The following is a 72,089-nucleotide window of genomic DNA, read 5'->3' as shown; positions in this document are numbered from 1 at the left end:
TTATCTGCATCTTGAAATATTTTTAGAGATTTGTGATATGGTGAAATGTGAAGGAGTGTCAGCAAATGCAGTTAAATTATTGTCATTTCCTTTCAGTATCAAAGATAAAGCAAGGACTTGGTTATATTCTCTCCATCCTCAAAGCATTATAAGTTGGGAACAATTGGAGAAGCAATTTTTGAATCATTTTCCCCTCCAAGTAGAACAGTGTATATCAGGAATTGCATAACAAATTTTGCTCAGGCATATGGAGAATCATTGTTTGAAGCATGAGATAGATTCAAGAGTCTTCAAAGACAGTGCCCTCATCATGGTTTTGAAAAATGGTTGATTCTACACATATTCTATGGGGGAATTTCTTTCTCAGACAAGAGTATATTGGATTCATCAGCTGGAGGTTCTTTTATGGATAAAAGTGCAGATGAAGCATATATGTTAATTGATCAAGTGACATTGAACCTCCATGAATGGTCAAACATAAGTTGGATGAAATCTCCCTCAAACATTCAAGAAGTGCAAGCCATAAATGCTATAGATCCTATCAAACAAATTGTAACTCAACCATCTATGAGTTTTGCAAATCACAAGTCACAGAACGGGGAGTTCAAACATTTAGGGGCAAAGATTGAAAGTATTATTTCAAATTGGTTTAAAGAAGATCCCCCTTCTTCGCAGACAAGATCTAGTGAAAAGTGTGATGATGTTGGGTTTGTTAGGATCGAAGGGCGCGGCTAGAGAGGGGGGGTGTGAATAGCCGACCTCAAATTCTTTCGTTTCTTCCTACGATTAGGGTTAGTGCAGTGGAAATAACAAATAGAAACGGAAAAAGAAAAGCAAACCTCAACACGAAGATGTAACGAGGTTCGGAGATGATACTCCTACTCCTCGGCGTGTCCGTAAGGTGGACGAAGCCTATCAATCCGTCGGTGGATGAGTCCCCAGAAAACCGGCTAATATAAACTCCTTATGGGTGGAGAAACCTCGTCACAAAAACTTACAACAGCAAGAAGGAGTACAAGTACAGCAAGAAGCAAAATACAATACAACTGTAAAACCTTCGCTTACTTGCCTTCTCTTCGACTGGATGAAGTGACGCCTACAACAGCAGGAACCCAGCCGAAAGGAAGCTCACGCGAAGCTTAGGAAGGAGCTCAGCAAAGCTCTAGAGAAATAGTAGCAGCAAGAAGGAGCAGAAGAAGAAGAAGAGTAAGAGAGACTCCACCGTAGAAGCCCTCGGCCCTTTATAGCCCGCTTCCACCGCGAGAAGAACAGAGGCCAAAGATGCAGAAGAATCTAGCCGTTGTCTCTCAGCGGCTGACCGATCGAGAATCACCCCGATCGTCACTGATCCGATCGGCCAGGGGACCGATCAGTTTATGCTGATCGGTCCCGCCGATCAGAATGCTTTCACGAGAGTTGCCCAACTCTGCATGCGTACCTGATCGGTCCCGGGACCGATCAAAGCTCGCTGATCGGTCCCGGGCCGATCAATCAAGCTCAGGGCACAAATCGATCCTCGATCGGTCTGCAGACCGATCCAGGTCTTGGTTTTTGCCCAAACCAAGTCCAAACCAATATCCGGTCAACCTTGACCTCTTGGTACATCATGCTTAGCATCCGGTCACTCCCTTGACCTGCTAACACTCCCCACCAAGTGTCCGGTCAATCCCTTTGACCCACTTGGACTTTTCTCTTCGTGTCAAGTATCAGGTCACTCCCTTGACCTACTTGACCTTCTCAACACCAGATGTCCGATCACCCTTGATCCATCTGGATTTTCCCTTGCCCGGCTTCACTCACCAGGACTTTTACCTAGCTTCACTCACTAGGGTTTTCACCTGGCTTCACTCACCAGGACTTTCCAACTGCCTGGCTTCACTCACCAGGACTTTCCCACTGCCTGGCTTCACTCACCAGGACTTTCACCTAGCTTCACTCACCAGGGCTTTCCCACTGCCTGGCTTCACTCACCAGGACTTATCCGTCTGCCTGGCTTCACTCACCAGGACTTTCCACATCTGGTCCAGAGAACGAGCTACCGAGCCCTCTCCGACTTCCACTTGCCAAGTTCCCATACTTGGACTACTCCGTGCCAAGTCTCCATACTTGGACTTTTCCCGTGCCAAGCTCCCTGCTTGGACTTTTCACCAGATGTCTGGTCAACTCACCTCGGGTCAACCAGGTCAACCTTGACCACGGGTTACACCCACAATCTCCCAAGCTTGTATCCTTGTCAATCATCAAGATACAACTTTTCTGTTCACGTCAAACATTTCAAACATAACTCGTCAAACATCAAAACACAACTTGAGTCAAGTCAACTCGAGTCTGGTCAACCAGGTCAACCTTGACCTAAGGTTGCACCAACAATCTCCCCTTTTTTGATGTTTGACAAAACCCATAATCAAACCCATAATCAAGTTATGTTAACCCGATAACCTAACTTGGGTTTTCCAATGTTCTTCCCTGAACATTCTCTAGACATTCTCCATTCTCCTCAAACTCCAATGAGACATTCTCCCCCTTTTTGACACACATCAAAAAGAGTGAATCAAGGTCAAGAGTTTCTTCCTAATGAAAGTCCCATACCTTTCATTGAAACTCTTAATTTCCCCCTTGATACTAAGGTCCAACAATTAACTTAGTGATAATCCCATATCACTCAAGTCTTTAGGAGTAAAAACTCCCCCTAAAAGTCAACTCCCCTTGACTAATAGGTAAAATTCCCCCTAAAGGTCAACTCCCCCTTGACCATTGCACCAACCATGTCTTGGAGAGTTTCAAACCTTCAAAATACCAACTCCCGAGCTGAAATTTTAGACAACCAGTCGAATTTCAACAATTTGGCACGCCCTGATCGGTCACCAGACCGATCAGGCTCCCTCTGGATCGGTCCAGTGACCGATCACACAGACCTGGACCGATCAGGGAACCTCCTGATCGGTCCACGACCTCTGATTTCTGATTTCTGAATTTTTCTTCTCCCGAAATTCAGAAACCTCTAGAAAATCACAGAAAATTTCAAAAATTGTAAAATTTTGAGGATACATTCCTCATAACATATATTATCACGGAAAAATAATTTTCGATGAAAATAAATTCCATTTTCAAAACTTGATACAAAGTTCGAAAAACTTTGAAATAGTTCAAGTTTAACTCAACTTTGTATCAACTTGCTCAATGATGAATGCTATCACTAGAAAAGCTTCATCAAGGTTTTTCAAATCAATTTTGAAATGATTTTAAACCCTTCAATTTAGGATCATAATCTTAGGGCTAAATGTACATGACTTGTACACAAATTTTCCCTATAATCCTCCAATTTCGAATTAGGCTCATCTAGGTACAAGAACTATGCACCTTGATCCTAACTCATCATCCTAATATCTCACACACATCTAAGGTGTATCAAACACATCCAAGTCAATTTTGATGTGAGATATGGGTTTAGGTTAGCTTAATCTAAGTTCTCATGCATTTTTCTAAATAACAATTTGATCTCCATATCAAATTGTGTTTTAGTCCTTAAATCAATTTCATCGATCATTAATGCACAAGATGATGACATGGCATATAATTGTATCATAAATGGAAACATGTGCCAATGTCATGATGTCATGACATAAAGTATGAAACTTAAATAAAGCATGACATTTAACTAACCTAAGCATTATCATGACATTTTAAATGATCATAAAATAAATATGATGTCATGACATGGCTTATGGCAAACAATATATGGCAAATAGCACATAAAGGTATAGAAAATACCTAATTCCAGCCTTAGTTGCCATTTTTGATAATTTTGATCATTTTGCCATTGGTTCTATATTCCTAAGAGTAATAGACCTAAAATCATATACCAAGGATGTTTAGATCACTATGTGCCAATTAAACTGACCTAAGAGAACTCCTCAAATGTAGTTGGCACATTCTAATCACCTTAGGAATAATCCTTAATTTCATTTTCAAGGCTTGATCACACCTTGAAAATTCCTAAAGTGCCACCTTTTGCCATGATTAGGTTAACTACCTATTCAAGTAAGGTTGGCATACCTTAAACCATCTAACGTGATGGAATCACGCTCCTAGGAACCCAATACCTATTGGAGCTCATTGGGTTCACTAAATATTCACTAGGGATGACTTCCCTAGCAACCCTCCTAATGACCCTCCTAGGCTTTAAAACCTTAGTCATTTGGGACTCATCAAGATCAACCCTAGAGGTGACTCCCCTTGTGACCGTGGTGATGGTCTTCCTAGCCCTAGATTTTGTTCCATAATCGAATGGAACATTGTGATAAGTGGGTTTGACCACTTGGGACTTAGGTTTGTGACCCAAACCTTTCATGTCCTTGGACTTGGGTTTTTGACCCTTAGACCCTAGAGTTGACTTCTCTAAATTTTTAAGGGTCTTTTCTAAAGTGTCAAGTCTTGACCTCAAGACTTGATTCTCCTTTTCTAATACCTCAAGTTTTAATTTGTCATTGTTCTTTGAGGTACTCCTAGGCATATGTCTAGTTGTTTTGGGATTTCTACCTAGGTTCTCCCTAACCTTAGATGAGTTAATCCTAGGATTGACATTTCTAGTGTTGTCCTTACCTAGGCTAACATGTTTAGCACCTAAGCACATATATTGGTTCCTAAAGTTAACATGCTTATCATTATTAACAATTGCAACAAAACTACTAGCATGTGTCTTATTGCAAGAGTGAGACTTAAATGTTACCTTAGGGTTTGCCTTCGCTCCCCCTATTGACGTGCTCGGTCTCTTGTCCTTGTGAGGTTGCCTCCCCCTCGGACATTGACTCCTATAGTGTCCCCTTCGCTTGCATTGGAAGCACACCACGTGCTCCTTGCCCTTGCGTGTTGGGACTCCGGCTTCCTTGACCTTTGGCGCCGGTGGAGTCTTTCTAACCCTCTTTGGACATTTACTCTTGTAATGTCCAAATTCCCTACACTCAAAGCACATTATGTGTAATTTGCTAGAAACTAAATGGCTTGAGTTACCTAGAGTTGAGGATGGATGAACGCTCTCTCCTTCATCCCTTCCGGAGGTAGAAGCTTCTTCTTCTTGCTCTGAACTTGAAGAAGAACTCTCCTCCTCTTCTTCTTTAGATGTTGAGTGGCCCTCAACTTCTAAATCCATTCCTCCATGAAGTGAGCTACTTGGCTCACTTGACTCCTCTTCATGACTTGAAGTGGAGTTCTCCTCATGGAACTTTGCCAAGTTGTTCCACAACTCCTTGGCATCGTTATATCCACCTATCCTACACAAAACATCATTAGGTAAAGAAAATTCAAAAATTTTCAATACCTCATCGTTGACTAGGGATTGGTGGACTTGTTCCTTGGTCCACTCCTTCTTCTCTAGGGTTTCTCCTTTCTTGTCCATCGGAGGCTTGAAACATAATTGAACATAACTCCAATTTTCAAGGTTAGTCATAAGAAAGTACTTCATTCTTACCTTCCAAAACGCGAAGTCATCGCGATCGTAGAAAGGTGGAATTGTGACGTCTTCTCCAAATAACTCCATTCTCTAGCTCGTGCTCCCCCGGGTGTTGATCCAACGAAGAGCGACCTCGCTCTGATACCACTTGTTAGGATCGATGGACGCGGCTAGAGAGGGGGGGTGTGAATAGCCGACCTCAAATTCTTTTGTTTCTTCCTACGATTAGGGTTAGTGCAGCGGAAATAACAAATAGAAACGGAAAAAGAAAAGCAAACCTCAACACGAAGATGTAACGAGGTTCGGAGATGATACTCCTACTCCTCGGCGTGTCCGTATGGTGGACGAAGCCTATCAATCCGTCGGTGGATGAGTCCCCGGAAAACCGGCTAATATAAACTCCTTATGGGTGGAGAAACCTCGCCACAAAAACTTACAACAGCAAGAAGGAGTACAAGTACAGCAAGAAGCAAAATACAATACAACTGTAAAACCTTCGCTTACTTGCCTTCTCTTCGACTGGATGAAACAGCAGCTTCAAGCGACGCCTACAACAGCAGGAACCCAGCCGAAAGGAAGCTCACGCGAAGCTTAGAGAAATAGTAGCAGCAAGAAGGAACAGAGAAGAAGAAGAAGAGTAAGAGAGAGACTCCACTGTAGAAGCCCTCAGCCCTTTTATAGCCTGCTTCCACCTGCGAGAAGAATAGAGGCCAAAGACAGCAGAAGAATCTAGCCGTTGTCTCTCAACGGCTAGGGCCAGACCGATCAGGCATCACCCTGATCGGTCGGGGGCTGATCTGATCGGTCGTGGGGACCGATCAGGCTCTATACTGATCGGTCCCCAGACCGATCAGAATGCTTTCACAGAGAGTTGCCCAACTCTGCATGCGTCTGATCGGTCCCGGGACCGATCAAGCTCTGATCGGATCCCGATCAGTAAGCTCACAGAGGCACACTGATCGCTTTCTGATCGGTCTGCAGACCGATCCAGGTCTTGGTTTTTGCCCAAACCAAGTCCAAACCAATATCCGGTCAACCTTGACCTCTTGGTACATCATGCTTAGCATCCGGTCACTCCCTTGACCTGCTAAGACTCCCCACCAAGTGTCTGGTCAATCCCTTTGACCCACTTGGACTTTTCTCTTTGTGTCAAGTATCAGGTCACTCCCTTGACCTACTTGACCTTCTCAACACCAGATGTCCGATCACCCTTGATCCATCTGGATTTTCCCTTGCCCGGCTTCACTCACCAGGACTTTCACCTAGCTTCACTCACTAGGGTTTTCACCTGGCTCCACTCACCAGGACTTTCCAACTACCTGGCTTCACTCACCAGGACTTTCCCACTGCCTGGCTTCACTCACCAGGACTTTCCCACTGCCTGGCTTCACTCACCAGGACTTTCACCTAGCTTCACTCACTAGGGTTTTCACAACTGCCTGGCTTCACTCACCAGGACTTTCCCACTGCCTGGCTTCACTTACCAGGACTTATCTGTCTGCCTGGCTTCACTCACCAGGACTTTCCACATCCGGTCCAGAGAACGAGCTACCGAGCCCTCTCCGACTTCCACTTGCCAAGTTCCCATACTTGGACTACTCCGTGCCAAGTCTCCATACTTGGACTTTTCCCGTGCCAAGCTCCCTGCTTGGACTTTTCACCAGATGTCTGGTCAACTCACCTCGGGTCAACCAGGTCAACCTTGACCACGGGTTGCACCCACAATCTCCCAAGCTTGTATCCTTGTCAATCATCAAGATACAACTTTTCTGTTCACGTCAAACATTTCAAACATAACTCGTCAAACATCAAAACACAACTCGAGTCAAGTCAACTCGAGTCTGGTCAACCAGGTCAACCTTGACCTAAGGTTGCACCAACAGGGTTGAGAATTGAAAAAAATCATGAAGAACTTCTGAAGAAGGACATGTATAGAATTGAGAAGAAGAACAATAGAAGACCACATGAACTCAGTTCCATTATTCCAGGAGCTTCCCAAATGCCATAAGTACCTTTCCCTCAATGATTGATCATACCAACACTAGATAAGCAAGTTGAATCTCCTCCACAAGCTAAAAGGGAATATGGAAAATTAGAAGTACCTTTCCCAAGACCTTCACTAAGGGTTCCTTTTCCACAAAGGTTAGTGGGTGTCAATGAGAACTATGACTTAAAAAAATTCTGTGACACTGGTAAGGTTGAGTGTAGATTTTTGAATTTGTATAAAGATGAAGACTCTTCAGATGAGGATTGTGAAGATAATGCAGTGGTAAATAAGTTTTCAGATCTACCTCCGAATTTTATAGGGTGTTGTAGTGAAATTAAATTTTCAGATGATGAATGTGATGTGGTAGATCAACTTAAAACTGCAAGTGAAGTTATTGATCCTCTTATAGTTGATTCTCTTATTGAGGATATTGATGTTGGTTTGTTTTTTAATATTTGTGTTGATGATGTTGATATGGAACAATGTGTAGGGAGCTGTGTTATAGAAGCAGCATCTCAAGAATCACCTCCTTTGTCCACACAATCCTTAGATGTTGTAAGAGTTGCAAGGATTGAGCATGTTGTGGACAAATGTGTAGGGACTCATGTAGATATGGTTGAGTCTCAAGAATCACCATCATTGATATCATCAATACCTGAGCCAGAACCATCATTTGATTCAGAGGAAGTCACATCTACATGTTTAGAAATTTTAGGTATTTCTCAGCAAAGTAAGGTTAGTATTTCTTGTGATCTTTTGGAAAATTTTATAGAGGTACTTATCATTGACTTTGTTGGATGTGATTCAGTTTTTATTTCTTATTCTGCTTATCTTAAAATGGTTATGGCTCTATCTTATCTAATATGTTTGTGGGAGATTTGTATTTTCTTTGCATGTGCAGATTTCACTTGGGCTAATAATTGGAAACTCAATCTGAACCATCTTCGACCACCCGAAAGAACTTTAAAGAAGACGAAGATGGAGAGAGCGATACTTCATTTTTTAACTCCTATATTGAAAGCTCCCTCAATAATAAGAGCCCTTGGTAGGAGGGTGTTGAAATGTCTTACCCCTCCAAGAGCAAGATTTAGATGAATCTAATGAGGTGGTCGCTAATGACCTTAAACAAGCGCTTCTTGGGAGGCAACCCAAGTTCATTTTCTTTATTTTCTTTTATGTCTTTAATTCTTTCTTTATAATAAACATGTATCCTCTACTTAATTTTTCTTATCTATCTTATTGTTGTAGAATTCAAAGTTGTGGAGGAATGTGAGTATTGGATGGAGGAGTATCTTTAAAAACATGAATGTCAACCATTTGGAGCTCATCACTTGGTAACTTCTCTTAAAATCTCCTCCACATTATTTTTAGTTTTCATTGGGACAATGAAAAGTTTAAGTCTGGGGGGATGCATTAGATGCATTTGATTTGCTTTGTTTGTTTTTGTTTTTGCTTATGTCTTGCATTTTGTTTTGCTTTTTTGTGGCATACATCTTGAGAACATCAAACTCCTTTTTTATGTTTTCTTGTCTTAAAGCAAATTGTTAGCACATTCATTATCTAGATTCATGATGTTTTAAATGATGTTAGTAGTATGCTTAATGTATCTCTTTTCCCTATCTTGGGTAGCATGAAATAAGATAAGTATTTTATGGAGATGAGTTTTAGTTTTGGCTTGACCTTAAGGATCTTATCTTCACTTCACTTTGACTTGATGCTTGAATGGTTGATATCATTGAAATAGTCATGATTCATCTTGTTTGTTTAGTACTTGGTTTTCATGGTGATTTCTCAAACTTTATTTTGGTTACTGAATGAGGCTCAACTCATGTAAGATCATTTGGAAAGATCAAAATATCCCAACATTTGTGCTAAAAGTACACTTGTGAATAAGATTTGCACAATGCAAATACTTATGAAAAAAAAGTGTGAAAAAAAAAGCAAAGGAAAAAAAGTAAATAAGGGATATAAAAAAAGAGTTGTCGTGAGTGGAATCTAGCTAGTCACCCCTTTGAGACCGAGTTAGGTTACTGGGGAAATGACTGCTTAGCTTCTCCTGAGATTGAGCACGCCTTTGAGACCTTGGGTTGATTGAGGAATATGAACCAAGTGTGTGGCAAGTAAGTGCCTATCACTGGTTACTTGTCTATCAGTGGAAACATTAGGAATTCAAATTTGATGACGACTTGACTAGGACATAGATTGAAACTTGAAGAGTTTTGAGTTGTTTTATTTGCACTGTGCACAAGGTACTTATGCTTGAGCCAAGCTTAACTTGTTTTCATGATCATGCTTACTAATGAAACCTTTTGATAGAGTTAGGAGAATGCATTAGGGATATGAGAATATTGTAGAACATATGAATTTAGATTGCAGCATTTTGCTTGAGGACAAGCAAAAGTTTAAGTCTGGGGGTGTGATGTGCATAGATTGTATACACTTGTTTAGCATGTTTTGACGCACATTCACATATTTTGCACATGCTTTGTCTACATATGTTTGTACTTCCAGCTTTCCTTTTAGCATATTTACTCTTTTTGTTCGGAGATCTAATTTTGTGTATTTTCTGTACGTAGGAGTCGAATTTGGTGAACAATGCATGTTCAAGGCCAAATCTGCGAGCGAAGCAATGGAAGAAGACACCTTACCTGAACCATACACGACCCTGCCATGGGGGGTTGCCTAGGTCATGTACAGATGAGAGGTCGTGTAGCTGCAGCAGAGAAGGAAGATGGCTTGGCCGTGTGAACCTTACATGGTCGTGCCAAGTTTTAAAGCCCAATGAAGCCTAGGCCGTGTACACCACACGACCATGTAACTTTTCCAGAGACCAGAGAAGCCTCGGCCGTGTATACCACATGACCGTGTGAGTTTTTTAGTGGGCAAGAGAGTGCCGACCGTGTGCACCACACGACCGTGCCAGGTTTCTAGAGGTAGAGGCAGCTTAGGCCGTTTAGATCTACTCGGCCGTGCAGGAGGGTCATGGTAGATGTTTGTCACGGCCGTGTCTCACACACGGCCGTGTAAGGTTGGCAGAGAAGAGAGTGGCTCTGGCCATGTGAACCTCACACGGTCGTGCCACGGGGTCGTGTGGCGCCCAAGCCTTCCCTCTATATAAGGCTTCCTTCATGAATTGAAAGGGGATCTTCTCCCCTTTGGGAGAAAGCGAGATTTGGGAAATTTCCCTTCATCTTGGAGGGATTTTCTGGCGATTCTAGGGAAGATCTTCATCGATTCGACTCCAAGATCGTGGGATTGGATCTGAAGACCGTTCTTCTTTGTAGATAAGTTTTCTTTTTCTCTTGTCTTGGATTTGGGGGATCAAGAATGCTTGTAATATTTCTTTCTTTCGGATTCTTTCTTCGATTTATGGAGTAGATCTTTTGTTCTAGGATGGAGGGAGTATTTTTAAGGATATCTTGATGTAAAATTCTTGTGGATATGCCAATTTTCCATTTCTATGATTTTATCCTGTTTTGTATCTATTTGATCTTGTGTGGAATGTTGTAATTGTGCCTAATTACCATGCTTAATTGAGGGATTGAATATCTTGTGGATCTTGTAGAGGTAATTCCTCATTCAATTTTTTGAGGGATCTTCGTGACAGGAACATGTTCGTGTAAGGACGTTTGAGGGATCATCTTGAAGGGGAAATTAGGTTATTCAAGGGGTAGGATAGATTTGTGCATTAATCTTTATATCTAGATGTGTTTGATGAGAGATAAATTCTTATGTTGATTATCCGAGGGGCGCACGTGATAGGCAAGCCCGTGTAAGGACAACATAGATTCATTCATAATTGATCAATCTAAGTGTAGATTTCAGTCCTAGGTCGGTTGTCTATTACAAGAGAGAACCAATAACCTTCTACAAATGATGGACAATTTAGGAATAAGATTTGGTAGATCATTTACATTGAATAACCATACAAAAAACCAAAATCTCTAGAACATCCTTTATCATTACCCTTATTCTTGTTTCCTATCCTTTCATTTGTATCTTTACCTTTGTAGATTTACTTTGTACTTGTTAACTCATTGAATTGCTATTTAGCTAATTCGCGTTGAGATATTCTTAGTGCTTATTCCAGTCCCTGTGGATACGATAATCTTTTATATTACTTGTGATATTTCCGTACACTTGCGGAGAGACAACATCGCACTGGGACGAGAGTCTGGGACACCGACATAGAAAGGTCGTTGGGCGTGAGAGCATGCTCACTTATAACTTGCACTAGAACGAGAGTCTGAGACACCGACCTGGAAAGGTCTTTGGGTGTGAGAGCATGCTCACTTATAACTCGCACTGGGGCGAGAGTTTGGGACACCAACCTGGAACGGTCGTTAGGCATGAGAGCATGCTCACTTATAACTCGCACTAGGGCGAGAGTCTAGGACACTGACCTACAAAGGTCGTTGGGCGTGAGAGCATGCTCACTTATAACTTGCACTGGGACGAGAGTTTGGGACACTGACCTGGAAAGGTCGTTGGGTGTGAGAACATGCTCGCTTATAACTCGTACTGGGGCAAGAGTCTGGGACACCGACCTGGAAAGATCGTTGGGCGTGAGAGCATGCTCACTTATAACTCGCACAGGGGAGAGAGTCTAGGACACCGACCTGGAAAGGTCGTTGGGCGTGAGAGCATGCTCACTTATAACTCGCACTGGGACGAGAGTCTGGGACACCGACCTGGAAAGGTCATTGGGTGTGAGAGCATGCTCACTTATAACCAGCACTGGGGTGAGAGTCTAGGACACCGACCTGGAAAGATCGTTGGGCGTGAGAGCATGCTCACTTATAACTAGCACTGGGGCGAGAGTCTGAGACACCGACCTGGACGATCGTTGCGAAGCTTCTTAGGTTCTAGCTCAGGAATCGGATTAATGGTTGCAGCCTGGCATGGAGGTTGTCCCTGAAATTCCTGCCCGGGTGTTATGTTGTAGCTCTGGCCAGCTGCGCGTTACTTGTGATATTTCCTTCAAATATCTCAAGCACACTTAATTAGATCAGTTATTTGTTTATTTTTAATTTTATAGAAGTGGTAAATTCAAATTCCTTCGTTTTCCCTCCTCTTTCCCGAGGTAGCTTCCTAATCATGACATATGGTTTTGTTTTTCCTGAGGTAATCGCACGACCGCCTTCCCTCCTGACGTATAGTCTTCCCGCGCCGGAATGTTGTCGTACAAAAATCCCTCACCATGATTTCCTTGTCACATCCATCATTAATGCCTTTCATAGGGACACGCCACGTGTCCCACGAACCTATACCGTCACTGCAACAGATCAGTGCCTTTTAGCATGCAACCCTAGATCTGACGACTCGCATTGCCGCACCTTCCTCTCGCCTTTTGATGCTTCCTAGGGGCTTCTCTTTATAAACCCTAAAGGTCGTCCGTCGTCACCTTCTCACCTTGCTGTCAGCTTTCGGCTCTGTCGCTTCTTCTTGCTCCGTCTCTTAAGTTCTTCTTCCCTGATTGTCACTTGCAAGTGCTTCTTGTCTTCGTCTTCATCCTTCCCCCTATTCTCTTATGGCTGAAGGTAACGTGTCCCCTTGGTATTTGTATTACATTTCTGACTTAGATGATAGCGACCTAGCTCAGATTCGGTAAAGCCTGCACCTTCATGATGATTATCAACTACGTGCTCCTCGACCGAATGAGCATCCATCTAATCCTCCCGAGTGTTTTGTAACTTTCTTCAAGGACCAGCTCTTGGGCGGCCTCTGCTTTCCTCTTCATCCCCTTTTCTCTTCCTTGAGTTATTATTTGGGTATTCCACTTTCACAGTTTGCACCCAACGCTTTTCGTGCTATTTGTGGCATGATTATCCTCTGCCGGGTATACCAAATCCCCCTGACCGCCCAACTCTTCCATCATTTTTACTCTCTTAAACGCTCTGAGCCCGGTGTATTCATGGTGCAATCCTGGGTTGGGTGTAAATTCTTCTCGGATCTGCCCTCCTCTAATAAGGGTTGGAAGTCTCGCTTCTTCTTTGTCAGATTACCTGAGTCGGTATCCTGGCCGACCGACTGGCGTGCCAACCTTCCCTCCCCGTTCGAGTTGCACGAACATACGCATTAGCCTATCTGTCATTTTGCCTCGGAGAAAAAACAAGGAGTCCAACTTCTCCTGTCTGTGATGTTGCATGAAGGTTTTTTGCATTTTTTCGGACTCAGCCCAGTCCCTGCAGATATAGGAGCTCCTTCTGGTAAGAGGTTACTCTTCCTTCTGCTAATCTTCGCTAACTGAGGTATTTCCTTCTTACTTTACAGAGGCTTCTATATTCCAGGCCTACTCCAATGGATTAGCCTGAATGCCCAGCCATCTTTTGTAGGCTATGGGTGAGGAGGTGGCGAAGGGTCTGGTTGCTCCTTCTGCTACTTCCTCTCACGAAACCATGGAGGAACCCTCAGAGTCCTCGACCCCACTACTTCTGCCAACGGGCCTTTCTGAGGCTGACCCTACAGCTCTGGAGCCCATCGAGGAAGAGCAGGCCCCCTCTCCTCCTCCAAACAAACGCCTACAACTCCAGCGCAAGCGTAAGAGAGTCACTCCTTCGGCCCAGTTTTCTCCTCTTCACCCATCCGAGCGGGCTTCTTCCAAGCTTCCCAAAGTCTAAGTGCCCACAACCAGAGTTCCCGCTCAGGAGTCTCCTCGGGTGGCTGAAGTCCAGGCCCCTACTCCTGTCCGAGTTTTGGCTCCTGAGCAGGCTGGTCCTTCTACTGGAGACCAGCCCGGTAGCTCTGCGACCCCTTCTGCTCTTTCGACCGCCCCCTCCCCTTCAGCCGCACGCACCAAACGACGGTCTCAGAGGAACGAACGAGATTTCACCACTTCCTGGTGCCTACCTTCCGAGGCTGAATCAGATCTGATGGGGACTTCAGCAGAGGGAGATACCCCTCTAGTTCGTGGCAAAATCCAGCTGCAAGGTGAACTAGCCACCCTTTGGCGATCAGCCAATGAGCAGTTCCATGAAAGTTCTCGGTGGGAAAGTCTGGATCTGGCCTCCCGTCATATCATATCGGTGAGTTTTCCTTTTCTCGACTTAATTCTGACCTTGCTACTGACTTTTTTATTTTTACCGGGCAGACCTTCTCCAGTGGCCTGTGCTTGACCCATTTTGCCTCATACCTGCTCCGAAAAATCGAGTCACTGAAGGCTCGCCTCCAAGAATCGGAGTTGCCATTGACTTCCCGCGACCCATTTGACCCTCTGAATTCTTATCTGTATGCGGCCGGGGAGTCTACTCAGTCTGCCCGGGACCTGGCCCAGGCGACCATCGAGAAAATAAAAGAGCTGTAAGCAGCCCTGCAGACCAGCGACTCCAAGATGAATTCGGAAGGGCAACATCGTCGTCAGATGGCGACCGAGTTGAAGGAGAAGGACTCAAAGCTGGCCGCTCTTTCTACAGATCTGAAGGCCCTCCAGGAATACAACAAGATTGTGCAAAAAGACCTGGAGGTTGCTCGAGCAGACCTAGTAGCCAGTGCTGACCGGGAGAAGACTTTTAAGGTTCAGCAGGATAGGGATCAGACCACCCTCCAATCTCTCCAGGCAGATTTTCTTAAAGCACAGGTGGAGGTTTCCACCTTAAAGCAGGAGAAGACCCTGGATTTGACATCTACAGAGAAAGTGAAGGGGGAACTGGTGGAATACTGATCAGGCAAAGACGAGCGTCTCAAAGCTTATAGGCTCTCCTACATTAAGTCTCCCTTGTTTCAGAAGAAGATAGGGGACTTCTCCGACCGGATGCTCTGTTATGGGGGTACGGGTGTAGTGCGCCAGCTATTTGAGCAAGGACTTCTTTGCTCTGCCCCCCAGCTGACTTCCTGGACAGGGAGTGACTGCTGCAATAAGTTCCCGATGAAGCTTTCCCGTCATTCATCACAGACGACAACTTTCTGGCTCTTCCGGCTTCTTTCCCGAATGATGTACCTCCTCCCACGAATCCCTGATCATGACATGAAATCTTTAATGTATGATGTTCAGAACCTGCTTTTATTTAAAGTCATTTGTATTTTAGGAAATCTCCTGGTCGGCCATTATCCGTAGTTACTTAGGTAAATCTCTCGGCCAGTCTTTTTCCTTGAGAACTGTTTCTTGTTTCCTGATCGCGGACCTGCTTCCTTCTCGACCTGGGACCTATTCGCTCCCCTAACCTGCGATCTGTTTGTTCCCCTGACTGGGGATCTATTCGGTTCCCCAGCCTGCGATCTGTTGGTTTTCCTGACCTGAGATCTGTTTTGGTTTCGACGATGTTCTGACTAATGCCCCTGCCTTGGAACTCTGCTCCTTCAATGTCCCGAGCTGGCTTCCGAGCGAGGTTCACCTCGTAAACTTAGTAAAGGTAAAATTGTACAAAAACCCCAACTCTTTGTGCTATAGTACCATTCTTTCCCGAGGTAACCCATGATGACCCTCGTACTTCGTGCCATTTACTGTTCCCCGCCCCTCTTTTCCCGCTTCATTTTCTGTGACGATCATGCGGCTCCTTTTTGCACGAATATTTAAACTGCTTTTATTAAGAGTCGTTGGATGGCGACTTGACCATTCTGCCCTCGTGTATATCGGCTATAAATAGGTCGTCGCTGCTTCTTCATGGAACTTTTTTGTCTACCTCTCTCTTTTGCTCTCGTTTCCTTACTTTCTCTGACTCCTTGATTCCTTGTGCCCTCTGCCTCCTGCCTCATCCTCTTGTTCTTGGCTACCGCTTAAGTTTCTCCCATGTCCTTTCCTAATATTATATACCCCCGGGAGTTTCTACTTTCGATGACATGGATCTGGATGATCTTCGCTTTTCCTATGAAATCTCCAGGGACATGCATATAATTATTCCCAACACCATGCACCAGGCTTCTTCTCCCCCAACAGGCTACGTCACCTTCTATAAGGAACAGTTCTTGGCAGGGCTTCGTTTCCCCATTCATCCCTTGTTCTCCGATGTAAGCCATTATTTCAGAATTTCTCTGGGCCAGTTGACTCCTAATTCTATAAAGATTCTGTGTGGCTTCGTGATTTTATGTGAAGTTTGCGAACTTTCCTAGTCTTCCCGACTGTTCCACTATTTCTTCACTCTCTGCCAGCATAGTGAAGGTTTATTCCGCTTCCAGGCCCGCCCTAGGACCACCTTCTTTTGTCCTATTCCCTCCTTTGATCCGTCTTGGAAGGATAAGTACTTTTTCCTCAAGTTTCCTTCCATTGTGGAGTGGCCTAATCGTTGGAAGCGAATCCTTCCTGTGTTACCTTATGTGGGGGACTTCAGTAATGGCCCCCTCTTCATAGACTCCTTGGCCTAACTGAGATGCTGGCGACTGGATTTGACAAGATTGATATATGAAGATGTATTGTCCTTCTTCAGACTGAGCCGCATCTCTTCTTCTGAGCTGCCTCATTCTCTAGATGAATTCCATCTAACCCTGAATTACTTCACTATTTTGGTGTGATGACCACAACTTTAATTTCCCCGTGCAACCAACACCCTGCTCCGCGCTTCAGAAGTTCAACCTCTCCCCCTTAGCGAGTAAGAAATAATGCGCAGGGGCTGAATCATACTGGATAGGAGACCTATTCCCCATTCTTCCCCTGCTCGGCTAGGAACAACTACCACTGCCACTCAGTCAACACCTCAATCAACTCCCCGGTATGCTCATCGAACGGTGCCGGAGCATTCTCCGACTAACTCCCCGACCTCCTTCAGGGTCAAGGGGCATACCCCCCGCTAGTCCTTCCTTCCGGGCAGCTTCCCGGGCATCATGGCAGGCATGTCTTGCTATCAATCCTACCAGAACTGTTGCTCCTCCCACGGCTCGCCGATCACGATCCTCGCCTGAAGGATCTGACTCAGACGACCTGTTGGATCGAGAAGCGCTAGAGGGGGGTGAATAGCGCTCGTGGCTATTTCGTTGAATTCGTAATCATAAATCGTACGAAGAGTTAACAGAGTAATAAATGCAGCGGAAATTAAAAGCACACAAAAAGATGCAAGGTGTTTACTTCGTTCGGAGTCTAGTTCGACTCCTACTCGAAGGCACGCGGTCGTTGACCGCTTTCAGTGGGCAACAACTATAGAATCGTCAATAGTACAAGTATGAAATGAGTACAGAAAATCTAAGCAATACCGACAACAAAATTTACAGAAATCGGAGTGTCGGGTTGTCGGAAACTTGTCGCAGCTTAGCTGGAGCCTTTCGTTAGCAGCACGTTGTAGATGGATCGCTTGGTTGAAGTTGTCTTGAGCTGCTGGTTGAGACTCTCTTATAAAGGGTGTTCAAGGCGCCTTGAAAGCCATCCAAGGCGCCTCTATGCTGGCTGAGTCACACGCTGAGATAAGGGTTGAACTGGTCGAACCTTATCAGGTTCAAGGCGCCTTCTTTGCTCTCCAAGGCGCCTTCATCCACCAGTCCAAGGCGCCTTGAGCTTCCTTCAAGGCGCCTCCAAGCCTGCTTCGCAGCCAGCTCATCTTTTACACCCGAGGTGCCTCCAAGCTCCATGGAGGCACCTCGGACACTGTTTATCCGAGGCTTAACCTTGTTCTTTCGTACCTACAAGACATGTTAGATCCAAAACACAAACATATCCTGCAAAACAAAAGTTAGAACATATAATATTATAAATATGAAGTTTGACAGTCATCGGACTGTCCGGGTCTGACTTTGGATTTTCAACCGGAAACCCTAGGTCGACCCGACGTCTACTGTTCCCTCTGCGGGGAACGCGTCCTCACCTACTCCACTCAGGAAATTTACCTGTTGCCAGTGCGATCCTCCAGATCGACTGGACTTTTGCTCAGCGCTCGATGCTTCCGGACTTTCTGCTGGACTTCCGCTTCCCGGCTGGTCCAGTCTTTCGCCTAGTTCACGACACCAGGAATTTCCACCTAGGGTTACCGCCCTAGAACTTTTGCCTGAAGCACTCGACCCACCAAGACTTTCAGCATAGAGTTACCACCCCCTAGGGTTTTCCTCCACCTAGGGTTACCACCCCCTAGGACCTAAGGTTACCACCCCTTAGGATTTTCACCTGCCTAACCACAGTTAGGACTTTCTTGAAACACTCAATCAAGCACGTTAGATCACAACAAAACTTAACTTTGAACCCTTTGCCATTATCAAAACTTGGGTTCGATCGTCGGATGCTTCCCGCACCAACACGACCAGCCATTGGCTCACAGGTCTCACCGTCGCCGAAGGTATGTTGAGACAGACCTGGGTGCTGATAGTCCATCCGATGAACCGATCCCTCCAACCCGGCAAGTTCCAGATCCCCCTATGCCTGGCCATAGTCCTGCGACCACCAAGGATCTCCCTCCCACACGTTCCCAGGCTCGGGAGCCAGTTCCGCCAAGTCCAACTTCCTCTCTCCATGCTTCGTCTCCTTCACGAGTACCCGGTGACATGGCAGGTCCCTCAGCTACACCCCTGCCCGCTAAGTCGCGACTAGGGCCATCTCACTCAACCCCTCCTGAACCTGCTGCAGACGCTTCACAGTCGCCGGGTCCCTCTTACCACCAGTATTATTCCACCAAACCTTCGGAGCAAGGGCTGATGCAATAGCAGGATGCTCCCACTAGCCTCCTTACTTTACAGGGTCAACTTGCTACTTGCTGGGAGGAGAGCATTCAGCAGATGGAGAGTCTATCTATACCCACTTGGATGGATAGGTTCTCTGAGTTGTATGTCCAGGTGAGCTTCTCCCATTCATGTAGCAAAACTCCTTTCTCTCCTCCCAAACATTTTACTTTCTTGGTTCAGGCTCATGCTGAATCCATGGTGGTGAATCAAACGCTTCATCTTCACTGCCATCGCAACAAGGTGCTATCAGATAGAGTAGCTGAGCTAGAATTACAACTAAATGACCCCACAGTAGCCGGCTGCGCCCAAAGAGCCGAAATAGGGGCTTTAAAAGGGCGAATGTTCGACACCAACAAGCTCTGCGGGTGGCTGACTAGGAGCTCCAAGCCCATCGTGAAGAAAAAAGTCAGGCCGAGGGTCTCCATAAGTAGACTGTGGACCAACTGACCCAGGAGCTGAAATCGAAAGAGGCCCTCTTACAATAGCAGAGCCATACTTCGGAATCACAGGCCGCCGAACTGCTTGCCCTGAAAGAGGAATTGCCCCAGGCCCGTTCTGGCCTTTCTGGAGTTACATCAGCTCTGGAAATATATAAAGCAGGGGAAGATGAATGCTGTAGGCAAAGCCGAGAGGCCTATTGGTTAGTCGTAGGAAGATCATACCGGTTCCACCGTACAAAAATTTTGTTACAAGTGTTGAACCTTTCCTAAATAACCTATTGTGTTCTTTAGAAGTTAAATTAGGAATTGCAAACAGAACTTAACATTATTGATTCCAAATTTAACTTATTTGTTCTTAATGGTTTAGACTTGGATTGCAAGCGGAACTTAACACTATTGATCCAAATCCACCTACGTTATAAATTCAATTAAATATTAATTTCCAAAATTGGCTTCCAGGTTAAACATGGCGAGGCACTAGGCCTTCTTGGATATGGGAGCAACCACCACTTCCTAAACAAAGTCTTTTGAGGAAAGCTAATATTTAATTTCCTTATATAACTCTAGGTTTAACCAAAAGGAACAATCGAATCACAAATTCGAAAAATAAAAACACAAATTCGAATAACAAATCCGAAAAACTAGAATCTATTGCCTCTTGTATTTGGAATTCATAAAAGAAAAATAACTAGTATGATGCGGAAGAAAATTACTAATTATACCTTCTCTTTGTATGCTAATGTCCTCGAAATCTTCTGCCGTATTCCTCGCCTCGCCTTGGACGTCGTGTGGGCGACGATCCTCCAAGATGAACTCCACCCAAAAGCCTTCTTCTCCTTCTCTATGTTTCGGCCACCACCACCTCAAGGGAACAAGAGAGCAAGGGGAAAGGAAGAGGGGAGAGGGCCGGCCACAAGAGGAGCACCAACAAGAGAATAAGAATTGTTTTTACCATGAGGCCTCCCCTCCCCTTCTTTTATATTACTTACCCATGGCAAATAAGGGAAGACTTTTTACAAAAATTAAAATCTTCCTCTTGTTTTTCCTTTTCCCTTTTTATTTTTCCTTTTCTTTCCTCTTGATTGAATCAATCATCAAACATGGTTTGACTATTATGATTGGTCGGCCTTTGCTTGGGCACCAAGCAAGGGTGACCGACCACATCATTAAGAAGGAAAAATAATTTTTATAAAATTTTAAAAAGAAGAAATCCCCTTATAAAATTTTACAAGCTCTTTTTCTTAAAGTAGATGTTAAAAAAGGAAAGTTATAAAAAATTAAAACCATATTTTAAAATTTAAAACTTCTCTACTAAAATTTTCTTTTTTTAACCATGGTTACAAAATTAAAAGATTTAAAATTTAAAACTTCTCTTCCTTTTTTCTAAAATCATGAGGATGGTTAAAAAATGAAAGTTTTAAAACTTTTAAACTTTCTTTTAAACCATATGGCATAATTCAAATAAAGAAAGTTTTATATTTTAAAAACTCTCTTTTAAAACTTGTAGATATCTACAAAGAGAAGATTTTAAAAATTCAAAACACCCCCTCATCTTTGAATTATTGAGGTCGGCCCCTTTACAAAGTTTGTGGCCAACCCCCTTAAGAGAAGATGGTGGCCGGCCCTTGCTTGGTCACCAAGCCTTGGGTCGGCCCTCTTCTTGGACACCAAGAAGGGCTTTGTATGGGTGGACTTGAAGCACTAATAAGGCTACGACAGGGACCTAGAGGAGAAATTAGTTTTGACCTTCCGATGAGCTTGAGTATCCCGTGTTTGCCCCAAACACACAACTCAAGTTCATCAACAATAACTCATTCCACTAGAGAGTTATTATTGCACTACCGCACCAATCCCAAATTACATTATGGACTCCTTCTTATCATGAGTGTGTTAGTCTCCCTGTGATTAAGATAATGAATGTCCACTAATTAAGTAAGTTACTGACAACTCACTTAATTAATATCTAAGTCCAAGAGTAGTACCACTCAACCTCATTGTCATGTCGGACTAAGTTCACCTGCAGGGTTTAACATGACAATCCTTATGAGTTCCTCTTGAGGGCATTCTCAACCTGGATTACTAGGACACAGCTTCCTTCTATAATCAACAACACACTATAAGTAATATTATTTCCCAACTTATCGAGCCTATTGATTTATCGAGCTAAATCTCACCCTTTGATAAGTTAAAGAAATAAATACTAAATATATATGCTTGTTATTATATTAGGATTAAGAGCACACACTTCCATAATAACTAAGGTCTTGTTCTTTTATTAAGTCAGTATAAAAGAACATACCTAAAATGGTCCTACTCAATACACTTAGAGTGTACTAGTGTAATTTATTAGTCAAGATAAACAAATGTATAATTACACTACGACTATTCCAATGGTTTGTTCCTTTCCATTTTAGTCGTGAGCAACTGTTTATAATTTATAAAGAAATGATAACATGATCTTCTGAGTGTGACACCACACACCATGTTATCTACAATATAAATTAATTGAACAACTACACTTAAATAAAATGTAGACATTTGACCAATGTGATTCTTTTATTTCAAAAATAAATATTTACAAAAGCTAGGCTTTTAGTATACACTCTAACAATCTCCCACTTATACTAAAAGACTAAGCTGCCATATCTGTTGCCATACATCTGATTCCCATCCCCTCCACATGTCGATCAAAAGCTTTTGCCGGAAGGACTTTAGTGAAAGGATCTGCCAGGTTATCTACTGATGCAATCTTGGCGACGACAACTTCTCCTCGCTTGATGATGTCTCGTATCAGGTGGTACTTGTGCTCTATATGTTTAGTCACCTTATGGGCTCATGGTTTCTTCGAGTTTGTAACTGCACCGCTATTATCACAATAAATTGTGATGATTTGGGGCAAACCAGGAATCACATTTAAGTCCATTAAGAAGTTTCTGAGCCATAAACTTCTTTGGCTGCCTAAGAGGCTGCCACATACTCAGCTTCTATGGTTGAGTCTGAAACTCATTTCTACTTAACACTCCTCCATGCAATGGATCCACCTCCTAAAGTAAACACATAGCCTGATGTAGACTTACTGTTGTCCCTATCTGATTGGAAATCTGAATCTGTGTAACCCACAGGGAGCAAATCGTCTGCTTGGTAAACTAGCATATAATCTCTAATCCTTCTCAGGTACTTCAATATATGCTTTACAACAGTCCAATGTCCTTGTCCAGGATTACTCTAATATCTGCTAACCATGCCCACGGTAAAACAGATATCAGGTCTCGTATACAACATTGCATACATTAGGCTTCCGACAGCCGAAGCATAAGGAACTGCCTTCATGTCCACTATATCCTTTGATGTCTTCGGAGACATCTCTTTAGATAAAGCTACTCCATGCCTAAAAGGTAAGAAACCTTTCTTGGAGTTCTGCATGCTAAAACGAGAAAGGATTGTATCTATATATGAAGCTTGATATAGACACAACATTCTTTTCTTGTGATCCCTTATGACTTTGATCCCAAGAATGTGTGCACATTCTCCTAAGTCCTTCATATCGAATTGCTTGGACAACCATACCCTTACGTCCGATAACACCTTGACATTGTTGCCAATTAATAAAATATCATCTACGTATAGTACAAGAAATACCACCACGTTTCCGTTACACTTCTTGTATACATAAGACTCATCCGAACATTGAATAAATCCATATAACTGGATTACTTCGTTGAACCGGATGTTCCAAGACCTTGAAGCTTGCTTCAGTCTATAAATGGACCGATTGAGCTTGCACACTAAATGCTCTTTGCCCTTTTCAATGAACCCCTCTGGTTGCTTCATATGGATATTTTCTTCAAGACTTCAGTTAAGGAAAGCTGTCTTGACATCCATTTGCCAAATCTCATAATCTATATGAGTAGCAATGGATAAGAGTATCCGGATAGACTTTAGCATAGCTACTGGCAAAAAAGTTTCCTCATAATCGATTCCCTCTTTCTGAGTATACACTTTCACAACAAGCCTTGCTTTGAAGGTTTCTACCTTCCCGTCTGTCTCTCTTTTCCTTTTGTAAATCCACTTGCATCCAACGGCTTTTACACCATCTGGTGGTTCTATAAGCTCCCAGACCTTATTAGAATACATAGACTCTATTTCAGAATTCATTGCCTTTTGCCAAGATACTGCATCTATATCTTAGAGTGCTTCGTCATATGTCCGGGGATCAGGTTCATGTTTACCTGGGATCAAGTCCAAAGAATCTCCCAAAAACATGAATCTCTTAGGTTGCCTCACAACCCTCCCACTATGACGAGGCACTGTCTGTGGTTGTGTATCATGTGTGACACGTGTTGTAGTCTCTTGTGGTACTTCATCTTGTACTGTTTGTACTGAAGTAGATGTGTCCTCTCTTATTTCTTCTAGAACAATTTTACTTTTGGCCTTGTGGTTCATTATATAGTCTTCTTCTAAAAACTGGGCATTAGTGCTAACAATGACCTTCTGATCTTTAGGACTATAAAATAAACCACCTTTCGTTCCTCTAGGATAACCCACAAACACGCGAACTTCTATACGAGATTCTAACTTATCAGCATCTGCTTTCAGCACATGTGTTGGACTATCCCAAATTCGAATATGTTTTAGACTAGGCTTTCGCATATTCCACAATTCTGTGGGAATAGAAGGTACTGTTTTAGAATGTACTAAGTTCAAAATGTGTGTTGCTGTTTCCAGAGCATATCCCCAAAACGAACTTGGTAATTCTAAATAACTCATCATCGACCTAACCATCTCCATAAGAGTCTTATTCCTTCGTTCTGCCAGACCATTCTATTGGGGTGTACCAGGTGCAGACAACTAGGATTGAATCCCGACCTCTGATAAGTAATTCCTAAACTCTCCTAAGAGGTATTCGCCACCACGATCAGACCGTAGTGTCTTGATACTTTTGCCAAGACGTTTCTCCATATCAGCCTTGTACTCTTTGAACTTATCAAAGCACTCAGACTTACGGTGCATCAAGTAAATGTATCCGTATCTCGAATGATCGTCTATAAAAGAGACAAAGTATTCATAACCACCTCTTGCCTGGATAGACATAGGACCACACAAATCAGAATGAACCAGTTCTAACACATCTTTGGCTCTATACCCCTTGGCCTTAAACGGTCTCTTGGTCATTTTACCTTCCAAGCAAGATTCACAGATTGAAAAGTTTTCCAACTCAAATGAACCCAAAAGTCCATCGGCTACAAGCCTTTGAATCCTACTTAAGTTAATATGACCAAGCCTTAGATGCCAAAGATATGTTTGGTTCATTTCCGAAGGTTCTTTTCTCTTATTAGAGTTAGAAGATGTGTTATTAATTTCCATATTTTGCATTGTGGGAGAAATTAGATTTAGAGTATATAAATTGTCAACCAATACACCAGAACAGATAATAACCTTTCTCTTTATAACCACATTGTTACTAAAAGAAACAGAATATCTATCCAAATACAGTTTAAAAACTAAAATTAAATTCTTTCTAAAACTGGGTACATAAAGACAATTTCTTAAAACCAAACTTATATTCCTATCAAAAGATAAGTAGACGTCTCCCACTGCAACAGCCGCCACCCTAGTAACATTGCCCATGTAAACAATTATTTCCCCTTCAAATAGTCGTCGGGTTTCCTGGAACCCCTGCAAAGAGTTGCAGACATGATCAGTGGCTCCCGTATCTACACACCAGGTGCTGGTAGATAACACCGCTAAACATGTTTCAACTACTAGAGCATGAGATATACCTTTATTATTCTCTTTCCTATGAGGATAGTCTGCCTTCCAATGTCCTGTCTACTTGCAGATGAAGCACTTACCCTTCGGCTTCTTCATTCCAGCTTTTTGTCCTGTACCCTGAGGTTTATTCACCTTCTTTGCTGAAAAGACCTATTTCTTCTTCTTCTTGCCTTTCGACTTAGAAGTAGAACCATTTTCAGCATAGTGAATTTGAGAACTGTGACAAAATATACCTTCTGCTGCCTATAGTTCTGTCAGAAGTTCCGCCAATGTATGCTTCCTTTTATTCATGTTATAATTCAGGCGGAACTGCTCAAAACTTCTGGGTAGCGTTTGGAGAATTATATCGACCTGGGTTTCCCCATCGATTTTACCTTCAAGGACTTGTATTTCGTTCAGATAAGCCATTATTTTGAGGATACGATCCCTTACGGGTGTCCCCTCTGACATGGTGGTTGTCATTAACTTTCTCATTGCCTCTTGCCTAGTAGTCCGATTCTAGTGCCCAAAGAGTTCTTTGAGATTGTTCATTATATCATAAGCAGTTGGTAAATCTTGATGTAGATGTTGTAATACATTTGACATTGAAGCTAAAATGTAACACCACGCCATCTCATCTGCTTTTACCCATTTCTTATGATACTCAATCTCCTCTAGGGTAGAATCACTATCAGGTGTATCTGGTTATACCTCTGACAGTACAAACTTATAACTTTTAATAGTTAAGACAATGTCCAGGTTTCTTTTTCAATCTATATAGTTGGGACCAGTAAGTCTGTTCTCTTTCAGTATAATGGCCAGTGGGTTGAAAGTCATCCTAAGAATCACAAAATAAACTTTGGTCAAGACTTTAAATTTAGAATAATATTGATTCTTCAAGAAATATTATTTAAATTTAACCAACACATCAAATCACCGTGAATTTTGCATGCCACGATAGTGTGGACGTATACAAAATTGAACATTTGTAAGAGGAGGTTTTACCCATTAATTTTATTCTTGTCAACCTAACTTTTTGACAAATAAAATTAATAGTTGGTTTTCCTTTGGTCACACAAATAATAGCAGTGACTCTGATGGGGAGGATACTATTAGACGTGCCTAAGTGTATACCATTACTTGACACTTAGTCCATTAATAAGATTGTGCCCCTTCCGATGGAGAAGATCTCACACTCTTAATTAATTTTCTATAGTCATCCAAAATAGAAGTTTGTTCTAGTGATCCGCATACAAACTCATCCGATATGGAGGAAGGCACTCAGAGCCAACGCGTAAGTTTGTTTACATCACTTACAAACCAGTAATGGAGACCATGGAATTTATTTAAAAATTTCTCTCCCACTTAGTTATTTAAGATGAAGAATTTTAACGTATGCTAGCATACATCACATGCACACACACACACATCACAGTAAATAAAAGTAATAAATATGGAAATTAATTTTCTAACTATTATGACCTTTTTCATCACTGTCCTCCGTGTGTTCCTGTTGGGTTTTTCGGGCCGCGAAAACTGCTTTTTCATATCGCGGAAACCCCGAATCACCCTAGCCAAAGGATCTCGTGCGAAGAAAAGATTTCAAAACAAAATTACGAGTACGAGTTTCTACTTAGATCTACTCCTAGATCTACATGAAACGAGTTATACCTTTGAAGCGAAGCCCTTCGTGTTCCCGCTCGTCCAAACGGTGCCGGATCTCAAGAGTATCAAGATAGATACTCCTCTAGAAGTATCCACACGGACTCGTAGGTGGAGAAAAACACACAAAGAGGTGTGCTAGCACCTATGTGTGGATCGGCCAAGTTGAGGAGGAGAGGGAGAGGAAGAGAGCTCCAAGAGGAAGAAGAAGGAATAATGCACTTGAATGAGGAAAATCAATTTTGATTCCCATTCAAAAGTGATCGGCCACTTTCAAGTTGTGTAACTCCCAAAAATTGCATTAAGTGCAATTAATGTGAAGCTATTAAAGAAAATGGCTTTGTAACTTCTATGAGGTGGCACCCATGATGATGTGGAGTAACATCATTGGTCCACATCAATGCCTACTCACCAATGAGATGGCATAAAGTCAAGTCAAACTTGACTTTTAATCTTCCTCTCAAGTCAAGTCAAACTTGACCAAATCTCTTCCATGGTTGATCTAATCTAACCATTTGATTCAAGCCAACTTAATATAATGAATCTAATTCATTAAATTAAGTTAATTTAATGAGTCATAATCTAAATTAGACTCATTGAATACATGAATCCACTTGAGTCCAACTCAAGTCAGCCCAATTAGGATTACTCTTAATCCAATTTGATTCATCAAATGAATCTAATCCTCTTGGTTCATCATATGAACCTAATCTCCATCTAATTGTCCTTAGTGTGTGACCCTATAGGTTCTTGTAACGTTGGCAATGTCCTAAACCCATTTAGGAGCATAAGTAATGAGCGGTATCTAGCAACACATCATTACTACCCAAGTTACAAGAATGTTGAGATCCAACATCACCTTGTGACTACTAATTGTGACTCCTCACAATATATGACAAGTGTCCTTCTATCCTAGACATCTAGATTGGTCAATGTGAGGCATAGACCGTGTCATCCTCTGACCAATCTAAATCTTGAACTCCAAGTAGACTCACTAAATCAAATGAGCTCAATATCCTATATTGACTCATTTGGGCATGGCCATGCACTTCGTGGTCTCACTCTATCAAGAATATCGATGTCTCTCCCGTCATATAGGAGGGATAGATCCCATCTACATCACTCACATCCCTCTGCATAATTTGTTATATACCCAGTAATCGCCTTTATAGTCCACCCAGTTACGGGTGACGTTTGACGAAATCAAAGTACATAACTCCTTATGTAGGGATCTATGGTGACTTCAGGTCTAAGGACTAGTAGTCATACTAATAGCCACATGAGAAAGTATATGACACTCATATAACGATCCATGATACTTTCTCATGACGGGTCATTCAGTATACATTCTCTAATGTATACCCATGTGTCAACTTGATATCTCTATATCCATGACTTGTGAGATCAAGTCATCGAGTTGACCTACATGCTAGTCTTATTGCATTAACATTGTCCCTGAATGTTAATACTCGACTAGGAATGATTAAGAGTAGTGTTCCCTATATCATCTCACTATCGATTCAACCAATCGATTGATATAGGTAAGAACCTTCTACTCAAGGACGTTATTATACTTAGTTTATTTGGCACCAATACAAGTAAGTATAATAACCAAACAAATGCCTTTATTAATATAAAAATATGATACAATAAGTCCATAATACAATCATCAAATGATTGGCTCTAGGGCTTTAGCTAACAATCTCCCACTAGCACTAGTGCCAATCAGTGTAGGCTCTAAGTCCAAATGACCTAGTGTGACCATCATGCTTCCTCTGTGCCAAAGCCTTGGTCAAAGGATCTGCGATGTTAGACTCTGTAGGTACTCTGCAAATCTTCACATCTCCTCTCTCGATGATCTCTCGAATGAAATGGAAGCGCCGTAGTATGTGTTTGGTCCGCTGGTGTGAGCGATGTTCCTTCGCCTGTGCTATAGCTCCATTGTTGTCACTGTTGGGACCTTAGATGGCTAGAGGGGGGTGAATAGCCTCTTTGAAAAACACTAAACACAAATTTCTTCAAGAACTTTGTTAGCACAGCGGAATTAGAAAACTAAAACAAGAAAGCACAGCACACTAACTCAGAGATTTACGAGGTTCGGGGATAACTTGCCCCTACTCCTCGGCGTGTCCGTAAGGTGGACGAATCCTCTTGATCTTTCGGTAGATCACACCCCGGAAGCTATCCGGCTAAAGGATTCTCCTTCTCGGTGGAGTAACCTCTCCACAAAGTCTTTAACAGCAGTAAGAAATTAAGCACAAGACTTACAGTAGTGGCTCAAGTGAAATGATCAAAGGAAGCTCACAGCCACAATCAGCGAAGAACAAGCACACTGCTTCAATCTTCTAGAGAGTTTTTTTCTCCACAGTGTTTTTCACAGCAAGAGCACAAAAAGCATTGTTACGAGAGCCTCTACTCTCCACCTTCATATGCCTCTCTGCTCTGTAACGGATCTCTGCCAAACCTGCAGCAAATCCCTGCAACCGTCCACGACGTCGCCAATCACGCTTCTTCCTTGTCTGATTGTCTCAGCTCCCACCAATGGCATCCTCGTTTCCACTGGTACCTCTGAGCTTGAACCTATCAGCACAAGTCAAGCTGATTTCGACCAAACGGCTGCCAGCAGATCGCAAACGAGACGTTGCTACCAAAACTGGTTTGTCCGCAGCGAGACACAGCAAAAGCTTTTTCGTCGCCTTCTACTAATGATCCTTAATTTGAATTCACCCAACATCAAGTAATCTGTAATCTGTAACCTGTAACTTCGAGAAAGCTTACAGCAGATGGTTAGAAACGAAATAGGTAAAAGCAATTGCGAATCAGAAACAATAAGAGAAAGCGCATGCAAAACAAGCCATCGTGGATCGGTCCGCCAGACCGATCCACGCTCTATTTATCGTCATCGATCGGTCCGGTGACCGATCAGTGATTCGATCGGTCCCAAGACCGATCCACCCCTTCACGCGAATCGGCACCGAAGCCTGACGATCGTGGACCGATCAGGACTCAGCTGGATCGGTCCGTAAGACCGATCGGTATCCACTCGGCCATCGAGATCATCGATCGGTCCCGGACCGATCGGTATCCTCGATGTGCTCGAGTGTTATCGATCGGTCCCGGACGATCGATCAATCCACTCGATGTGCTCGAGTGTTATCGTCGGTCCGGACGATCGATATACACTTCGATGTGCGAGTTTTGCGATCGGTCCCGGACCGATCAAGATACACTCGATGTGCTCGAGTGTTGCTGTCGATCGGTCGATCGATCAGTAACCGGATCTGTGTGAAGCACAGAATCGTCCTGGATCGATCGACCGATCCAAAGCTGTGAGTCTCGAGTCAAGCTTCCAAGCTTGCTGCCCTCACCCCTGACGGTCCAGAGAGCGTGCTACCGAACCCTCTCCGACCATACATGCCAAGCTTCCACACTTGGACTTCCCAATTGCCTGGTTTCACTCACCAGGACTTTCCAATTGCCTGGCTTCACTCACCAGGACTTTCCAACTGCCTAACATCCCAGTTAGGACTTTCCCACTGCCTGGCTTCACTCACCAGGACTTTCCCGTGCCAAGCTCCTCGCTTGGACTTTTCCCAATCAGGTCAATCAGGTTAACCAAGTCAACCTTGATTAGTAATTAATCTGAGTTAATTTAATATCTGATTCAAACTTAAATCAGTGTCAACATCAAAACAACATCCAGGTCAGACTGTATCAACAGTCACAATAGAGCTCAATGGGGTCAGCAATGCTAGGAACCACCCTAAGTTCAGTGATGAACTTACGGATCCAAACTGCCTCCTTTGCTGCCTCTGATGCAGCAATGTACTCGGCTTCTGTTGTAGAATCAGCTACTGTATCTTGCTTCAAACTCTTCCAGCTAACAGCACCACCATTAATGCAAAATACTAACCCCGACTGCGATCTATAGTCATCCTGGTAGGTCTGGAAGCTAGCATCACTGTAACCCTTTACAGCTAGCTCATCATCGCCTCCATATATCAAGAAATATTCTTTAGTTCTTCTTAAGTACTTAAGAATATTCTTGACCACTATCCAGTGACTTTCACCTGGATCTGACTGGTATCTGCTCGTCATGCTCAAAGCATACGAGACATCAGGTCGAGTACATAGCATGACGTACATGATCGATCCTATGGCTGAGGCATAAGGAATCTGATCCATGCGGTCTCTCTTGTCTCTAGAAGAGGGACCTTGAGTCTTCGAAAGACTCACGCCATATGACATCGGCAGAAATCCCTTCTTGGAGTTCTGCATGGCAAACCGAAGGAGCACCTTGTCAATATATGTACTCTGACTTAGGCCAAGCAATCTCTTAGATCTATCTCTATAGATCTATATCCCTAGAATGCGGGATGCCTCACCTAAGTCCTTCATTGAGAAGCAACTCCCTAGCCAAGTCTTGACAGACAGAAGCAAAGGGATGTCCTTCCCAATGAGTAGTATGTCATCCACATACAATATGAGGAAGACAACTATATCCCCTACAACCTTCTTGTAGACACAAGGCCCATCTTCGTTCTTGATGAAACCAAACTGTTTGATTGCATCATCGAATCGAAGATTCCAGCTCCGAGAAGCTTGCTTTAGTCCATAAATGGACCTATGCAGCTTGCATACTCTGCTAGTATGCTTTAGATCTACAAAACCCTCAGGTTGTGTCATGTATACATCCTCGAGTAGGTTTCCATTCAGAAACGCGGTTTTGACGTCCATCTGCCAGATCTCGTAATCGTGGTAAGCTGCAATAGTAAGCATGATCCGAATAGACTTAAACATCGCTACTGGAGAAAAGGTTTCATCATAGTCAATACCATGAATCTGCTTGAAACCTTTAGCTACCAAGCGACCCTTATAGATAAGTCCATCCATGTCAGTCTTTCTCTTAAAGACCCACTTACACCCAATGGGTTTTACCCCTTCAGGTGGATCAACCAAAGTCCATACTTAGTTGGTGTACATGGATTCCATTTCGGATCTCATGGCCTCTAGCCATTTCTCGGAATCTGGTCTCATCACAGCTTCCTGATAGGTGGTAGGCTCATCCTCTATAAGCACAATGTCATCATGGTCAGACAAGAGAAATCTCTCAGGCTGACGACGTACCCTATCAGACCTGCGAAGAGGTATGTCTACTTGAACTGGTTGTTGTTCCTCAACTCCTTGTGGAACAACATCATCCACAACACTTTGTGGTTCCAGTTCAATTTCCATCGAGGCATCAGTGCTATTGTTCGCATCTTGAACTTCTTCAAGATCGAACGCGCTCCCACTAGTTTTTCTAGAAACAAAGTCCCTTTCTAGAAAGACCCCAGTCTTTGCCACAACTACATTGTGCTGACTGGGAATGTAGAAGTAATATCCCTTAGTTTCCTTGGGATATCCAATAAAGTAGCACTTGTCGGATTTGGGTCCTAATTTGTCTGAGACTTGACGTCTAACGTAAGCCTCACAACCCCAAATCCTCATGAAAGACACCTGGGCATCTCTCCCAGTCCATATCCTATATGGTGTCTTTATCACGGCCTTGGATGGAACTCGGTTGAGTATAAAAGCTGCCGTGTCTAGAGCATAGCTCTAAAGGTATGTCGGAAGATCTGTGTGACTCATCATAGATCGCACCATATCTAATAGGGTACGATTCCTCCTTTCGGATACACCATTCCACTGTGGTGTTCCAGGAGGAGTGAGTTGGGATAGGATCCCACACTCTACTAGATAGTCATGAAACTCATGGCTAAGGTATTCTCCACCTCGATCGGATCGAAGTATCTTAATACTCTTGCCAAGCTGGTTCTGTACTTCATTCTTGAATTCTTTAAACTTTTTAAAGGATTCAGACTTATGTGTCATCAAGTACACATAACCATATCTACTGAAGTCATCAGTAAATGTGATGAAGTATCTATAACCGCCTCTAGCAGCAACATTGAAAGGGCCACATACATAACTATGTATGAGTCCTAACAAATCAGTTGCTCTCTCGCTGTGCCCACTAAAGGGAGTCTTGGTCATCTTGCCTCGTAGGCATGACTCGCATATTTCATATGATTCAAAATCAAATGAGTCCAACAAACCATCCTTATGGAGCTGGGATAAGCGCTTGTCATTTATATGACCTAAGCGACAGTGCCAGAGGTAGGTTTGATTCATGTCATTTGACTTGAACCACTTGGTATTTACGTTATAGATAGGGCTCTCAAGGTCTAGAATATATAGTCCGTTTATCAGAGGTGCACTACAATAGAACATATCGTTTAAATAGACGGAACAACATTTGTTCTTTATAGTAAACGAGAAACCTTTCTTGTCCAAACAAGAAACTGATATAATGTTCTTAGTTAATGCAGGCACATAACAACAATCGACTAACTCTAGTACAAGCCCAGAGGGCAGAGATAGACAGTAAGTCCCTACAACAACAACAGCAACCCGTGCTCCATTGCCTACTCGTAGGTCCACCTCGGCCTTTGTCAATGCCCTGCTATTTCTCAGCGCCTGCACATCAGTACAAATGTGAGAAGCACATCCAGTATCTAATACCCATGATGTAGAAATAGATAGATTGACTTCTATAACATATATACCTAAAGTGGAAGTCTCACTTCGCTTCTTCTTAAGATCCTCCAAGTATACCTTGCAGTTCCTCTTCCCGCAGTGGAAGCAGGTAGCATCCTTGGCGACCCCTCCTTTAGGCTTCAATGCCTTGCCTTTACCCTTGGCTTGGGACTTTCCCTTGCCTTTGGGCTTGCCCTTGCCCTTATGTTTCTGAACCATCATAACAGTGTTGGGCTTAGCCTTCTTAACGTTTAGCTCAGCAGTTCTTAACATGCTAAGCAGCTCGGGCAGTGGCTTGTCAATCTCGTTCATATTGTCGTTTAGAACGAATTAACTGTAGCTATCCGGCAAGGATTGCAAGATCAGGTCAGTAGCCAGCTCTTGACCAAGAGGGAACCCCAACCTTTGTAGGTTCTCTATGTACCCAATCATTTTGAGTACATATGGGCCTACGGGAGCCCCATCTGACATCTTGCACTGAAACAGTGCCCTTGAGATCTCAAATCTCTCATGCCTTGCTTGTCCTTGATACAGCTGACGAAGATGTTCAACCATATCATAAGCGCCCATTAACTCGTGTTGCTTCTGAAGCTCAGAGTTCATGGTTGCGAGCATTAGACAGGACACATCTAATGCGTTATCTTGATGCTTCTTGTAAGCATCTTTGTCAGCTCGCGGGACATTGGCAGGAGGAGCCTCCGGAATGGGCTGCTCTAGAACGTACAATTTACGTTCTTGGGTGAGAACTATTCTCAGGTTCCTGTACCAGTCCAGGAAGTTTGCTCCGTTGAGCTTGTCCTTCTCGAGGACAGATCGCAGGGAGAAGGTGTTCGTGTTCGACGTCATGGCAATTCTACAACAGAAATAAATGCAGAAATAAGTATCATATTCTTAATCATTTAATTAGGCCTTTAACTAAATGATGCTCCCACTGAATTCTATAATTCATGTGGGACAAGATCCACATCATACTAACCCTTGAGTTAGCTTTGGCTAATACGCCCAAGACTTAGTATGATCGGTAGGTAACGATTACCAATTACATCTCTATGCAACTCTTGTTTATAGAATCAAAATCCGTATTTATATTAAAACTCAAGTTAGCTTTGGCTAATACGCCCGAGAGTTAATATATATGTGATTTTGACCTAACTTTTCAACCGTTGGAAGAATGCCTATAGTTATACTCGATCCAACCGAGTTAACTAGGAATACTCGATCCAACCGAGTTAACTAGGAATACTCAATCTAATTGAGTTGTACTCACCCATGCGTTGATAGGCGGGACCAAGATTGTCCCTCCGTACCCTACCAAGATAGTATGTGTTGCTCTGCTTTGGCAGATTCAACAACTACATGCGATCGAGGTAGTAGTAGGTATCACGGCACGGTAGGCATTAGAGTTGACGTGATTTAGATCTAATCTAAATGATGATGCGTATCAAATACTTGATTTAGATCTAATCTAATCGTGGGGTGCATCATGTGCACGATTTAGATCTTATCTAATCGCTAGGCACTAATTAACTACTTAATTAAACATGCATCACATACATATAAGCAATTAATTAAATTATTTTGTGATTGTGTCATGGCCCTACTATGATCTTCTCAAGCCAATGAGAAGATCAGATGGTCAACCTAAGGTCAACAGCTTCTCAAGCTTCTTCCTTTGACCACCTTGTGTTGCTCGCGCCCTCCTCGTAACTCCGTCTCGTGTGGACCTTCCACCGCTTCAAAATTACATTACAATTTTGAAACTCGAGTTACATTCGAGTCTAAATCTAATTTACAATCAGAATAAAAGGAAGGCACGACGCGCAGGTCGCGAAAAATAAAATAAATAAAAATAAGATACAAGCACGCATATCACATAACGACATGCAGGCCGTATTATGAATTACAACACAATTGTCCAATCGAATTGGGTCTTTGGGCCATGACTATCACAAAAATAATATAGAATTCAAAATTATATATTTTTCATAATTTTTCTGTAATTTTTCATAATTTTACAGATTTTATGAGTAAATTTTTCCCGGCGGTCCCGATTAGCGATTTTGGGCGCAATCGCGGAGCAAATCCCCTTGCGGGGTTAGGGGCATTACCCCTACCCGCGATCTAACCATCACGAGTTGCTCCTAAGCGATCCAAGAGCGCCTTAGCCCGCTGTCCCAAAAAATTTTGGGGCGAAACTTTGCCGTTTTGGAAAATTCTTCTCGGTAGTCAAAGCCTACAAGTGCCAAAACACTTGTGCTTCGCTTCTACGAGAAAAATACCCATTAAAACTATAAAAACATGAATTTATAGAAAGTTTACAGATTTATATTTTTCATAAAAATACGAATCTAAACTCGTACTCGCTTCGCACGTGGCTCTGATACCACTGTTGGGTTTTTCGCGCCGCGAAAACCGCTTTTTCGCGTCGCGGAAACCCCGAATCACCCTAGCCAACGGATCTCGTGCGAAGAAAAAATTTCAAAATAAAATTACGAGTACGAGTTTCTACTTAGATCTACTCCTAGATCTACATGAAACGAGTTATACCTTTGAAGCGAAGCCCTTCGCGTTCCCGCTCGTCCAAACGGTGCCGGATCTCAAGAGTATCAAGATAGATACTCCTCTAGAAGTATCCACACGGACTCGTAGGTGGAGAAAAACACACAAAGAGGTGTGCTAGCACCTATGTGTGGTTCGGCCAAGTTGAGGAGGAGAGGGAGAGGAAGAGAGCTCCAAGAGGAAGAAGAAGGAAGCTAAGCTTATTAGCAATGGGTGTAGAAGGATGGATGTTTTCCTTCTTCTTTATCATTGTTCAGAGGATTATCAAGTTTGATTGATGCTGAGGATGGTTTGAGATTGGTGGATATTGTTGGTGATCAGATTACAAACCTATTGCTAGTGATCTTATGGTAGAGAATATTCGTTGCACGGATATTATGAGTACTTGGTTTTATCACTTAGTCTTACAGTGCCCTAGATGTTTTCAGGGACTCGATGAATTTGGTATTCTTAGAGTATTTGGATCAGTGATGTTGCCTTCAGTGACAATATTGTGATCTATTCCAGATCCGAGGTGGATCATGTACACCATCTTCGTATAGTTCTGGAGATGTTTCAATAGGAACATCTATATATGAAGTTCAGTAGTGCATATTTTGATTTCCTTCTGTGAGATCTCTGGAACATATGGGCATCAGTAGGGGTACACCTATGGATCAACAGAAGATAGAAGTTGTTACTAGTTGGGAGTAGTTGAAGTCTGTACTGGAGACTCGTAGCTACCCCTTGGTCTAACTGGATATTACTAGAGATTGGTTGAGAGTTTCTCCAGCATTGTTATGTCATTGACTTGACTGTCTAGGAAGAGTGTGAAATTTTCCTGGACATATGCTTTTGAGACCAGTTTCAGGAGCTGGAATAAAAAGCTTATAACTGTACCTGTCTTAGTGTTACTTTCTTGTGTAGACGGATTTGTAATCTACACAGATGTATCATATCTGGGGTTTGGTATAGTTTCGATGTAGCATGAGTAGATCAGTCTCATGCCAGTAGTTAGAATTCTCGTGTGATGAGAATGAGATTCTTTATTTCCATGGGAGATTATATGTGTTTCTGAGTCACTTCTTATCTGGGAGAAGTTACTACAGGAAACATATCGATATGGATTTGTGATACATTCGGGTGTCTCCTGATGTATAGAGACTTAGAGCTTCCTATTGGTGGAACAACATGAAGAAAGACGTCGCAGATTTTGTAACTTGATGTCTAGTTTGTTAGCAAGTGAAGGTTGAACATCGGAGGCAAGCAGGATTATTTCAGTAGATTAGGATATTAGGATGAAGTTGAGAGCATGTTGTGATGGACTTTGTTGTGGGATTACCCAGCACACAGAGTGGATATGATGTGTTGGGTAATCATTGATTGGTTGACTAGATTTGTTTCCTTTCTATCGATTCATATGATGGATTCTTTAGATCGATTAGTGGGGTTACACTGTAGAGAGATTACCGAACCTCATGGTATATCTCTGAGTGTTGTATCGGATGGAGATCCGCGATTTCACATCGTGATTCTGACCGAGAATACAGTAGACTTTGGGTTCAGAGCTTCGCTTTAGTATTGTTTTCCACCCTCAGACAGATGGATAGTTTGAGCACATAATATGGACATTAGAGGTTTTGTTGATAGTGAGCGTTATGAATTTTAGAGATGATTGATTTACTCACGGTTGGCTAGATAGTAGTGTGGGAGTAGCGAAAGCAGGGTGAGCTCATAACCCACATAAGAATCCTTTACGGTTAAGGATTTGAGCATGATATTGTGATAGAGTAGTATATGTGTATGCTGCTTAGTTGTTACCCTTAGATGGGGATCCTTGGATTGAGCAGTAAATTTGGGGACTAAATTTTTATTAGTGGGGGAGAATGTAAAATATGACACCCAAATAATAAATAAATAATAAGGTTATTTGATAATAATCTTATTGGATTTTCTATGAATTTTTAGAAATTTTCTGGAATTAAACGGAGTCTATATGACTCTTTTTGAGGGAATGAATCTGCGGGGCTAGTTGGGGGCTTGTTTGGAATACCCCTTAAATGAGAGTTGATTAAGGATTTAACTTAAGGTTTAATTAAATTAAACCTAAGTTTTTATTTCTTTTATCTCCTTATACCTCCCGATTCTTTCTTCCTCCCCCAAAACGCGCCAAACCTTCTCTCCCACCTCCTGATCCCGCCGCAGCGCTCGATCTATCGTCGGTCCCCGGGCATCAACGCCGACAGCTTGATCTCCTTTCTCCTCTGGTCGCGTGAGTGCAAGGGATGTTGATTCATCACCACCGAAGCAATTCGACCCCGGTGTTGCTTCTTCTTCCACTCCTCCCGATCCCATCACCTCGTCGATCGTCGATCGCCACCGCGTTTCGCCTCTCCATCGCCCCTTGCGGATGTTTACCAAAGTCGCTCGATGCCGCAGACACCGCCCGACGATGTGCCACTATTGCTCGAATGTCCGATGCTACGTTACCCGGCGATCACCGACCGATCAGTTTGGCATCTTGTAGCTACTGAGCATCCTCTTCTCTGTTGATTGTCTAATCTTTCAGCCGTCCTCCTCTCAAATCACTACCTCTTGCGTGGGGGATATTCGACCGAAAGGGGAAGAATCCGAGCCTAGTCTATCCTCACTGCACCAGCCTACCTGATTAGTCGTGATACTTCCGGCCACGGGAAGGTATGTGGTGGTCTTGATTCTTGTTTTTCTTTTCTTCCTCCAACCGATCCTTACTTTGGGCAGTGATAGGGGTAGTCTGATGCTTCGTCGTAAGATTGTAGGCGGTGGCGTTTCTTGTTTTTGGCCATTCATGTTTGTGATGCATAACAGGTGTTTGACGAAATGCCTTAAGTTTCTTGTCTCCTCTATTTGTACCGGACCAGTTGTGAATTGGTGGGGAAGCTCCATTTTTCTCCATAGCAACTTCGGATTTCTTCATCAAAGGGTGTGGATCTCTTTTGGGTTAAAGTAAGACATATAGTATTAGTTTTACAGAGGTTGGATTTCATTTATGGTTTTTGGGAGATTGTGAGTAACTACTTGACAGGTTCATGTAGTTTTGAACATCCTTTCCGGCAACAGGATCCTATTTTGGCAGTGAATCCCTCCTGCCATGTCTCACCTGCTGCTACCTTGAATTTGGAACATTTGTTTATGGGCAGCAGCTCTACCTAGCTTCGACCACCATTTCTGACAGCAAGATCTTTAGCCATGAGTTAGCACGAGAGCAACCGGATCAAGGTAAGCTAAGTATGGAGTTTTGGTTGCATTTATGTGATATATGAGTGAATAAGGATTTATATCATATTATGTTGGGGATAATGAGATGTTATGGATGATTGGATTTGATTACTGTATATTGATTTTAGAAGATGACCATGATTAAATTGATTAACTCATGAGTAGGATTGAAGTGAGGGATTGTGGGTTTAGTTAAACCTAATTGGATTGAGGAATTATGTTAATTATTTCGATTAGGGTTTTTCCTAATTAGATTGGGGAGTTTATTTAGCTATTTGCTACCTATGTAATTAGCTAAATATATTATGTGATCGCAGGACTTTGTTTCGAGGCGAGCATCTCGACTTGGGATTGGTTTAGCTGACACGGTCGACAGATAAAGGCGGGTACTTCTTACTTTATCTCTTTAGTATATTGTCCTTAGTGCATCAGCTATATTTTCGGATAGTTCCGGTATTTATCTTGACTCCACTCTTATTTTTCCTGCGTTTGATACTTCTACTCAATCTTTGAGCTACTCATTTCTGTATCTATACAGTCTCTCATTGCTATCTATGATATTTAGTAAATATCGGACATCAGATACTAGATACTAGATATATAGATACCAAATACCACGTTTACTTGCTTTGACTGTTATTTATTCATATTTCTTATTGAGCATGCTGGCTTCATGTAGAATACATATTTTCTGTTTATATATATATGATGACACTACAAGAAAAACCCTCATAGACATCGGTGGAACAACAACGGTTTTAAGCAAAAACCGATGTCTTTAAGTACTTTACACTAGTTTTTCTGAAAACCGATATCTATAAGCGCATATTTTCGCTCATAGACATCGGTTTTTAAGTCAATGTCTATGAGCACATTTTTTTTGTTAATAGACACCGATTTTAACAGCGGTTTTTAAAACCCGGTGTCTATGATTGATCCTGTCTGAGAAGCTGAACACGACGGAGATCCGGAAGAAAGAAACCCACCGTGTTGATGAAGAATAATGTCCGCAGAATACCGATCCGAGAAATCCAAAGCGGATCAGGAAAAAATAGAGTCATCGGAGGTTTTCCTCGCACGAAAACCCGATGATGAAGAAGAAATCCAAATCTGAAGAGAAGAAACCCGGATACGAAGCTTCCAAGACTTCCTGCGCACAAGAGACCAATCAACACTATCATCAGTGACCTAAGACCGGGGTGGGAATCCCTGGCTAGGCCCTCCGACGCTCAAGTCAGTGATCTCTCTCGTGTGTAAGGAAGAAGAAGAAGATACACAAAGTTGAGAAAATTAGGGTTTATGAGTGTGCGCGATGATGTGAACTTACCTTGCCAACGGAGAGGATTCCGCTTTTTATACCACTTCAAATAACCTCCATAGTCATGAAGTGGACCCCGGTTTGTTAGAGTTTGTTATGAGATGACATCAGCTATGTACTTGTAATAAATGATTTTTAAGGAATCTTTTTTGTACCCCAAATGTACCTTCTTTGTCGTTTAGAACCTGCGAAATAATATAAAAACACATTTCCCGCCAAAATATATAACACCTGTTATAGAGTCATGTATTGTGGATATCTTTATTAATTATCTTATTTGAAATATTTATCTCTATTCTTCCTTACGAGGCTTCTGTCTGCGCCCCTCTATGTTATTTATCCTACCTAACAATAAGCCATATTTTATCAGATATTTTTTCTAAGGTGTTGGTCGACCTGGCTGATATTAACCTTCTTTCTTCAGGGCCTGTCGCAATCGATATTATTCTACATGCTTTCAAAAGTATCTCCCGGCCGATATTAGCCTTACTTCTTATGTCCCGGCCGATATTAGCCTACCTCCTTTGAGGTATGTAGATCTTCCTCCTGGGAAGTATATTTTGCTCAATATATAGACTTACCTCTGATTGAGGTATGTCCCGGTCGATATTAGCCTACCTCCTTTGAGGTATGTAGATCTTCCTCCTGGGAAGCATATTTCGGTCGATATATAGACTTACCTCTTACCTCTTATTGAGGTATGTCCCGGCCGATATTAGCCTACCTCCTTTAAGGTATGTAGATCTTCCTCCTGGGAAGAATATTTCGGTCGATGTATAGACTTACCTCTTATTGAGGTATGTCCCGGCCGATATTAGCCTACCTCCTTTGAGGTATGTAGATCTTCCTCCTGGGAAGCATATTTCGGTCGATGTATAGACTTACCTCTTATTGAGGTATGTCCCGGCTGATATTAGCCTACCTCCTTTGAGGTATATAGATCTTCCTCCTGGGAAGCATATTTTGGTCGATGTATAGACTTACCACTTATTGAGGTATGTCCCGGCCGATATTAGTCTACCTCCTTTGAAGTATATAGATCTTCCTCCTGGGAAGCATTTTTGGTCGATATATAGACTTACCTCTTATTGAGGTATGTCCCGACCGATATTAGCCTACCTCCTTTGAGATATGTAGATCTTCCTCCTGGGAAGCATATCTCGGTCGATATATAGACTTACCTCTCATTGAGGTATGTCCCGGCCGATATTAGCCTATCCCTTTGGTTTTCTTACTTCCTTTCCTTTCCTCATCGGGGGACCCACAAAACTTAACCCATATCACTAGCCTTCCCTTCAAGTCTAGTCGAAGGAGGTGTAGACGACTGACTAGACCTAAGTCTGGTTTTGTCTTTTCCTACCCGTGACTCTGCTCTAGATACTGAAATGACCTCACAGATTTTGTGTACAATTGTCTCATTAAACCAAGTATAGTGCTCTTGTGAGTTTTTTGATCCTTTAAATAGGGTTACAACCTTCTCTTCATCCACTACCCAGTTCTTTTCCTTCCTTGCCACCTTTTATTGCTAAGGTTATGGTCTCGGATCCTCCTCTTTGGGGCCGACTTTTGTCAGACAAGGTGAGATCTATATATGAGTTTATTGGGATTTTTGCTCCAGCTACCTCTAGGGTTCAAGGGATTGTCTTAAGAGATGAAGCTTCACAATTCGGATTTTTTATCCAAATATGCCGATGCTCTGAAGGATTCAAGAAACTTCAGAGAGATTTTTGCTACTCATATAGGGGCAGCCAAATGACCCATGGGTGCTGTGTGAAGGGCACAGCACATGCTACGCTTCGGCTATGTTTAGTTGCTCCACTTGCAGAGCTCTAGGGCTTGAGAGGGGAAGTGGTTTTTACATTTACTTTTCCATCATGGTCTGTATGGACCTTTCTCCTTCCCCCTGCCCTTGAGTTTTTCTACTTTGTTGCTTTCTTCGTCCCAGGCAGAATATTGCCACTTATGAGCCTTGACAAGCCTGGGCAAGGTAAAATGTTTCTATCTCTGCTCCATGGTAAGTTTGAATCCAGTGGGATTAAATTTTCTAAGCGTTTCAAGAGCTTGTGTTTGTAAACTTTGTTATCTATATGAGGCTTATTGTTCTGAGGGAAAATGTAATGTTATGTACTTGATCAGATTCTAAGTGTAACAACAAACTCTTGTATTGAATTAAATGATTCTATTGAGTCCTTCTGTAATTTACAAGAATAAATGTGATGTTGTACTCATTACCTCTCTGCATATCCTACGTGTCATTCATCATGGTTGAGGCTATCTTAACTGTTGGAATACTTCTATATCATGGCTAATATTATGCCAGCCAACATTGTTTCGTTGATTGACATCAATATTATACCTACCTAGCATAACCAAAGTTATATCGGCTAATATAAAATTATTTTGATGAATATTAGTTTGTATTTCATAAGGGCGTTAATTCAAAATCTGTCATTCGCCTAAATCTCCATCCTTAAAGGTTTTTGTCCTTAGCTTGGACTCTAGTCAAGAAAATCAGTCCTTTCTACTTTATTATATCCATCTAATTACGTCTTCTTTCGAAGCTTCCTAGCTAGTGATTGGCTCTTCTTTGAGTGAGAGAATGTTAGAAGTGTACCCCGAAACGCTACCAACCCCAACGTGATCCGACCTATCACATCCGATATAAATGTTTTTATATGACACATACTTTTTCTGACCGCCACGTCACATAGGTCTTTTGCCTTTCTATTGTGATCCTCAGCATCTGCTGAGATAAAAGTGTTTTGATCTGACGACAGTTGTGTGCTTTTCAAACCCTAAACCCTTCGTCTTCTTTTAAACTTTGTCTCTTCTTTTTTCTTCTCTAGAGTTCTTTTTTTGTTGCTGCCTTCAACCAAACCCCGGGTTCACCGTTTCTCGACGATCTCCTTTCTTGTCTTCAGTAAATAATATATTGCTTCACTAGCCTATACTTTTGTCCATGGCTGAGGAAGCAATTGCTCCTTGGTATATCCATAGGTCTTCTTCCTTTGATAAAAATGCGAGGCTAGCTATTCGTCGTCAGTATGAAATTCCTTGAGAGTATGGCATCATAATCCCCACACCAGATGATCGTCCTCATCGTCCTCCTGATAATTGCGTAACCTTTTTCAGGGACCAGTTGATAGGGGGCTTAAGGTTCCTCATTCCTCCTTTCTTGATTGAAATAAGCCAGTATTTTGATATTCCTTTGCAACAGTTTGCCCCCAACGCATTTCATTACCTATGCGGTACTTACATGTTGTTTCGTTTGTGGGATATTCCTCCTACTCCTCAAAATTTCTTCATGTTCTCTTATCCCAAATGTTCAGAACCGGGTGTTTTCTTATTTCATTCACGGACTAAAATGGTTCTTTTTGAGGATATGCCCTCGTCTCTCAAAGCTTGGAAATCTCACTTTTTCTTCTTAAAGTTTCCATGACTCATTCCTTGGTCTCATGCTTGGAAATCTTTCTTGCCCCTCTTGCCCGACGTCAAGGAGTTTCATCGTCATCCTTCTTTCCCTATCTATTGTGAGAAATTGTTAAATCATCGACTTTCTATTCTTAAGTGGCTACGGGTTGATCTCCTATACCTGTTTGGCTTAAGCCCTGTCAGACCTGATACTCGAGTTCCTTTAGGTAACACCTTATTTCTTTCTTCTTATTTTTAACTAACTAAACTATTTTCCTTCTCTATGTAGTGGATAGCTTCTATGATGCTTTGATTGACGAAGAACTACGTCTGGAAGAGGATGTTATTCGCGCTAAAGAAGCCGAACTTCTGGCTGCTATTGTTCTTCCCCCTCCAATTGAAGAACCATCTCCTTTAGCTGAAGTACCCAGTTCTTTGGGCGCTCTTGAAGCTCTTGAAGCCCCTGGAGATCCTTCTGCAGAGATCCTTCCCAATCCTGTACCCGCTGTTACTTCACCAGCGGCTGTTGCTGTCTCCTCATCTGCCCCTCTTCCCCTCATTGAGCTCACGTCTCCTGATAGCTCTGGTAAATCAATAACTGAACTTTCTAAGGGTAAATGCCTAGGGCGCAAACTTATCAGAGCTCCTCCATCAAAAAGGAGGCTCATCCTCCCCGCTGACTAGCTAGTTTTAGAAGATTTTGCTTCAACTGACCTTCCTTCTGATGAGCCGACGTTAGCGGAACTCTATCCTTCCCTGAGTTTTCCTGCCTCACCTTTAGCTAATGCCAGTGCTTCTGGCGATGTATCTTTCACTTTTCCCCTATCTATCCCGACTTCTGGGTCTCTACCTTCCTCACCTTCTTCTTATTTAGTCTTTGCCCCCCCCCCCCTCGGTCCATTCCTACTTCCTCCTTCTCTACTGGTCCTTCCACCATTCCTGTCCTTCCCATATTACTAGGGGGCTCTTTTGCTAGCGACTGGGATAAAGTCCGTCCCCTTTTTGAGGAGCTCTCTATTCCTGAGGCAATTGACCGCTTCTCTCATAAGGAAAATCAGGTGTGCTTACTAACACCTGCTTCCTATTTCTCAACTATTATCTTATGGCTTTTTATTATGCTTCCAGCGATGGATAGAAAATATGAGTTTTTCTCGACTGTTGCACAACTTATATACTGAGAACAAGAGGTTGAAGTCTGAAAATGACAAGCTAAGGCAAGAGGTTGCTGAGCTATCTTCTGCTGCATTTTCTGCTGCCGCCAAGAAACAGCTCGAAGTGCAAATTGAAAATCTTCAAGCACAATTTAAATCAGTTACGGACCTTAATCAAGAATTGACTTCCAAACTTGGCGAACTAAAAGATAATTATGAGGCAGAATTGACTGAGAAACTCAAATCATTGCAGCTGAAAGAAGATGAAATATCTTCCTTGAATACCTCCCTTAACTCAGTTAAGGCAGAGGTTTCTGACAAGGAAGATGAATTAAAGACTTCCCAAATGGCTTTGGTGGTTTACCGGGACAATGAAGATACTCGTTACAGGGAGCGGGCCACGGCCATGATTGAATCTCCCGAATTCAACAGGCCGATCGTGAAGTCCATCTTGTCAGGTTTTACTGCAAGAACAAAAGAGGCGGTTCGCCAGTTACAAGAGGAGAGCTACTTAGCTCGTGCCCCTCCTCCTAATTTCCTAAACCGTTGCAGGCTTATTGAGAACAAACCCCCGGATTTGTACCCTAAGTCGACTTTGAAAGAACTAAATTCAAATCCTTGTAAAGAGGAGGGCGAAACTATGTAATGACAATCTCACGTAACGTTAATTATTCTCTTTTTGTTGTTAATTTTACTCTTTCTCCTGATAGTTATCTGTTTTATATAAATGTGTCCCATGTTGCTCGGTTTGTCATCATGCAACTCTTCCCAACAGGTTGTCACGTCTTGGATCGTTTCCGTATGATCGGATGATATATATCAAGCTTGATAAATATCGCCCGATATTTCATAACGTAGTTATGTCTCGCCTAATTTGACACAGTTTTATCATGATGTCCCTAATATGGGTCGATTTATTTCATTTGATTGGTTTACCCCTATGTCTTCATATGTCCTTTTTACGTATTAATCGGGTCTCATATGGTTTTATCATAGTGTATATTATTTGACTCATTATGATAAGCCTTTGGTTGATACCTTTGGGTGATCTTTGTCTCGGCCGATCTATCAGAACCGTCCGATTCATATCTACAGACCTCATCCAATATCCTTGAACTAAGTCCTGTCTGTTAACTAATATATGGTGCTCAACTTTTATTTTATTACGCCCATACCCTAGACTTATAATTACTGGACTAATTTTTCTCTGTACTTGTCAGGCTCTCTTAAGAATTACTTCTAGGGAAACTTCACACATTTTCTGAGGTAGATTACTTAACTTTACTTCTTCCCCTTGATTTTATTTTTTAATATTATTACTCATTTATGACGATTGGCATTCTAAGTACCTTTTACTCTCCTTTTTCCTTCTGCTGTTTCTGTTTGGGGGTTTTAGCACAGGGCCAGAAGAGAAACAAGGGTTTACGAAGTTTTCTTCCGCTTTCCTCCATCTCTCGTCCTCTTCCTTGATTCCTCTTTCTTTGATGGTGGCTTCTCCTCCTGCGTGGTTTTTCTCATGCTCTTCCGACCTCATAGATACAGAAGAAGTGGACTTACAGGCAACCTATGATTTTCCTTCTTATATAATCCATCTCGCTCCTCATGAAGGTCCGCATCTTCCTCCTTTAGGGTGTATATCTATCTTCCGAGGCCAAGTCCTACAGGGTTTTCGCTTTCCTCTTCACCTTTTTTTCTGTAATGTCAGCCATTATTTTAATATCCACTCAACCAGTTTGTCCCTCAATCCTTTTCCATTCTTATGGGTTTTATTGGGGTATCTAAACTGTTAGATTTTCCCTTGTCTCCACGTCTTTTTCATCACTCCTTTATTCCTCGTCGAGTGGATGTTGGTGTTTTTAAATTCCAATCTCGTCCCAAGACTATTTTGTTCAACCGCATTCCTCCTCAAGGGGAATGGTATCATAAATTTTTTTATATGCGTCTCCCTTCTCCCCCTCCGTTTCCTATTTAATGGATACATGACTTACCTCCACTTCCTAGCACCCATGATCTTCTTGACGATCCCTCTGTTGCTTCTGCTCTACCTAAACTGAGGGGAGCAAAATTCAGCCTACCGCATCTAATTGTGGAGGGTTTAATGTTTCCTTTCGGAATAGGCAAGATTGACACCCCTTTGGATGGATCCTTTGGTATGTAAAAACATCTCAATCCATATTTATTGATTAATACATCTCTTTTATAACGATGTTTAATCCCTGTGTTTCAGCTGATGTTCTTCTTCCAGCCTTTATATACAAGAATCCTGCCATGACTAAGTCTTTTGTGAATAATCTTGGAGAAGAATGGTTATGCGACCGCCGATCGGGTCCTAATTTTTCCACCTTGGGTTTACTATCTGAAGAAGAACGACGAGCAGAGGCTGTCGCGACCATGAAAGAGGAAGAAGAAGAACCCTTTGTTACCTTAGTTAAAAAGCCAAATCTTACTGAGGCTTCTCCCTTTAGTGATTTCTTTGGTACTTTTGTGTAAGCTCCTCTTGTCCCGGTGCCCATTTCTTTTGAGAGAGGTAAGGCACCGATAACTCCAACCCATATTATCTCTAATCCTGCTCTTAGGATGATGAGACTCTGTCTACTTATCCCTTCTTCTTCTATTATTTCAGCTCCCTCTGCTTCTGCTTCTGAGACGGCCGTTATCCCTTCTGTGTCCTCTGCATCTTTTACATTGGCCTTGCCTCCCTTGGCTTCTAGGCCTCGAGCAAAACGGACACCGTGCCGGAGATCTTCTCCTGGTGCCATTCCCTCGACTGTTAGTGTTCCCACAACTGCATCAGCTCCCCCTACACTATCGCCTTCTATTCCATCTAGCTCTTCCTCTGCTTCTCTTGTTTCTACTATTCCTTTCCCTTCTATTGCATCTTCTTCTTCTTCGCCTCCTTCCTCCTCCCTTCCTCGTCCTTTATTTAAATAGGCTGTGGGTTTACCTTCTCAATTGGGACAACCCTCTAGTCCACCTAGCTATGGCTCTCTGCAACTACAAGGTCTATTAGCTGAATCTTGGACGCAGGGTTACGAACAACTAAGAGGCCTTAGTCTTCCACATCGAGCTGATCGCCATAGTCGTCAGACAATGGCTGTAAGTATTTCTAGTTATATGTTATCAACTTTGTACTTTCATTTTTAACTTATATCATCCTTTTGTTTAGTTTCTTGCCTCGAGTCTACATATAGACCAGCTACTTACAGCTAAGGACCATGAGAACAATTAATTAAAAGCTCAACTGGAGACGTTGAAGGCTACTTCACCTTCTTCCAACAGGGATATAGCTCAGCTGCAAGAGAAAGTGGCCTCACAAAATCAACAGTTGAGGACCTTGAAACAAGAATTGGAGGAGTGTCAGCAATTATTAAAAGATAAAGAGCTTGCCAGAAGAACTTTAGAATTACAGGTGGATCGACTACATTCTAGTCTTCGACTAGAGATGGTTTTAAAAGAGAAAGCTCTCTCGGATGCTTCTCATAAAAGTCTCATTTTAGAGAAAGTAGAGAAGCTTCATAATGCCTGTCTTTATGACCAAGCTCAAGACCTAGCCTCTCATGATTTCGCTATCCTACAGGAACAAGAACAAAGGAAAGCTCAAGATGTCGAATTGTCACTGCTACAGAAGGAATTGGAGCAGCTTAAATCAGAGAAGGATGCTTTGAAAGATCAAAACACAAAGCTGCAAGCTGATTTCCAAAGCTATAAGGAGCAAGAGAAGAGTCGATGGGAGGAGTGGCGACTGACTTATTTAAAGTCTTCAGCCTTTGCCCAAGAATTTGTCCACAGGATAGTGGGTGCTTTGAATCATTCCGTATCGGGAGTTCTTCAACAATTAAGAGAGGGTGACTATCTACCCAAGGAACCTCCCCTTTCTTTTATAAATCGACGCAGGCTTAACGAAGAACTGCTCGCCGATTTAAAAGGTCCTTTTCCAAATGTCTAAAGGGATTTGTTCATAAAAGACTTGTAATAGAAAAACTAGTAATGAAAAGAAGTGTAATTAAAGCTTGGTAATTAAGTATTTATGACATATAAGAAATTTTTGATACTTACTTGCTTCTTTACTATGTTGGTTTAAGAGCACTCCTTCTGAAATGCTTTCGAACATTAAGTATAAACTTTATTCGAGAATTCCTTGTTCATCTCATGAAGTTAAGCCTCGTCTTGATGAATCCTTCTGCAGATAACATCTGGTGTGCTTCATATTTCCCAAAAGAATACATAATCTCAATTGATTTCTAGATAAAGAACTGTATAAAATTCCTGAGCTTCGAGCTGAATACACTACTCCAGGCGATTTTTAAGTGAAGACTTCCAGATAGATGGGCTTCCAGATGAATAGTGTATCATATGTATAGAATCCCCTTTTGAATCCTGGCTTCATGTCTGTATAACCCCGGTCGATTAGTCTTTGAAATTATGAGATTTCTTGATCAATTGTGTCTTGTGATGGTTTAGAGTCTCCGGTTCCTCCCATGAAGACCCGTCCGAGTTACTTCATGGGATTTCCCGATCGACTTATGTTCTGTGATGGTTTAGAGTCTCCGGTTCCTCCCATGAAGACCCGTCCGAGTTACTTCATGAGATTTCCCGATCGACTATGTTCTGTGATGGTTTAGAGTCTCCGGTTCCTCCCATGAAGACCCGTCCGAGTTACTTCATGAGATTTCCCGATCGACTATGTTCTGTGATGGTTTAAAGTCTCCGGTTCCTCCCATGAAGACCCGTCCGAGTTACTTCATGAGATTTCCTGATCGACTATGTTCTATGATGGTTTAAAGTCTCCGGTTCCTCCCATGAAGACCCGTCCGAGTTACTTCATGAGATTTCCCGATCGACTATGTTCTGTGATAGTTTAAAGTCTCCGGTTCTTCCCATGAAGACCCGTCTGAGTTACTTCATGAGATTTCCCGATCGATTATGTTCTGTGATGGTTTAGAGTCTCCGGTTCCTCCCATGAAGACCCGTCCGAGTTACTTCATGAGATTTCCCGATCGACTATGTTCTGTGATGGTTTAAAGTCTCCGGTTCCTCCCATGAAGACCCGTCTGAGTTACTTCATGAGATTTCCCGATCGACTATGTTCTGTGATGGTTTAGAGTCTCCGGTTCCTCCCATGAAGACCCGTCCGAGTTACTTCATGAGATTTCTCAATCGACTATGCTCTGTGATGGTTTAGAGTCTCCGGTTCTTCCTATGAAGACCCGTCTGAGTTACTTCATGAGATTTCCCGATCGACTATGTTCTGTGATGGTTTAGAGTCTCCGGTTCCTCCCATGAAGACCCGTCCGAGTTACTTCATGAGATTTCCCGATCGACTGTGTTCTATGATGGTTTAGAGTCTCCGGTTCTTCCCATAAAGACCCGTCCGAGTTACTTCATGAGATTTCCCGATCGACTGCATTCTATGTAAAAATATGAGGTTTGTACTAACCTTGTGACAGTTTTTTAAAGTTTCTAGGTTCTTGAGGGGAGCTGCGTAGGCCTTTAGGATTCCCTTGTAGATTGCTTGAAATAGATAATGAAGTCCTCTTGATATTTGTAAGTCTGTATGAATCATACTTATTTCCGTGGCGGTATTTGTCTCGCTTGACTTTTATTAAAAGAAATAGAGTACATAAGTTGTAGGTATACTTGTCCTCAGTCACCGAGGACCTCGAATAATTGTGATTTGTTTCTCCAGACACATTCTTGAGTAGTATGATGCAATTAAGTTCGATAAGGCTGTAAGTGATTTGCACTCCAGGGATGCTCTAGAATTCTTCCTTTAGTATCTTGGAGATAATATGAACCTTATGTGAGTTTTTCTATTACTTTGTAAGGTCCTCCCCATTGTGGTGCTAACTTACTAACATCTCCGACAGGTTTAATTCGCTTCCATACCAAATCTCCTACTTGGAAAAATCTGGGGATGACTCTTTTGTTATAGTTTTGTCTCATCCGTTGTCGATATGAGGCTGGGTAGTAGCTTTATCTCTAACCTCCTCTATTAAATCTAGCTCCATGAGTCACCGACCTTCATTGTCCCCATCATATAATTGTCTTCTGTCAGATTCTACTCCCACCTCGATGGGAATTATTGCTTCTCCTCCATAAACTAATTGAAAGGGAGTGATTCCTGTAGCCTCTCGAGGCGTAGTACGATATGCCCAAAGAACACTGGGTAATTCATCTACCCAACTACCTCGACATGATCCAGTTTGGTCTTTAAACCTCTTATGATTTCCCTATTGGTTACTTCTGCTTGACCATTACTTTGCGGATAAGCCACAGAGGTGAAGGCCTGAGTAATGCCATAACTGTTGCACCAGTCTAAGATTCTATCCCCTTGGAATTGCCTTCCATTATCAGAGACTAATTTATGAGAAATGTCAAATCGGCAGATTATATTTTTCCATAAAAATTTAATAACTGCATCTTTAGTAATTCGAGCAAGTGGTTCTGCCTCCACCCATTTAGAAAAATAATCCACCGCTACCAATAAAAACCTTCTCTGTGCAACTGCCATAGGAAATGGACCTACTATGTCCATGCCCCATTGATCGAAGGGACATGCAACTATAGAGGTTCTCAATAACTGTATAGGATGATGTAAGATATTTTGATGTTTTTGACAAGAAATACAAGTTCTCACCAACTTGTTAGCATCTTCATGTAAAGTAGGCCAAAAATATCCTGCTAGCAGAATTTTACGAGCCAAAGATCTCCCTCCTATATGACTACCACATGAACCTTGATGAACTTCTCGTAAAATAAACTGTATATCTTCTGTGCCAATACACTTGAGCAAAGGTCTAGAAAAATCTTTTTTATATAACTGTTCTCCTATCATAATGTATTGAGCAGCTCTCTTCTTAAATACCCTTGCCTGCTCTATATCACTGGGAAGAATACCTTGCTGCAAATATAATATGATTTGAGCCCTCCAATCACTTTGAATTTCTGCTTCAGCCTGTCTTTCAATACAAGATATTAACAGAGTTTGTTCTACAGGCCGATCTAGACTACATGGCACTATAGCAGAGGCCAATTTAGCCAATTCATCTGCTACTTGATTCTCAGATCTAGGAACCTTTTGTATATTTACTTCTTGAAACTGGGACTTCAACTTATCAAATGCTTCAGCGTATAACTTAAGCCTGTCATTATTAATTTCAAAATTACCTGATAATTGTTGAGCTGCTAACTGAGAATCAGAATAGATAAGGACTCGAGCCGCCCCTATATGTCGAGCGGCCTACAATCTTGCTATCAGGGCTTCATATTCTGCTTCATTGTTGGTAGCTTTGTAATTCAATCTGATGGAGAGTTGAAGTCTGTCTTCCCTTGGAGATATAAGAAGAACACCAATTCCGCTGCCTTGTCTAGTTGAAGAACCATCTACATAAACTTTCCAAATGTCTTCTTCCTCAAGGCTTTGAACTTCTATGATGAAGTCTGCTAGGGCTTGTGCTTTGATAGCTGAGCGAGGTTGATATTGAATGTCATATTCCCTAAGTTCAGTTGTCCATTTGATCAGCCGACCTGACGCCTCTGGATTGAGCAACACCCGTCCAAGAGTACTGTTGGTTAATATAATAATCTCATGTGCTAAGAAATATGGGCGCAACCTTTGAGCGGTCAACACTAGGGCATAAGCTAATTTTTCTAGTGTAGTGTATCTACACTCAGCTCCTTTTAATAAATGACTAGAAAAATATACAGGTTGTTATTCTTTTCCTTCTTGTCTGACTAATACTGAGCCCACAACATTTTCATTAGCCGACAAATATACCCAAAGATTTTCTCCTACTATAGGTTTAGCCAATACAGGGAGAGTAGACAAATAATCTTTCAATTCTTGGAAAGCCTTATCACATTCCTCGTTCCACTGAAATTTATTGGCCTTTCTAAGTATTTTAAAGAAATGGAAGCTACGATCGGCCGACCTAGAAATGAATCTAGACAAGGCTGTAATTCGGCCTGTCAGTCTCTGAGCTTCTCTCATGTTGCGTGGTGGCTCCATGTTCTGCAGTGCTTTGACCTTGCTCGGGTTGACCTCTATCCCTCGTTCGGACACCATATATCCCAGGAACTTCCCCCCTTTCACGCCGAATAAACATTTGCTTGGATTTAATTTGAGCCCATATTGCCTCAATGTTTTGCAGGTCTCTTCTACATCCCTGCATAGATCAGCAGCTTGAAGAGACTTAATTAAGATGTCATCAACATATACTTCCATATTTCTACCAATCTGCTTCTGGAAGACCTTATTCATAAGCCTTTGATAGGTTGCTCCTGCATTTTTTAGTCCGAAGGGCATAACATTATAACAATAAGTACCTTCAGATGTTATAAAACTGACCTTTTCTTGATCTTCTTTAGCTATGGGAACCTGATGATAGCCTTGATAAGCGTCCAGCATAGAGATGTATTCACATCCCGCCGTGGAGTCTATCAATTGATCGATCCTGGGTAATGGATAATAGTCTTTTGGGCAAGCTTTGTTGAGATCCAGGAAATCAATGCATACTCGCCATTTGTTTCCAGGCTTGGAGACTAACACCACATTAACTAGCCAGCTTGGAAATTGTACTTCTCTGATGTAACCGGCTTCCATGAGTTTAGTTATTTCTTCTTTGATGATCTGGTTTTGTTCCGCGCTAAAACTCCTTTTTCTTTGCATGACCGGGCGGGCATCTGGGAAGACATGCAAGGAATGCTCCATAACTGTAGGAGAAACGCCCGAGACTTCTTTGGGAGTCCAGGCAAATACATCATTATTCTTCTTCAGGCATTGCACTAATTCGGCTTTCAGAGCAGGATCAAGATCAGCCGCAATATATGTAGTAGCTTCAGGTCTACCGGCCTGGATCTGAACTTCTTCCTTCTCTTCATAAACCAGGACGGGCTGCTTCTCCCGAATGGCATTAACCTCCATTCTTTGAATCTTTCGAGCAGTGTTAGCTTCAGTTCGAATTATTTCTACGTAACATTTTCGAGCTGTCTTCTGATCACCCCACACCTCCCCAACTTGGTCGTCCACCGGAAATTTAATCTTCTGAAAAAAAGTAGAAACGACCGCCCTAAACTCGTTTAAGGCGGGTCGACCCAGTATCACGTTATAAGAGGACGGAGCATCTACTACCATGAAATAAGATCTTCTTGTTCTCATCAGAGGCTCTTCTCCCAGAGATATGGCCAACTTTATTTGGCCTAACGGTTGTACTTCATTGCCTGTGAATCCATATAGAGGGGTAACGATCTGTTGAAGTTCACTCGGATCAATTTGCAGTTGATCGAAAGCCTTCTTGAATATAATATTGATAGAACTGCCCGTGTCTATGAAGGTACGAGCAATGGCGTAGTTGGCTATCATAGCTTTGATGATCAGGGCATCATCATGGGGTATTTCTACCCCCTCGAGATCTCTGGGCCCGAAACTTATTTCGGGACCGGCCGCTCGTTCCTACTACATCCCACAGCATGAATTTCTAGTCTTCGGGCATGTGCCTTTCTGGCTCTATTAAAATCCCCATCAGTGGGTCCGCTCGTAATCATATTGATATTGCCCTGAGCAGCATTGCTCCTGTTTTCTTCCTGCTGACTCGTCACAACTTCAGAAGGTGCTTTCTCTGACACTTGGCTGGTACCGGCCGGGACTGGTATTTCTTCCTGCCGAGGCTCGACCAGGCAATATTCCAGTTTGAGTGGACTTTGCTGCCTGGGGTACGGCTATCGATAATAGTTCTGCCTCTGATAACGCTCCCGATTAGCTCGTTTATTTCTTAAAACAAAACAGTCTTCAGTATGATGACTGCTAATTTTATGATAAGTGCACCATCTCCTTGGTGCCTCTGGCTGTATCTCCACATGTTGTACAGCTTGTGGACGATACTCTGGTTGTCGATGGGGTGGATGAGTTATTCTAGGACCCCTTGGTGGAGGCACAAGGGTCGGAGCTTTCTCCTTAACCTGGGTAGGAGAAGAGGTAACACCCTCCTTTCTACGAGCAGCTTGAGCTTCTTCCACGTTAATGAACTCGGTGGCAAGCTCAATCAGGAAATCAAAATTAACAGGAGGATTTCTTACTAAATCTTTAAAGAAATCATTATCATTCAAACATTGAGAGAAGGCACTAACTAATATTTCAGTGGTAGCATTAGGTACATCAATAGCTACCTGATTGAACCTTTTGATGTATGCTCGGATAGACTCTTTAGATGCTTGCTTAATTGAAAACAGGCTCCAAGGAGTCTTATGATACCTTTTGTTGCTGGAGAAATGGTGTAGAAAGACTTTCTTGAAGTCTTTAAATTTCCTAATAGACTTCTCTGGCAATCTCTTGAACCAGCGCTGTGCAGCTCCTCCAAGGGTAGTGAGAAACATCCGACACTTCACCCTGTCATAGAATTGTTGTAATAATGCTACGTTCTCGAATTTCAATAGATGATCTTCTAGATCTGTTGTTCCAGTGTATTCCCCGATCTGAAGATTTTGATACTGCTTAGGAAGCGGATCATCTAGTACACTTTGAGAGAATGGGGAGATGACCTTCTCTGGTGAGCTATCACTAGTTATCATTTTGATCTTACGCTTTTCCCTATCTGGTGCTTCACCAGAGGACTCTTGGAACACGGGCCTCTTGCCCCCTTGATCCATGGGAGTGCGAAGAAAGGCTCGTGGACGCCTTGTCGGAGAAGCAGCAGCGGGAGGGAAATACAGCTCCTTTCCTTTCCGATGCTCAGTAGTCGATATTGCTGGATGATGAGCTGTTGGTAGAGTAGCTTCGGTGTGGGCTTGAAGTTGTTGTTGCTGCTGTTGTAAGGCTTTCTAAACGTGAGAATTGATGAGGAAATCCAAATCCTCACGACTGATAGTGAGTAGGTTTGATTTTTCGACTTCTTCCATCCTATAGTCTCAGATTCAGGTGAAGTTCCCACAGACGACGCTAAATTTGATCCTGTCTGAGAAGCTGGACATGACAGAGATCCGAAAGAAAGAAACCCACAGTGCTGATGAAGAATAATGTCTGCAGAATACCGATCCGAGAAATCCAAAGTGGATTGGGAAAAAATAGAGTCATCGGAGGTTTTCCTTGCACGAAGACCAGATGATGAAGAAGAAATCCAAATCTGAAGAGAAGAAACCCAGATCCGAAGCTTCCAAGACTTCCTGCGCACAAGAGACCAACCAACACTATCGTCAGTGACCTAAGACCGGGGTGGGAATCCCTGACTAGGCCCTCCGACGCTTAAGTCAGTGATCTCTCTCGTGTGTAAGGAAGAAGAAGAAGATACACAATAGTTGAGAAAATTAGGGTTTATGAGTGTGCGCGATGATGTGAACTTGCCTTGCTAACGGAGAGGATTCCCCTTTTTATACCACTTCATATAACCTCCGTAGTCATGAAGTGGACCCCGGTTTGTTAGAGTTTGTTATGAGATGACATCAGCTATGTACTTGTAATAAATGACTATTAAGGAATCTTTTTTGTACCCCAGATGTACCTTCTTTGTCGTTTAGTACCTGCGAAATAATATAAAAACACATTTCCCGCCAAAATATGTAACACCTGTCATAGAGTCATGTATTGTGGATATCTTTATTAATTATCTTATTTGAAATATTTATCTCTATTCTTCCTTACGAGGCTTTTGTCTGTGCCCCTCTATGTTATTTATCCTACCTAACAATAAGCCATATTTTATCAGATATTTTTTCTAAGGTGTTGGTCGACCAGGCTGATATTTACCTTCTTTCTTCAGGGCCTGTCGCAATCGATATTATTCTACATGCTTTCAAAAGTATCTCACGGCTGATATTAGCCTTACTTCTTATGTCCCGACCGATATTAGCCTACCTCCTTTGAGGTATGTAGATCTTCCTCCTGGGAAGTATATTTCGGTCGATATATAGACTTACCTCTTATTGAGGTATGTCCCGGCCGATATTAGCCTACCTCCTTTGAGGTATGTAGATCTTCCTCCTCGAAAGCATATTTCGGTCGATATATAGACTTACCTCTTACCTCTTATTGAGGTATGTCCCGGTCGATATTAGCCTACCTCCTTTGAGGTATGTAGATCTTCCTCCTGGGAAGCATATTTCGGTCGATGTATAGACTTACCTCTTATTGAGGTATGTCCCGGCCGATATTAGCCTACCTCCGTTGAGGTATGTAGATCTTCCTCCTAGGAAGCATATTTCGGTCGATGTATAGACTTACCTTTTATTGAGGTATGCCCCGGCCGATATTAGCCTACCTCCTTTGAGGTATATAGATCTTCCTCCTGGGAAGCATATTTCGGTCGATGTATAGACTTACCTCTTATTGAGGTATGTCCCGGCCGATATTAGCCTACCTCCTTTGAAGTATATAGATCTTGTAACGCCCGAAAATTCTCAAAATTTTTTTAGAAATATTCTATGAATTTTCTAGAATTATAGAATATTTTTACGGAATTTTTAGAATAATGGTAGTAGCAAAAACAAATAGAACCGTAAAATAGCCTACGTGGGAATTGAACCCGAGACCTATTGGGTTCTATGACTCAAGGTGAACTCTAGTAACCAGGTGAACCCAACAGGGTCGTGCTGAAAGAAAAGGGAGGCAATTAAATTTATATTAGAGTTGGGCTGAGTACCCACTTAATATAAATAGGAAATTAAAAGAGGAGTTATTAGATTTTATTCGTGACCTTCCTCCTCCTCACCCTAACCTCACGCCGCCCCCTCCCTCTCCTCCTCCTTCTCTTGGCGCACCAAGAAAGGGCTAGGGTTCCGTCCCCTAGGCTACCAGGAGCACCTTCCGACGATGACTCCGACACGAGGGCGTTCCTCTCCGTGAGAAGAGCACGTAGACGCGAGAGAATCGTCGAGAAGATCGTCTCCACCGGAAAACTAGCGACTAGATTCGTAAGAAAACTAGCGCAAGAGGTAAGAAACCCCTCACCTGCAGTATAAGTAGTTCTCGTGTGATTGCATGCTTTAGTTTAGTAGTATATGGATTTGTGGCACATAGGGTGTGCAACAGCGCACGCCAAGTGCCCGATAGTATGTCCAATACAATTAGAATGCGACTTAGGCATTTTAATAGTTTAGCTAAATGCGATAGAAGCATTTATTTAGTATATGCAGTTTTACTACAGCTTATATGGGACTACGGTCCAATGGGTGGGCTCCCACAGTCGCCTCTAGGTTCAGACAACCTAGTTCTAGGTTTAGACAACCTAGTAAAAGCAAGATAAGCATTATTAGCTTACGTTCAGTATTTTACTTTTAGCAATGGCACTGTACTAGATCAGATATCCATTGGGTTGGGTTCCCACAGTCGTCCCTAGGTTTAGATAACCTAGTAAACCCTACTAAATTCGGGACTTGCAAACCCGGGTCTAGTTAGGGATGCGCGCACAACAAGTACAGTCACCGGGCCCATCAGCAGCATGATTAGTATTTTCATCTATTATTTATATATATATATATATATAGTTTTCAAACTCTCACAAAATAGTTATGTGAAATCAGTACAGCTTCAGCATTAGCTTATCTCAGCTTTTTATATCAGTCTAGTTTTCCTATTGATGCGATGTGATAGTTATGATTAGCTTTATGGCCATGATTAGTGTTGATTCTATGTGTTGTATGTCATGGCATGTTTAGCATATTCAATACGTTTTTCAAATAACATGTTTTCAAAGCATAATTTGCATCGTATGCATGTTTTGTGAGGTAGATGGTTTCTTATTAAGCATAAAGCTTACGGATACTCTTTTTCTTATCTGCAGATAAAGGTAAAGGAAAGTTGGACTAGCGGAGGCTGGATGTCAATGCAAGGAGGATGGGTGTGGAAGGAACCTGGAATGAAGATCTTGGAGAAACTAGCAAACTAAGACTTTAAATTTCATATAATGTTATTTCCGCACTTTAGTATGTTTAAATACCATGAACTAGTGAACTATGCATTAGGCTATGCTTAGAATATTGAATAATTATTGTTAGAATGTTTCTCAGCCATTTTAGAACTTGTATGTGTGATTTAGGCACGAAACAGTGCTAAAATCAGAACCTTGTTGCGAAATCAGAAACCCCAATCGTTCAGCGGATCGATTGGGAGCCCTCAATCGATCACGGATCGATTGACCCATCCTGGTAAAGCTGCATCGTATCATGAGCTAGGGAATGAATGTTTTCAGCCTCGATCGCTCGATCGATCGATCTGTTTGGTAGGGTAAAGCAAGGCTAGTTCTTGAAGGAACGTCTGGAATCGGACATACATATATAGTTGGATAATTGAATGAGAAAGGCCAGGGGTAGGGTGGGTAAAACTTTGCGTCTCTGACTAGTTCCCTTTTTGACTAGCGAGCCATGGGTTGTCCTGGCCTGGACCAGTTCTCAACTCCGATGTGAGGTGAGGTGAGGTGCATGATTCTTCCCTTTTTGCACTAGTTTTAACTGCGGACAGGTCGAATTTTTTAGCGCCTCAGGAGGAGAATGTGGTCTACAGTCTACTCTTTATTCCAGGGAAGCATATTTCTCGATATATAGACTTACCTCTTATTGAGGTATGTCCCGGCCGATATTAGCCTACCTCCTTTGAGGTATGTAGATCTTCCTCCTGGGAAGCATATCTCGGTCGATATATAGACTTACCTCTCATTGAGGTATGTCCCGGCCGATATTAGCCTATCCCTTTGGTTTTCTTACTTCCTTTCCTTTCCTCATCGGGGGACCCACAAAACCTAACCCATATCAATGATAAAATAAAATAATTTATTTTTTCCACTAATACTTATCCAAAATTTGTAAGACTTCACTCTTCTATCTAAACCTAAATCTATATCACGTCGTCCGCCGTATACTGTCGCAACACCACGACCACTTTCCCGACGCCTCTTCCTCTCTCGATCAGGACAACCACACCAAATGAAGATGACTCTAGTTTCATCCAGGATCAATGGAATCCGATTGAAGAGCGGAATCGAGAAATCGAGCGAGAGTTTTCGTTTCCTGTGGTCGGCGTTGGATTCGAGACAGCGTGTTCGGTACTCTCCTCTCTCAGTTTTCTTGCGTTTTCTCCACCTCTTTTGTCCCAGTTTTGCTGCGTGGAGAGGATGGAGAGACTGAATCTTGACTAATGAGTCTCGGTAGGCGTGTTCGAGGTTTTCTTATTCTTTCTAATATCCATCTGTCTTCTTTTTTATTGTTTCTTTCTTCGGTGGTGGAGTTGATTTTGGTTTGAGCAATCTTAAGGGGAACTTGGTTAGGAGCTCTGCGAATGATCTCTTCGGTTTTTTTTCTAACCCAGATGTACGGCTACGGGGACAATGATCGAGGTTTAGGTCTGAGTTCGGTGGTTTTTTGGTTTTTTTTTGTGTTCATCTTCCTGCTTCGTATTTTTTTTGAATGATCCCATAAATGTTGGATCCAAAATTTCTTCCTTTCCTCTTCTTTTTCGGTGCTTTATCTGAGAACCCGATTCCTTTGGGCTCCCAAGATGAAGCTCTTTCCCCCCTTTTTCCATTCTTGCTTTTAATATCCCCAACTCTCTTGTTGCTTATCTTTGCTTCTTTGTCTTCACCTCCGTTCTTCCTTTCCCTTCCTTCTTGGTCTTATTTCCTAATTTTAGATTTCTCAAATATTACACGTTTTACGTTTTAGTTTGCTCACTTAATGCGAACTCTGCGAATAATAATCTCAGATAAAAACATTTTCCCTTGGCGCAAAATTAGGAAAAAAAAAAGTAGCATGAGGTACCAGACTAACTCCGGCGAAAAGCTCTAGGATGCCAAGCATGAGGTATCGTTGCTAAATTAAAAATGCACTTTTTTCTCTCTCTCTCTTCCTTTGTTTTAGATGACTCTAGTTTCGTCCATGAATCTAAATGGTGAATAAGAAAATTTCTGATATCTTGTGCAAAATCATGGAGATTCTATTTTTTTTATTCCATTCATCTCATTTTTAAATCAATTTTTCTCTCTACACCAAATGAATCATTTTCAATTTTCCGTGAAGCAAATTGCTGTCTTTTGCAGAGTCTGAGCGTTGAAATTGAGCGAGTTAAGAAAGAAAACGACAACATGCATATTGAACTAAGGTTTGGTGTGCTAATATATTGTTTGATTCATATGGTTCATATGTATCACTCATCTAGTGAAGTTTGTGCTCTCTTATGATGGCTTTGTTCTGTGCGAATTAGGCATATTAAGGGTGAGGATCTCAACTCCCTTTACCCAAAGGAATTGATTCCTATTGAGGAGGCACTCTAGATTGGGTCACCAGCGCAAGGGAAAAGCAAGTGAGAAATTTGTTTAATGGTATTTGCTTGTCATTTCAATTGAGATTACCTTTGTGCTGTTGAATTGATTCTCATTTCTTGCCAATTCTAGATGGAAATCTGGAAGATGCACAAGAAGAATGTTGGCATACATATTCCCTCGAGTTTTAATTTGTTGAATGTTTTTTCTCTCTTAATTTTGTTTCTGCTCTTAATGGTTTTCATCTCTCGAATAGGAAAAATTTCTAGAGGAGGAGAACAAACAACTGACTTATATGCTGGTAATCTTCTTTTCAGTTGATGTTTCATAGCTTACAGATGTTTATACCTGTTTCATTATTCATAATTTTATTACTGATGGGTAACATTTTATCCAAGTCTAAATGTAACTTGGCAAAGTTATAATGTCTTGGCTTCTAAATGTAACTCTTGTTTTTCTGATTTTCAGTTTATTAATTGCATTTTCTAGTCTCATTCGCATGACGTAGGACTGTATAACCTGTATGCTCGATGTTCAGGTTTTTCTAATTCTCTCCTTTCCATATATTTTCTATGGAAAATTTGTGAGACAAAATCATAGTTTTCCTTTTAGACCAATCAATTTTATTAGATAACTGCTGATATTTTCAAGTTGATGAAATACTACTTGATTTTTTTTTTTAATTGCATCTCATTTTCAGTTGACATGTAATACTCTTGTTAACAGAACTGGATCTTGTGCCTACTAACTGAGTAGTGCCCCCGAGAATTTTGAATTGTATGATTTAACAACTATAGTTTTTATTGTTAAATATAGTTGTGGTTGACAACATTGATCAGTAGAAAATACACTTAGTTGCAAAAGGCTTCATCTAGACATTTTGTGAGAATTATTTGGGATATTTTCTCTCGTTGATGGAATTAATTTATTTTATTTAAAACTATTTTTCATGATTACTGGATTCTCCTTAGTATTATTCATGATTACCAGATAGATTTCATAAACATCGTACTAGGGTGTATATAGAGAAATCACTAGGGTATGTTCCAATTTAAGAAAGTTATCTATGCTGTCAAACAAATTTTTAGAGCATGGTTTAAGAAATCACAAGGTTACTAAATTGATTATCAAATCTTTATTGAGTACAACTTGACAAACTAAGCAGCATCAATGTCTATGCTCCATTATGTTCTAGCTTGATGGAGAGAAGTAGAATAAATAGTTATAGACTTCAATATTCATCCCAAATTGCCTATCTATTATTTTATGTATGGGATTTGTATCTGATGTAATTTTACTCTTGGTATTAATAATATAATCCCTTATTCTTAGCTGAGTTTCAATTGTTAGAGATGAGTAGCTTTTGTTGTTTAGTGTAGATGTTCAATACAGTTTATGTAAATACTAACTTGACGCGGTTGTTTCTTTCTTGTTGGTTAGCATACCAAGTTTGTTAGCACCTAGCCCATGCCCTGTGCTTTTACTAGTCTTGCTTTTGCTGATCAAATTACTGGGTCTCTTGGTACAGTCAACTCTTAATGGTTCAACATCTAATCTTGCGGACTCCTCAGGCCGACCCTATACCACATTATTTTCTGGCCAGTCTGCGGCAGTGCCTAGGTTCCATCCTTCTGGTTAGACATTCCTACATAAACTTTATTAACATATTCATGTGAAATTTTGCTTGTATGTGGAATTTTGATTACAATTTGTAAAAAAATAGGTGGTCTTCAAGGATTGCGTAATATTCATGGAAGCTTCAACCTGCCAAATGTTCTGGTTCGCTTGCATCCAGAGAGGTCGAATGGGTGTTGTACCATCGTGTGGTGTTCAACAACCAGGAGGAAGCATTCCTAGTGGACAGTTCTCATCAAACAATCTTTTGGTTGCATTATCTCAGGTCTGGCATGACTTTATTTCCACATTACTTCACTACATCATATGGTCCTTTGAATGTGTTTTATAGTATTGATTTTGGATTTTTTTTCATGCAGATGCCTCATGGCTCTGGTGTCACAAATAGAGGGGGTATTAATGTTGTTGGAAATCATGCTTTTAGTAGTAGTAATATTAATGGAGTCACTGGGTCAATAACTGGTATTTCCTCAAGTTCAACTTCCGGGAATCGTAGTTCTGTTCCTGGTTTGGGAGTTTCTCTAGTATTGGGTAATGTAGGGTCAAGACTTACAAGCTCTATAGGCAACATTGTTGGCGGTGGTAACATGGGAAGAAGCATCGGTTTGGAGGATTATCTATGCCCGGTTTAGCTTCACGGGTAAACTTAGCTACTATGACAGAGCAAGAAGGATAACGTTGACACCAGTAAGAAACATATTTGTGTACTATCTATTACCTTTTGATGTTGTAAGAAGAATAGTTATGTGTAATTTGTGGATACCGACTTGATGTGCAATATATCTATTATCTTTTATGTTGTAAGAAGAAGTCCCTGCATGCAGCATGGGGAGCGTGGCTGAAAGGTCCAGGGGTCGATCCTTGTGGTGTCACCGCCTGGGTTAACATCTCCGCCACGCACTTTCCACCTGCACTGATTTACCTCCTCCATATCCGGACCATTTGGAGCCATGTGCGGTTCCACATTTTTATGTTGTAAGAAGAATATTTATGTGTTGGTTATATGGATATTGACTTGGTGTGTTTAGATACATCGGTGCATTTTTATTTGTGATTTTGTTAGTGAATTAATAATATTAACTTAATTTTATGATTTGCTTGGTGATAATATTGGTTTTTCACTATTTCATAAATCGGATTTGTGTCGTTAAACAATATTGATATTACACGGTTTTCCACCGTTGCAAAACCGGTGTCATTAACTAATATTACATCGGTCGTATCTGCCAAAACTGGTGTTATTAACATATAATATTACATCGATTTTACACCGTTGATGAAACGTGTGTTAACTGATAATGTAATAGACAGCGGTGGAAAACCGATGTCTATGAGGGTTTTTGTTGTAGTGTGACTGTTACATTTTACGCATCATGTCATTGCATGCATGCCGGTGACCATGTCTCCCTTGTGGTTGAGAGGGTCTTTGGCCAGGGCCGCACTCTCGGCCACTCATGGGTAGTGGTAGCTGGAGCGCGCCGCTTGTCCTGTTGTGCTCCCACTCGCTCACTCATGGGTAGTGTTAGCTGGAGTTGCGGGCAGCAGGGACCTCCGTCGCAGACATAACTAGATAGCTACTATGTAAACTGTCCACTCGGTCACTCGAGAGTAGTGGCGGTTGGAGTGTTGTACAGTTGCTATCGATCTGGCCTCTCGACCATACGGGGTCGTGGTGTAGAGGGGTGGGCGGGGTGGCCATCCGTGCATACGCTGTTGTTATTATACTTATACTGCTGTTGCTTACTTATGTTGTTGTTGCATACTTATTCTGCTATTACCTACTTATACTGTTGTTGCTTACTTATGTTGTGGCATTAGTATATACATATGTTAGATATGCTTACTTATGTTGAGTTATATATCTGTGGTATGTGTTTAGGCACTGGCTTACTTATTGTTAATAAGTATATACCTCGCATGTTACCCATGTAGTTATGAGTAGTATTATACCGGGTCTTTGCTACACCGGACCTTCTATTACCAGCCTAGGATATGATTTCAGGTATGGACATTTACTATGATATCACTTTAGTATATGTTATTTTTCCTACGAGACTGTATACCTTTGTATCTCTAGTTCTTTAGTATATTCATGCACTATCTATCTATTACCCACTGAGTCTTAGTATTCACCACCCCATAAATTAGTTTATTTCACCAGGTAGCAGGTAAAGGATTTATGGAGTCACCTGGAGATCCTGCCCGCCAATCCCATGTCACATCGAGCTTCTTCTACCGTTAGTGCTTTTTTTCACATTATTGTTTTGTACCTATTCTTGTATTTGTGTATTCTGTTGTATGGAGTCTTGTTTTGTGGTATCTTGTATTTGGTTTGGTGATGATGTGTCAAGTCGAGTCGACTCACAGTTAGATGTTTTGTTCGTTTCATATTCGTTATTTTGTGATTTCCGCTGAGCTATGTTTCAGCCGAGTGGGTTGCATTATTAACTGCATAGTTATGCTATGTTTCAGCTGTGTAGGCTGCATTATTAAATGCGTGGTTGTGTGTATATTCCAGTCGTATGTGGCTGATGTATTTTGTATGTATATATGCCTCAGATTGTCACCGGTACAGGGGAGATACTACTAAAATTTTTTGATAGGGACTCCTTTGGGGGCGTGACAATTACTAAGCAATACTGGTTTTTGCTTAGTGACTTAGCCCCATGTAAATCAAACAGGTCTAAGTGCAGGAGCTCAAGTATTGAGTTAGTTCTACTTAAGTTGGTTGACTTATGGGTTGACTTGGTTTGTTTACCTTGTTGACATGCATTACAAATTGAATTTTTCGTAAATTTTAATTTGGGAAAGCCTCTAACTAAGTCATTTTGACTCATTTTTGAAATGATTCTAGTATGAGTGTGACTCAGTCTTATATACCACAGCTTAGTTTCCTCTTGTTGTGTCAATAAACACTTAAGTAAGGAGGTTGGTAGATCAATTGAATAGATTTTTTTTTCTAATTCCTTTAAGTGTGATTTTAGGATTTTTGACATTTTTAATTAAGTACTCAGATTTTGAAAATATGACTAAGTACCCTGAGTCACATAATTGGCTAATACTTAGTAAGTTAAAATTTAATCGATCAACCAATAAAACTTTTCGAATATAGAAGTCGGAACTCAGTTGGATATTACCTGTTCCGATTACCTTGAGTGTTTTGTCGTTGCTGAATGCAACGGACCCTAGGTTCTTGTATTTCAGCTTAGTGAATTTTAATCTATCCCCAGTCATGTGCTTGGAGCATCCACTATCTAACATCTATTGATCCAAATCTTTATGTTCCTACACATAAAGTATTTGATTTGGTTCAATTTGACGGATAAAAAGATAGTTTCATTGAAATTAACTTTTAATGTTCCATCTCACCCAGTCTACGCTATCAAACATGATATCCCTATGGGTGATTGTGAGATGGTTTTATTGAGTTAATCAGTTTGAAGTTCTGAATTGGTCAGATTAAGTATTTTTAACTTATTTAGTAATTTTAATCATGTTAAATTGATTAAGTTAAAATTGATTAATTGATTTTAGTTATTAATTTAATATTAATTAATTTAAAATTGATTATTTTAATTATTAATTTAATATTGATTAATTACTTAAGTTAAAATTGATTATATTGATTTTAATTATTAATTTAATATTAATTAATTAATTTGAAATTGATTATATTGATTTTATTTGAAATTATTAATATTGATAAATTGAAATTGATTAATTAATTAAGTTAAAATTGATTATATTGATTTTATTTGAAACCGTTAATATTGATAAGTTGAAATTGATTAAACTTGATTAATTGATTTTAATTCATTCTAAATTATATCTAGGTCCATCTCACCCATTTATCAGGGAACCTTGTGGATTTTGTGAGATTGTTAGTTTTATCTTTTGATTTAAATTATATCTAAGGATTAATTTACATTTGAGTTAGACTCAGGTTTTTCAATTGGTCAATTAAATACACATTTCAAAGATTAGCTTCCAGATTGTGGCAAGGCACTAGGCCTTCTTGGATATGGGATCATCCACCACTTCTAGACAAAGTCTCTCAAAGAAATTGGATATTTAATTTTTCTTTTGAAATCCCTAGGTCTAACTACTCAAGTGTAAATTATGCCTAAGTTCTTATCTAGCATAATCTAAGCATGTATAATAAAAGCAGTAAAAAGCAATCATCAAACAATTCTAAAAATGGTCTTCCTATTGGCTTCCCTTAGATCATAGCCTCGATATGGTTTATCAAGGTAATGGATTTGATCCTTGGAGACCCAATATTGTCCAAGTATAACTTGATTAACTAAGTTGGGCTTGGGGACCCATGCTTGGACTAATTTGCTATTATCTATATTTACTAGAGATAAATATGACTTGTATTTTCTTTTAGCCTTGAATCCAAGTCTGGATCGGTTGTAAACGGCTCGCTGTTTTCCAAGAATCAGATCAAGATTCTTGGAACCCAGAGTAAACCGTTCCAACGTATCCTTTAGTTCCTTGACTTGATTTTTCAGGCTAAAATTCTCTTCCTCAAGCTTTTGGACTTGAGTTGAGGTTCAAGTCTGATCAAGATTAGTCAAGGAGCTAGGGTTAGTCACATCTTTAAGGAATGTTACTTCCTTTTGAAGTGACTTGACCCGGGCATTCGATTTAGCTAGCTTACGTAACAAATAATTAACTAAAATGTATAATTTATCTATTTGACAAGCACTTACAGTGGGTTTAGGCCATTCGGAAATGGATACGGATTCGTGGCTTCGCTCAGACTCAGCTTCCGATTTGCTCTCGGTCTCCGATTCGTCGATGTGTTTCCGGGCAGTCAGTGCAAGGAAGCTCATCTGCTCGAGCTCTTCGTCGGAATCTTTTGAAGAGGACTCATCCCATATGGCTTGTAGTACTTTCTTCTTTCTCTGCTTCTTTTCTTCTTTTAGGTTGGGACAATTGGCCTTGACGTGTCCCTTTTGGTTGCACCTATAGCAGGTTACTTCAAATTTTACCTTTGGACTTGTCTGTACCTTTTTGGACTGAACCACCTTCTTGATATCCTTCTTCGTGAACCCCTTCTTCTTTCTGTAGAGCTTGCATACTAGGTTGACGAGTTCAGCTTCTATCTCATCATCGTCATTATCCGAGTCTGGTTCTTCTTCGGACTCAGGTTCGATCTGATTCTTCTTCCTTGCTTCCTTTGTCTTGCTTGTACCTGCAAACAAAGCAACACTTTTCTCGACGGGTTGAGCATTAGTCTCTTCATGTAATTCGAATTCAGAAAATAACTCATCTAATTTAATTAAAGACAAATCCTCAGAAATATTGTAGGCATCAACCATGGAAGCCTACAAAGTGTTCCTTGAGGCATTAATGGCGTACCTTATAACGTCGTGATTCACCACTTCTGTCACATAAGTTGAAGTTTGTTCAAGAGATCTTGAATTCACGTATGAAGTTGGCTAGCTGTCTCTCCTTCCTACATTTTGATGTTATACAATTTATTAAAAAGTAAGTCACGCTTACTTACCTTTGTGTCGGGCGTGCCCTTGTGCAGCTCGATCAGTTTCTCCCACAATTCTTTTGCGCTTGAGAATGGGCCGACTCGGTTCAGCTCCTCCTTTGTAAGGCTGCATTGGAGGGTGCAGGTTGCTTTGGCGTTGACCTCGACTTTCATGATTATGCTTGCATCCCAGTTCTCTCATGCTATCGGTTTTCCCGAGCCGTCGAGTGGAAGTGCGATCCCAGTCTTGATGATCATCCACGTCTCGAACTGAGTTTGGAGGTATGACTCCATTCGGCCCTTCCAGTGCTGAAGTCCTCAACGGTGAAGAGCGAAGGGCGGGGTGTGCTGTAGCCTTCTTGATGGGCCATTATAGTAAAGGGAGATCTCACACACAAGGAAAAGCAAAAACTTGTTCCAAGACTTAATCTTGGATTAGTAGTGCAGGATAAAAAAAAAAAATAAACCCTGAAATCGAGTGATGTTGCACCAGCTTCGAGCAAACACTTTGATTGCCAAAAATAGATCAGAAGACGGCAATTATACCGATTCTGATCGACTCTGAAAAATCAAAAATTACCACGAAAAATATTGCTTGAATGGTGGTTGTACCAATTTGAAGTGGCCTCACTCTGATACCAATTGTTGGATTGAAAGCGCTAGAGGGAGGATGAATAGCGCTCATGGCTTTCATTTTTTGTTTCGGAAGAATAAGAGTAAACGCATTAGAAATCAGAACAAACAACGTAAACACCAAGATTTACTTGGTTCGGAGCCTTAGGTGACTCCTACTCCAAGGCCCACTATCGTTGATTACTTTCAGTGGGTAATCACTATTAATTCATAAATCTTTACAACTTTAAAGTACAATTAAATGCAGTAAAATATACCAACAACAAAAGAGAATAGTGAACTTGAAGTTTCTGGTCATCGGGGTCGAGTTGCGGCTCTGTCGGAACGTTCTTTAAGCAGCACATGGAAGATGGATCGCATTTCTAATGATGTACCTTGCTTCTTCTTGAGACCTGCTTATGAAGCTCATGGAGGGTGCCTACAACACCATGGAGGGTGCTCTCTGTTGGTTGCTACTCGGAATATCGTATCGGTTCCCCTATACAAAAATTTTGTACAAGTCCTGAACCTTTCCTAACAACCTATTGTGTTCTTTAGAAATTAAATTTGGAATCGCAAACAGAACTTAACATTATTGATTCCAAACTCAACTTATCTGTTCTTAGAGGTTTAGACTTGGATCGCAAATGATGCTTAACATTATTAATCCAAATCCACCTATGTTACAAATTTGATTAAATATTTATTTCAGAGATCAGCTTCCAGGTTAAACATGGCAAGGCACTAGGCCTTCTTGGGTATGGGATCATCCACCACTTCCTAGACAAAGCCTTTCAATGAAATTCAATATTTAATCTCCTTATAGTAACCCTAGGTTTAACCAATAAGAACAATCGAATCACAAGATCGAAAAAACAAAAGAAACACAAATTCGAATCATAAATCTGAAACCTAGAAACGTTAATCTCTTGTGTTTGGTATTTCAAAATCCATACAAAGAAAAACTAGTATGATGCGGAACAAGACAACTAGTTATACATTTCTTTGTTGCTAATAAACCTCACGATCTTCTATCGTATTCCTCTTCTTATCTCGGACGTCGTGTGGGCGACGATCTACCGAGACTAGAATCCACCCAAGCTTCCTTCTTCTCCAAGCAAGTTTCGGTTATCAACAATCTCCTAGAAATGAAGAACTTCGACCACCAACCAAGCTCCAAGGGATGTTAGAAACAAAGCCTCATTTCTCTACTTCTTCTCCAAGTAAAGTCCGCCACCAACAAGCTCCTTGAGAGTTGATGCCGCCGGCTGCTAAAGAAGAAGAAAAGGAGATGAGGAAGAAGATGAGGGTCGGCCACCACCAAGGAATAGAGGAGAGGAATAATAGATGTGTTATATGGTGAGACACCTCTACCCTCTCTTTTATATTCTTTGGTCTTGGCAAATAAGGAAAGTTTTAAACATTAACACTTCCTTATTTTCCTTGCCAATAAAAGGAAAATTTAATTAAAAATTCCTTTATTCTATTAATGTGGTCGACCCCTACAACTCCTCCAAACAAGGAAAGTTTAAAACATAAAATTAAAACTTCCTAATTTGTTTCTAGAAATTTTTAAAATAAAAATTTCTCTTTTAAAATTCCCTTCATGGTTGGTTATAAAAGGAAAGTTTTATAAATTAAAATCTCTCTTTTAAAACATGTGGATGATTACAAAAAGAAAAGTTTTATCAAAAATTAAAATCTTCCTTTAAACTACAAATAAGGAAAGATATCCAACCTTTTCCTTAATCCTTTGTATAAAGCTATAAAAGGAAAGATTTAATTTTAAAACTCTCTTTTAAAATCATGTCTTCCACATTAGGAAAGATTTAAATTTAAACTCCCCTTTTATTTTATTTTGGCCGGCCACCTAAGCTTGGGTTCAAGCTAGGGTCGGCCACAACTTGACCCATCATGCCTTGGTTTGGCCGGCCCTAGCTTGGGCTCCAAGCTAGGCTTGGCCAGCCACCTTAAGGTGGATAAGAAGTTGGCTATAGGTGGGTATAAGACTTTATAAAAAGGAGACTACGATAGGGACCGAGAGGAGGAATTGGTTTTGGTCTCCCGATGAACTTGAGCTTCCCGTGTTTGCCCCAAACACCCAACTCGAGTTCATCAATAATAACTCATACCACTAAAGAGTTATTATTGAATTACCACACCAATCCCATATTACTATATGAGCTCTTTCTTATCATGAGTGTGTTAATCTCCCTGTGTTTAAGATATCGAATGTCCACTAATTAAATGAGTTATTGACAACTCACTTAATTAATATCTAACTCCAAGAGTAGTACCACTCAACCTTATTGACATGTCGGACTAAGTCCACCTGTAGGGTTTACATGACAATCCTTATGAGCTCCTCTTATAGACATTATCAACCTAGATTACTAGGACACAGTTTCATTCTATAATTAACAACACACCATATAAATAATATCATTTCCCAACTTATCGGGCTTATTGATTTATCGAACTAAATCACACTCTTTGATAAATTAAAGAAATGAATATTGAGTATATGTGCTTGTTATTATATCATGTTTAAGAGCACATACTTCTATAATAACAAAGGTCTTATTCTTTTATGCAGTCAGTATAAAAAGAACTTACCTTAAATGGTCCTGCTCAATACACGTAAAGTGTACTAGTGTAATTTTATAGTTAAGAAAACTAATACCAAATTATACTACGACTATTCCAATGGTTTATTCCTATCCATCTTAGTCATGAGCTACTATTTATAATTTATAAGGAACTGATAACATGATCTTCTGTACGTGACACCACACACCATGTTATCTACAATATAAATTAATTGAATAACTACACTTAGCATATAAATATAGATATTTGACCAATGTGATTCTTTATTTCAAAATAAATGTTTACAAAAAAAGCTAGGCTTTTAGTATACACTCTAACTGTTGGTGCGGGTAGCACTAACGGTCTAACCTAGGTTTTGATGAATGACAAATGGGTTAAGTTAGTTTTGTTG

At 41.4% G+C, this 72,089-nt stretch overlaps 2 non-coding genes and 1 pseudogene across 2 annotated transcripts; 1 reads left to right on the top strand and 2 right to left on the bottom strand.

The window, feature by feature from the left end:
• Window positions 1-211: 211 nt before the first annotated feature.
• LOC122025816 lies at window positions 212-317 on the bottom strand. The gene has a single exon (XR_006123842.1). It is a non-coding gene; the product is annotated as a small nucleolar RNA R71 (small nucleolar RNA).
• A 59,830-nt stretch (window positions 318-60,147) lies between these two features.
• Window positions 60,148-63,162, top strand: LOC122023181 (annotated as a pseudogene).
• Window positions 62,910-62,987, bottom strand: LOC122025994. Its single transcript, XR_006123981.1, has one exon. It is a non-coding gene; the product is annotated as a small nucleolar RNA snoR35 (small nucleolar RNA).
• Window positions 63,163-72,089: the final 8,927 nt, after the last annotated feature.

The sequence above is a fragment of the Zingiber officinale genome, chromosome 9B (assembly GCF_018446385.1).
Source record: "Zingiber officinale cultivar Zhangliang chromosome 9B, Zo_v1.1, whole genome shotgun sequence".
Lineage (NCBI taxonomy): Eukaryota > Viridiplantae > Streptophyta > Magnoliopsida > Zingiberales > Zingiberaceae > Zingiber > Zingiber officinale.
Note: the sequence above shows the minus strand (reverse complement) of the source record. Positions and strands in the feature narration are given on the sequence as shown.